The sequence below is a fragment of the Mytilus trossulus genome, chromosome 7 (genome assembly GCF_036588685.1).
Source record: "Mytilus trossulus isolate FHL-02 chromosome 7, PNRI_Mtr1.1.1.hap1, whole genome shotgun sequence".
Taxonomy (NCBI): Eukaryota; Metazoa; Mollusca; class Bivalvia; order Mytilida; family Mytilidae; genus Mytilus; species Mytilus trossulus.
In genome coordinates this window covers 5,487,434-5,559,522 of record NC_086379.1, presented here as the reverse complement: position 1 = coordinate 5,559,522, position 72,089 = coordinate 5,487,434, and the positions used below count along the sequence as shown (strand labels likewise).

Genomic DNA, 72,089 nt, shown 5'->3' with positions numbered 1-72,089 from the left:
TGTACACTAAAATTGACAAGACAAGTTTATATGGAAATTTAATGGATCTTCTGCATTACCTCTCAGAATTTTTTTCTAGAATAATTGTAGATGCAAAACTTAGCTAATTCAGGTGGAGAGAAAGATAAATACAAATAAAAATACCCTTCCACATGCATGTTAAAGGCATAAAAATATTTACCCAAAATGCATTGCAGCATTGTTCTTTGAAACTTCCAACATGTGAGGTCAATTTAAGTTCTTACTTAAACTAAAACTATGACCAAGGATTTTATTTTTTCTTCTGATGAAGACTTACCATCTTCAGGTGATGTGGCTGCAAATTCTCTCTGTCCGACATACAGCAGTCCTATTGGTGCTACCTTTTTAAGTGGACCGGATTTCAACTTATTAGAAGAATCCTACAACACAACAAAAAAGTTATATGTGGTAAAACAACACAAGCAATGATTACTCCAGTTCACCCCGAAAAACAAGAGAAACTGTGAGGTTCTGCTAGATGAAGCACAGACACCCCCCCACAAACGCCCAAATATTTCAAAAACTAGTTAAGTGATGAATTTGAAACCACATCACATGGAATAGCTGACTTATACCATGTAACCAAATTTCAGAAAAATGTGATGAAAACTTTCAACTTGGCTATCATGTGTTAACAGGAAGTTATTCGATGATGAGTCAGAAAACCCATCACACAGACTGACAGATGAACTGACGGACAGACAGAGGTTAAATAGTAAACCATACTTCTTAAAAGGGAGGGGTATAAACCCCCTTTTTTTTTAAAGCAGGGGTATAAAAACTTATATAAGATCAGGCAGCAATTTAGTGTACATTTTGTCATAATAACAAATATATACTTGAGAAGACAACAAGCCCAATCATTCACGAAAAGTTATAATGTTTTACTATATACTTGCATCATTAAATTTTCATAAAAATTATTATATCATATAAGTACATAGTACAATATACAACACACAACATCTACTCCTTGTATAGTATATAAACTTTCTCTTGAGAAAAAATTGTATCAAGCCAACAGTTTTATAAACATAAATTAGCAACAGACTTATCATAAATCCAAAACAAGATTTAAATATAATAGTTTTTATGCTTCATCATAAAGTTAATTGCACTATAAAAGACTTTTGTGTAATTTAAATTATGGGTTATCACGGTTTATAATCTTAGGTGATGACAAGTTCAATAATACACAAATACTCATAGTGCAGTTTTACAATATAAGAAAACCATTGCCCCATGGTTGCCAAAATTTATTACAATTTTATAAGTGTCAAGCTGTCTAGGGTCTATTGTAAAATGTGGTCAGGGGCCATTGGACTGGATCTGGCAGATTGACAGCTCCAAATTAATACAATTAATTTTACTGACGTAGGCAAGTAAAGAAGAATATTAAAGTATACTTGAACCAAAGAGTAGAATTTCTATCTGAACATTGAGATTTAAGTGTAAACCAACTTAGTTTTGCTATGTTTTAATTTCACTGATGTATTCAGCCTTCACAATAAACTTTTGATTCAACAAGCATGAAGCTCATTTTTTTGAAAATTTTAGTTGGTGTATCTGTTTGCTTGTAGATAAGAATTTTACAAGCCATGCAGTGGCGGATCCAGGAGGAGGGTTCCGGGGGTTCGAACCCCCCATGTTTTGGACAATCAATGCATTTTTAAAAATGGGGACATATAGTTGGAACTCCTCTTTGTCCTGGGTTGGGAACCCCCCTTTTTAAAATAGCTGGATCCACTCCTGCCATGGCCATAGGACTTGTGGTTTAGAGTGAAGACTGTGTTATAATATTATATATGACATAAGAGAGAAGACTGAAGTTAAATATATTTGCAACAATTGATATTCCTGTTATTTTTCTACTTGTGAAATTCACTAAAATTAGTTTTTACTCATGCAAGTCACTATAAATAATTGTTTGCGAAAATTAAAGTTGATTTACAGTAAATGAAGAGTAACACATTAGCACATTAAGCAAAAGCAAAATGATTTTAATATTTGTTCAATTTGTAATCACATGTGATTTAGATTGAAAATAAAATTTTTGCTCATATTTCAACTCTTTTGTTAAGGTATTATAAAGGCATTCATGATATTTATGTCCTACTTCCCCAACCAAAGGGACTCAAAACAAAAATGACCGAAAGACAATCATGCAATAATTTATCTGATGTAAGGTGGATAGATTTTTGTAACTCATTTACTGACAAATCTATGAGCAAAGCTTTTTTATATGTCAAATAATGTTTCTTTCAGTATTCAAATTTTCTGATGCAATCAGATTAAATGTCAGGTGTATATATACTGTCTGCTAATTATAATGGGTCTGCAATTTTAGTATTGAAATTGTTTTAATAATTTCATAGTTACCTTAAAGTCATATTTATCTAGGAATTCTTGTACTGTCTTTGGTACGCCACCAATGGGTTTACCCTCAATCATCAAAGGCATCTTGTTTTGTTTTCTTAAGTTATATTACTCATTTATCTGAAAAAATAAAATCATATTCACATACATGTGATGGACTGTGAAACTCAGATCAGGAGATTTGGAAATTTATGTCAGGAGATTAGGACTCAGATCAGGAGGTTTTTTATCGACTTCTCCATACTTATAAAGATCATCCCTAATTTTAAAGGGGTTTGTGTTGCTAAGTTTTACTATGGTGTGTGTTGTATACGCATTACTGATTTTGTTCCTTGCTTCTTTCTTTTTTTCCATGGCATTATCAGTTTATTCCTCAACTTGCAAGTTTAAATGTCCCTATATGTATCTTTAGCCTCACTTTAAAATACAATGCTGGTCATGATTTGTTGAATTTTTGTTCGTTAAATCCATTCCTTTAAAGTCATGATAATGAAATGTATGCAGTTGTCATATGAATTTCAATTAACTAATACCAGTTACAAGAAATAACTAACTTAAATATTGAAATTATTTAGATTGAAAACAATTTTCAATTACCATTTTATATTGTATGCGATATATCATTTATATATGGAACTACCACTTGACTTCTTTTTCAATGTAACCTATAACTATGTATCAATAAAATCCTTTAAAAGCAATCAATATCAATCTCTAACTTAATTAATCTTTACATAAGGAAAGTAGTCTCCAAGTACTATATTACTATCAATTTTAACACAATATACTTTATCTGGCTTTAACTTTTTTTAAACTTGACAAGCCATTATCTAAGAATTAATTCAAACTTTTGATGTTTACTAGATATAATGAAAAAAGTGTATTCACCCATGACACAAAATTTCAAAAGAAAATTGATAAAACTAAAAACAAGGAAATACTATTTTCCACTTGTCTTGTTTCATTCATATAATATATAAGTTGAATGTTGGGCTTTCAACAAATTGCAAAGGCTCATACACATTAAAGAGTTAAACTTATTTTTTGTGTAGTTCAAAACTGTTTCTAGTTTTTATTGTAGCATTGGATGCCAAACGGAGTTTTTCCCAACAGTATATATTACATGTCAAACACAAATTGTCAAATATTAACCATTTATCTTAAGTATACTGTATTACAAAAGTTCTTTGAAGTTTACAATATAAGATTTATTGATTATTGATCAAAACAAATCAATTACTAAAATATACAATGTCAACATTTATACAAACATACCTTGATATACTATAGAATAACAAAAATACTGATAACACTTAAATAAATACTTGATCAAAAATCTAAACTTGTCAACAATTTTATCATATTTGTTGCTGGACAAATCAGGACCTCCGATCTTGTATTAGTAACTTATTTAAAGCTATCATGATAGTAATGTCACCCTGTTTAACAGTACCGGCTTGGCTAAAGTCAATTTATGTTTTTGATCTACAAGATTTACCTTACAAAGTATAGGTTAAATTAACTTTAAGATGTCTTTACATTGATAACTGATCTGTTCCCATGAAGATAACTACAGATGATAAAATAAGCATCTTTCTGCCATTTATTGTAGACCTGATACATTGGTGGATCTAGGGGGGGGAGGGGGTTGCCCCCCCTTTTTTTGACAATCAATGCATTTGAATGGGGACACATAGTTGGAACTCCACCCTTTGTTCTGGGTTAGGAACCTCCCCTTTTTAAAATGGTTGTCCGTTCTAATTCCTATGAGAAGACTCATTCATTAATTCTTGGATCATAAATAATATATCATATGAGAATACTGCTGGTAGTTACATGTATTTTCCCAAAGTTGCCCCTTATTTTCAACTTTACTTCGAGACATGGCTATAAAGTAAATACTGAATAGAAACTAAGGGTGATGCTAAATAAATGCATGCAGGAGAGGAGCATCTCCACTTATTAATATGAATTACTGATCATTCAATATTTGAAAAAAATTGCCCCCTTTTTTTAATTAACATACTCAGTGTCCTTAAAATATTTCAAGTCTTCAGATGAATTCTAGTGCAAACAGATATTTGTGCATGCATACAATTTAGAGATAAAATAAATGCATGAATAAGACTTGTTCAACTTTATAAAAATTCACATTAACTGGTACAAATTCAGTACTTACATATAAGGAAAAAACTCCAATGTATATATCACATTGATTACAAGTCAGTCAACCATATCAAGTCGACAATCCATGAACAGTTAATGAATGCTACCTGTTATTAAATTACATACCATAAAAAATCAAAACATGATCATCTTTAACATACAAACAATGTTGTTTTCCACATAAATAGCATCCCATACAAATTAAAACTCAGTCAGAAAGCAACCATTCAAATTTACCTTATATGAACGTTTAAATTTCTGTACGATTTATTGTGTATACTAATATTGATTGTTAATCTATATATCAAATGGTTTAAATTTAAATGCATTAGTCAATAGATAGAATCGAACAGTGAATAAATCCAAATACAAATAAATAAAATGCTTATTGTGTTTCCTTTTTCTCAACAAAATATTTGAATTTTAGATTTTTTTTAAAATTCAATTGTGTTCAATGAATGAACATTAGTTAACCTAGCTTATATGCACCATGCACTAACATTATATGAAGAATGAATTCTTCTTCTCTCAAAATAGAATTCTGATTTTGAACACCTGAACTAATATATTTAGTTTGATAAGAGTTAACCTTATATATATGAAATTAAAAAGGGTACCTACCAAAAATTTAAGGCCATTCCAACTGACATGAATAATTATAAGAAAAAAGGTTTCGTTAACTTTAGATTGGCATGTAGAAAAAAAATCACATGTTTGTATCTGTGTTAAAGACCATACTTTCACCTATAATGGATTACTTTTACAAATTGTGACTTGGAATCATAAGAGTTGCCTCATGGGCACACATACCACATCTTCTTATATATAATTCAGAGTTTAGTATGACATCCATTATCACTGAACTATTTACTCCTCTAGGTGCAGGAATTTCTTGCTGCATTGAAAACCCATTGGTGGCCTTTGGCTGTTTTCTGCTCTTTGGTCGGGTTGTTGCTTCTTTGACACATTCACCATTTCCATTCTGAATTTTATACATCTTATTTTACATGTATATATATAAGAAGTCATTGGTTGTTTACATTAAAATTTATAACATTAAACAATGCATGTATATTAAAAATACTGAGCACACGAGTGATGTAGGAAGCTCTTTTGAATGGGGATAAAGTCCCTAATAACAGTATAAAAATCAATAAAAAGAATAAATCAGGAAAATTTTCCCGAAATTTTTATTGTACTAATGATCTCAAGATCATTCAAACTTTTTTATGTTGTGCTTTGAATTCCTGCATCTGCGCAGAAATCTTCAATGTACTTCCTTTTTCGGTCTCGTTTGTATGAGTAAAATATATATATATCAGTCTAGTTTAAAATAGGAAGAAACGCAATACCAATTTCATTTTTAAATTCCTTGATATGGAAAAACATTACCTGATGATAGTGTTTCTTTGTTAACATTGAACATGACTTTATAACTTAAATAATGTCACATGTAAAATCCCTAACAGAATCAAAATTGGAAACGTTATAGTATTTAACTTTTTTTTCAGACTTTTTCAATTCCCTGCATCTGCGCAGAACTTACTTTCTTTTTCCAGACTTGTTTGCATGAGACTTTGAATAAATATATATTTATCAGTCTAGTTAAATATAGGAAGGAAATCTATTCCAATTCATTTTTAAAAATTGTTTGATATGAAAAAAACGTTACCTGATGACAGCATTTTTTGGTTTACATTGAATATGACGTCATAACATAAATAACGTCACAACTAAACTACCCAACAACAGAACCAAAATCAGAAACATAACGGTATTTCAGTTTCTTTTTTTAACATGTTTGAATTAAAAAAAAAACAATTCATACAGTGAGACTTCGTCCCCTTTCACAGGTAATGCCTGCCTCGTATTAGAAAAAGGCATTGTCTTCTTGAGACCTGTGTTAAAAGTCAGTGCTTTAACCCACTGAGATACAGAGGTACTTCCATGCTCAATTACTTACAGCTGACTAGGTAGTTTGTAAAGGAAACATCTCTGACATCAGGAATTTTTTTTTAATTGTGTTTTGGTTAAACCATTTAAAACATATTTTTATTTATGGAATAATCATTAATTATGGAGGGTGGTAAAGGGTTATTTTTGTGCAATGTGATCGTCATTTTTTATTTCACGTTCAACATGTTTTTACTTTTCAGTCGTGCAAGACGGGTGCCTCGCTCAACATGTTCTGCTTATTTAATTTTATGTGCATCATGATTTTCAAAGTCTAACTTTGCCTGCTTGGTATTTTTCAAAAAAAATCAAACACTTGGCAGGGATCGTCAAGAAATACTTAAACCAATTATATCATAAATGTGTATACTAAATCCGAAATATCAAGTAAAACAAAGAGTTTATATATTAAAGAAAACAGTGACTCAGTCACAAAAGGTTCACATAAAAGTATTTAATTTTTCGTGCAACTTTCATTACAGAAATTATTTCATGTTCAATGTGAAATTATGTCTTATTTCACTTTTTTTTGTTAAGGGAACACAGCTAGCTGTGTGCTCCAACGCTGGAGGGATTTACATAAAGAAGAAGATGGAAGCACCCCCCTTTACCAGTGTACCACTCTCATTATGTGGTAAATTACTTTCACAAAATTGTAACAATGCCAATTACATGTACCGGTATATAAAAGACAGGGCGGATCCAGAATTTTTTATAAGTGGGGGCCCACTGACTGACCTAAGAGGGGGCACACTCCAGTCACGCTTCAGTGATTTTCTATATAAGCAACCAAATTCTTTCCCAAAAAGGGGGGGCCCGGACTCCCTGCGCCCCCCCCCCCCCTAAATTCGCCTCTGAAAATAGTAAGTCTCTAGCCAAAATATGCTTAAGGCTCATCATAACAAATGGACAAATATGATTATGGCCGTATTTGTCCATTTGTTATGATGAACCTTAAGATCTATGAAATTAAAATTGAAAAATCCCATAGCATTGTCATTTGCAGCCTATGTAAGCATTGCAGGTGCTTGCGGTGCTTGAAGTTGAAAGCTGGTCAGTGACAATGTTTCAAAGAGAGCTCTGATTTAAATGTATCCACACCAAGACATAAATGCTATAATTTTAGCACATAGCAGTAAAGCTGTAAAATACCATAAGATTTCGTTATTTCCAATCAGTCAGTTTTCAATCGGAATTTGCAGACTGCATGTTCCGGTTTGTTTATCACAAAATAAAAAGATTTCAATCCCGTGTAAACAGAAATAATTGAATAACATAACAACAAAATTGGCTTGTAAAATGGGTTTGTTTTTGATAGAAATAAATCAATTTAAATTAATTAAATGATTTCTGATTTTCAAGATAAATACATAGTGAAAATTAGTTGACTAGTTGAGAAAGTAAATTTAACAGTTATCGGCATAGTTATTTTAGCAAAACCGGATAAGAAAACTTGCGTTTGCGCATGTCAATGCACCAAAGCACGATGTACTTCCTTTTTTCGTCCAACTCCATTTGGCTTCAGACGCATAGTAAGCAGTGCCCTTCAATCATCCTTATTACAAGTCAAAAATAAAATTATTATTGTTATACAGATGTTCCATGAGATATTCTATATTTATCAGCCATAAATAAATAAATGGCGACTATATCAAAGAGTTAAACCTAACAAATGTAGCCAACACGTGGTGCTTACGTATGGAATCAAGACGTTTCGGCCCTGGAGTTGGTTCGTCCATGGTCGTTTCGGTCATCATCAATTAATAATAGTAGTTTCAGCCTAACTTTTAACTTGCTTTTAAAAAATGTATTGTGAAATTAAACGGTGTTGTATATCACCAGTGATATTGTTTGCCTTAAATTAGTGGAGAATAAAGGCTTTTTCCCCTGGAGAAAAATCCCAATTTGAAACAAAAATGGCTTAGAATTATTCCCCAAAAGACAACCTTTTTCCCAAACAGTGCAGTCTTAGTAGAAATTGTGCATAATTACAAACTGAAAAACACTCATTTAAACATTTTTCATGCCTGAAATGACTATATGTGCAGATTTGGAGATCTATTTCACAGACAAAAGTGGTCTTATTTCAAAGCAGGAGTAGACTCTAGTCCAAATAATTATGACGTCTTGAAAGGCTATTATAATTTTTTTCTTTGACGCCTTACTTCGACATCTCTGCATATCAGTATACTATGGGATATTTTGGTTTAGATTGGTCTTACTCATTCTCTACGTATCAGTATACTATGTGATATTTTGGTTTAGATTGGTCTTACTCATTCTCTACGTATCAGTATACTATGGGATATTTTGGTTTAGATTGGTCTTACTCGTTCTCTACATATCAGTATACTATGGGATATTTTGGTTTAGATTGGTCTTACTCATTCTCTACATATCAGTATACTATGGGATGTTTTGGTTTAGATTGGTCCTACTCATTCTCTACGTCAAAGAAAAAAAATATAATAGCCTTTCAAGACGTCATAATTATTTGGACTAGAGTAGACTCTTGAAAGGGGGTCTGTAAATTGAAGTTTCAGTCAAATTTTTGGTTTATTTTGAATTTCCCAATTTGATGAAAATGACGCATATTTTCCCAATAAAAAAGGGTAGAGGTAGTTTTGAAAAAAGCCAACAATATCACTGATCACACATTCTGACATAATCATGTAAAACAAATTTAGATTTTTTTTAATTTTAATTAAAATTGAGTATATAATAAAAAAACTTCAACACCTGTTCAATATGAAAAAGAAGATGTGGTATTATTGCTTTCCGGCTTTCGCCCTGATCGTTCAACAATTTTCGTCACAGTCTATGTCCATGGAATAACTGCAAAATTGTGAAACAAAAAATTAACAACTAATGCGTGCCCTACAGCCTTCAACAATGAGCAAAGCCCATACCGCATAGTCACCTATAGAAGGCCTCAAAATTGCAATGTACAATGTGAAAAATTCAAACAAGAAAACTAATGACCTTATTTATGTACTAAAAATGAACAAAACTCAAAACATGTAACGCTTAAACAAAGGACAACCACTAAATTACAAGCTCCTGACTTGGGACAGGCACATTTCAACAGAATGTGGTGGGGATAAACATCTAGATCAAAGCCACTAACAAAAGAAAATCATGCATCTTAAACTAAATTATCAATCAGCACACATCCAATGGATTTAGTGTAAGGACATCAAAAAAAGTCTGAGAAAAATATGTCAAGATACAGTCAGGTATCTACAGATTGTAGATCCATGAATGTGTATTTTTTTCAACATTGTAAATTTTTCAAATACATGTATGGTTATCTATTAGGCCACTGTTAGAACATGAAATATGCATCAAACATCTGTTAGATTAGGAAGTACATACAATTTTCAATTAGAAATTGGAATACATGTTTGAAAAAAGAAAACATGCCAAGATTAACACAGCAAAAAAAGAAAAAAATTGACAACACCAAATGTGTCCGTGAACATAAGTTATTTTATTAAGAGGTTCCAGTCTGATGCTTCAGATTAGTAAAATTTTATTTGGAGTAGTACAATGTAGGTACTTTCAAAACTTTGTTTAGACACAAGAAAATGTCAATACATAGGTCTTCAGACAAGTAAGCAATTTTTGATGTGAGACATAAATATTGATATTGTGCTGGATGTTATCATGATTATTATGATACAATTACATGATACAAATGTAATGACTATTTATGCTAAATAACAATATAAGCCCCGAGATACTGAACAAAATGAAGCAATTTATTGACTTTTATTTCAGCGTTGGTTGCCGTAACTCATAAATCAACGCCACGATGTCCGGAGGATTAGACGTACTCGCCCTAAAAGAGGAAGATATAACTAAGTTTTTAGCATGTTCCACCCACTTGGGATCTGGTAATGTGGATTGTCAGATGGAACAGTATGTTTACAAACGAAAACCTGATGGTAAGCTGCTAGTGGTCATCGAAATGAACATATGAAGTTATGTCCCTAGAGAAAATTGTTATTATTATATCGATTCCTAATTTTGCGTTCAATTTTTTATGTATAAATCTGACTTAGATTGAGGAAACTACAAGGAGTTTATAAATGTTTGGACAGAATTAATTTTTGTTCATGATTAAGAGTTAGAAATTACTGAGAGAAATATTATTCATATTGTAGCTTGATCTTGCGTTAAACTTATTCAAAGTTTTTTTTTTTTTTTCAAACAAAATAATTAAATATACCAAGCTTGTAAATATTAACACCCTTTTCATTTCTAGGTACATACATAATTAACTTGAGGAGGACATGGGAGAAGCTCCTCATGGCTGCCAGAGCTATTGCTGCTATTGAGAACCCAGCTGATGTTTGTGTCATCTCAGCCAGACCCTATGGGCAGAGAGCTGTCCTTAAGTTTGCCTCAGCTACTGGAGCCACACCCATTGCTGGTAGATTTACTCCTGGTACATTCACCAATCAGATCCAGGTACAACAATGTGGCTATATTTTACAAAATTGATATATTCAAATAATAAGATATCTTTTTTGAAAAAAAAAACACCAAAAGATTTGCTGGTTCCTAGAGTATTAAATTTTAAGAGACTTCTACATTGCCAAACTATCAAAATTTTGTAGCTTTTAGATAGATTCATTATTTTTTTCAGACCTGAGTATTTTCATAGTTCATTTCATTAACTGAAGAAAAAAAAAATGTGAATATCAAGTGTTAAAAGTAGAATTATATTTTCTTAATGAAGGAAAGGTCACTAACTGTTGAAAATTCTGAAAAAAATCACTGGTTTGTCATAATTAAGATTTTTCATCATCATAGTTTTGGAATTTTCATGTAAAGAAGTATAAAACTTTTATTACAGTATAAAGATGAAATATTGAAGGAAATTTTTCCTGGATTTGTAACGAGAAGTTTTTAAACTGACAAAAATGTAACTATACTCGTAGTCTCCAGACAGAATGTCAATAAGTTGAATAACACATAAGTTTGAACCAACATAAACTACATCTAGTTTTCATGTATTTTGAGCTTAAATGAGATATTTCAATGAATTCTGATGTTTTATTTGGAAATTTCAGGCTGCCTTCAGAGAACCACGTTTATTGGTTGTCACTGACCCAAGAACTGACCACCAGCCAGTAACTGAAGCATCCTACGTCAACATCCCAGTTATTGCCCTGTGCAATACTGATTCACCACTCAGATATGTTGATATTGGTATCCCATGCAACAATAAGGTTTGTATATATACCATAGTACAACAAATTTTGTCACTTGTATCAAATTCGCTTGTAGGTCCATGGAAAAATTATTGATGGTTTACCCTAACTCGACCAGGTCATTTGTTAACCGCCGTGTTATTTAATTTTTCTGTAAAAAAAAAGTTTTTTTTTGTTTTTTTGCAGAGACAACTTAAAGTGTTGGAAATATGCAAGAATATAGTTCTGCTATAGAAACAAAACATATAGATTTAAAATTACTGGACTCTTATCATGCTTCAAACAGTAAATCCACTTATCAATGCATGAAAAACTAACGATTGAGCAGCATATACTGGGATTGTAAGTTTCAACATTTAAATTTGAAATTATTAAAGCTAAATTATAGGAATTGATATGTGCAGAATTAATGGATTGAGATATATTTTAGGGTACCCACTCTATTGGTCTGATGTGGTGGTTGTTGGCACGAGAAGTTCTGAGACTTAGAGGAACCATCAGTCGTGACCACCCTTGGGATGTCATGGTGGATCTCTATTTCTACAGAGACCCAGAAGAGGTAGGAATAGGGTGTCGAGTTTTGTATTATATATAAAAATAAGAAGAGATATAATTGCTAATGAACAAGTACTGCAACACTTTAGGAAGAAAAAACAAATATAGGTCACTGTAAATGTGTATAATTGGCTAGAAAAGAAGACCTGATATGAAACAATGCAACCAAGAAATAAAATTTCATCAAAAAATGACCTACATGAACCAACAACAACCACTGAATTGCATGCTTCTGAATTCATAGGATACTAGTTTTCATGGGTTTCGTTTGCACAGACGAACCACAAATTCGAATATTTATCAAATTACTTATGTTCTATAGGATTGAATAAAGACACAGTAAAACCAAAAAATCAATTAGCCATGAAAAGGAAATTTTTCTGATTCCACAAAATTAAATTAATCCACAGTAATGTCTTTAATTTATACTTTATATCTAGATATCTTCTTAATTAATCACAGCTGTCTTCTATTTCTAATTTATTTAAACGAAAAATAATCATTAATTTATAAATTTACAGGCTGAGAAGGAAGCTGAGGCTATTGCAGAGAAAGCACCACAGAAGGATGATGCCACCATTCCCGATCAATGGAATACAGAGCCTGTAACTCTGGCTCCTGCCCTGGAATCCAGTGATTGGGCCACAGAGGCCGTTGCAGTACCACCACCTGCAGCAGGAACTGCTGCTCCATTTGACCTCAAAGCCCCAGCACCCACTGAGGACTGGTCCGCTAGTGCCGATGACTGGTCTGCCACTCCTGCTCCACCAGCACCCACCACCGACTGGGGTGGCAGCAGTGCCGAAAACTGGTAGTAGGATATCAGTATGAACATTCTAATTAAGTAACGAAGTACAAAAACTACTAAGTTCTTACAAATAAAATTGAAAAACAACACATGTTTTATTTTACTTCTCCAAAGATCAGTTATCAAGAGATTTTACCATTAAGTATTTTGGAAGCACTGACAAAATTTTGGTATTTTGCAAAAGAAATAATGATGAGGACCAACCAGAGAGAAAAAAATATTTTGAGAAATAGTGAAAGATATATCATGTTTTCTGTCCTTTAAAATTTTGTGAAATGTAACTGGCTATGTAACTTGAAGTCTTCACAAAAATTTCTGCATGGAACTTTTGTAATCCATATATTTTGGCTTATGGAAAATGTGATGACTGATTATTACTATGATCCTGTACCTGACTTTGACTGGAGGTATAAAGGAGATGTAGTATGATAACCAATGAAATAATAATAATAATAATAGTTCTTTATTTAAAGAGGGTTACACAGTTAGCTATAAAGCTGATCTTCCCTGAGGCCCTCATGAAATACAATGACATATAACAAACAATTACAAAGTATCAAACAAACACACATACATGAATAATGCAATAAAAATTGTTATGAAATATATAAACGACTAGAAGGACTAAAGGACTAATTTGTGAACAAGTATAAGTATATATAACCTTCAAAACTAGTCTAAATCCATACTTTGTAGTAAGCTACATGTTCTATTAAGCCCTTGAATGGAAAACAAAATGTTATAATGTGAAGACAGAATTAATGTAGACAAAGAATGTTGCTCGTTTGATTCTTTTAAGAATACTTAGCCTGGGACAGTAGTGTAACAACACAACACAAGGAACAAACTATTACTACAATAAGTTAAATATGGCTTTACTAGTAAACTCGAGAAATCTGTTCTACACACAACTTACTACAATAAGTAAAAAAGGGCTTGATGAATAAACTCCAGAATTCTGTTCTAGACACTACTAAAGGTGCTCACCTGATTCTATCCTGGTTTAGGAAATCATGTTTAATCATAACAGATACCCTAATAAAGATTGAGTCCTTCATTAATAATAGAAAGACTGGTGGCCATCTTGAAACATTGAATCTGCAAAAAAGTGCTACACTTCATCAGCACCTCATAAGGAACAATTGTGCCCGGTTTTGTTTTGGTCTATTTAGTGGTTCTCTAAAAGTAGGACATTTTAATGTATTTCCCTTAATAGGGTCCCTAAGTCCCCTGCTTGTTGACATCTCGGATGATGGTTTGGTTACAAAAACACTTGATCAGCACCCCATTGGGAACATTCATGTCATGTTTGGTTATTCTATTCAGTGGTTGTCTAGAAGTAACTTCTAGAGTTAGTAAACATTTATATGTATTTCCCAAAGGCACTGTTCTGTGATCATGCGCCATGACAAATCAGCATCAAGTAACAATTGAAAAGAAAAATTCATACCATGTTTGGTCTCAATCTATTCAGCTGTTCTCTAGAAGAAAGTGTTTGTATATATTTCCCAAATGAAAAATGAGCTGAACAAATGCCACGAAGGCAGCCATCTTGGTTTATGGATGTGCTTCAAAAGTAACATCACTTATTCAGCATCTAAGGAACATTCCTGCCATTTTTTAGCTGAGCTCACCTGGCCCAAAGGTCCAAGCGAGTTTTTCTCCTCAATTGGCATCCATCGTCAATAACTTTTACAAAAATCTTCTCTGAAACTACTTTGTCAAATTGAACCGAACTTGTCCTAAATCATCATTAGGATATCTTGTTTAAAAATGTGTCCGATGACCCAGCCTGCAAACCAAGATTGCTGCCATGGCTAAAAAAATACCACATAGGGTAAAAATTAGTTTTTGGCTTATATCTCTGAAACCAAAACATTTAGAGCAAATCTGCTGGGGATAGAAATGTGCAGTAGGTCAAGATATATCTAACTTGAAAAATTCATACCAATCAGGAAACGTGTTGTGTTGCTGCCCCTGAATTGGTAATTTTAAGAAAATTTTGCAGCTTTTGGTTACTATCTCAAATGTTATTATAGATAGAGATAACTTCAAACAGCATTAATGTACAGCAAAGAAAGAGCTACAAATAAATCAACATGACCAAAGAGGTCAATTGACCCCTTAAGGATATATTGCCCTTTATAGTCAATTTTTAACAAATTTAAATTTTGGTAATTTTTGTAATTTTTTACAAAATATTTTTCGCTGACACTTCTGGGTCAAGTTCATTATAGATAGAGATAATTGTTAGCAGCAAGATTGTTCAGTAAAGTAAGATCTATAAACACATCACCAACACCAAAACACAATTTTGTCATGAATCCATATGTGTCCTTTGTTTAATATGCACATTTACCAAGGTGAGCGACACAGGCTATTTAGAGCCACTAGTTTTAATTTTTACCCCTGTACATCCTAAAGTTGGTTTCTGTTCTCTAACTGTAGTTTGCCTCAATCAAATGTAATGAGACTTATACAACATGCTTATTGTCTATCAGATCAAGTTCAAATTTGGGTAGCGTCACTTTTACTGTTCTTCAATTATGCCCCTTTATATGATATGCAAGCAGTGGCCTATCTATTTAATATAACTCCTCAATACGGTAGGCACACATACAAAGTACATGAACTTGAATGTGTACAGCACTGCAAATACTTGTGTATCTTAGTGAATCCATCTCCTTTTCCTTTGCTTAGAATAAATTTGACAACCTGAAAGAATGTCTGGAATCCAAAATTAAAAAATAGCATGCATGTATATGATTACACAATACAACCTATTTTACTTGATGGTAGTGAAAAATGGGGCACTGAACTTAAATACAGAAAGATTTATAGCTTGGTCTTTTTCTACTTTACTATGATAGTATACGAAAACAATCCCTTGGTAGATCACAAGTATACATTTTTTGAGACAGAATTTTTTTATAATTTGCCAAAATGAATATTTTACGATGCTCTTTACAAAAATTTAATAAAATGTATGGGTCACCATGCTATTTTTCAAGCTATGAGGCGTTGAAAATTGCCAAAATTTGGTTAGTTTGTTCATGAAAAAACACATAAGTGTGCATAAAAAAATTCTATAAAATAGAATTTTGAAATAAATTGTGAGACGAAAGGTTTCATAATATGTTTTAAGAAAATAAAAAGAAAACATGGTTTCACCGAACTTGTTTTCTTGCTACAAGTAAAAATCAAAAATTTCCCTATATTAGCCCAGTATAAATTTTGTACTAAAAGAGTGATCATCCCTTACATGGTTCATTTGAAAAAAAATGATTTTAAAACCCCAAAAAAACCATATTTGTTAAAATATTTTGTATCATACGATTAATTAATAAGTTTTCTTTAAATTGAAAAAACAGTCTAACCATTGAAAATCAAATCTGTCTCCCAATTTGCAGATTTAGGCAAATAACTAGACCGATTTTGTACTGTGATTGTACAATCAAAGATGGCGGTATATCATGAATCTACCTTAAAATGCATATGAATAAACCAAAAAAATCTATTGGTATCAAGTTATTTTACTTAATCTTCATTTAAAACAGTTTATTATTGACAGAGTACACATCTTTTAACAAAGGCCAACAGGAGCTGTTAACTTTGTTGAATTGAATCTAATAAATAGATAGATCTCCCATTTCGTTATCTCATACGAACAAGCGAGTTCAGGTAGGTCTGAATTTTATTCAGATTGAACATCCAAAGTAAGATAAAAAATAAAATTAGGCACCAATCGATATTCATTTTTATTTTACTTCTTTAAAAACTGAGGAGGTGCGGAACTAGCTGATATATTTTTTAATGGCCAATAAAAGGGTTTTTCACCGGACTCGAATCCTACTGTAATAACATAAAGGTATGTAGGATTTTTTCTGAGACGAGTGCCTGTGCGTAATAACATGGAATTGAGAAAACTAATCATTAATTCCGTTTAGTTACTACTTAAAATGTAATCAACATGACCAAAGTGGTCAATTGACCCCTTAAGGATTTATTGCTCTTTATAGTCAATTTTTAACAAATTTAAATTTTGGAAAGTTTTGTAATTTTTTACAAAATATTTTCCACTGACACTTTTGGGTCAAGTTCATTATAGATAGAGATAATTGTTAGCAGCAAGATTGTTCAGTAAAGTAAGATCTATAAACACATCACCAACACCAAAACACAATTTTGTCATGAATCCATATGTGTCCTTTGTTTAATATGCACATTTACCAAGGTGAGCGACACAGGCTATTTAGAGCCACTAGTTTTAATTTTTACCCCTGTACATCCTAAAGTTGGTTTCTGTTCTCTAACTGTAGTTTGCCTCAATCAAATGTAATGAGACTTATACAACATGCTTATTGTCTATCAGATCAAGTTCAAATTTGGGTAGCGTCACTTACTGTTCTTCAATTATGCCCCTTTATATGATATGCAAGCTCCTCAATACGGTAGGCACACATACAAAGTACATGAACTTGAATGTGTACAGCACTGCAAATACTTGTGTATCTTAGTGAATCCATCGTCTTTTCCTTTGCTTAGAATAAATTTGACAACCTTAAAGAATGTCTGAATCCAAAATTTAAAAAAAAAAACATGCCTGTATATGATTACCCAATAAAACCTATTTTACTTTATGGTAGTGAGTATGGGGCACTTAACTTATATATACAGAAAGGTTTATAACTTGGTCTTCTTCTACTTTACTATGAGAGTATACAAAAACAATCCCTTGCTTTAAGTTGCATACGAACAAACCAAAAAAAAATCTATAACCAAGGAAAATCATCTTGGTATCAAGTTATTTTACTTAATCTTCATTTAAAATAGTTTATTATTGACAGAGTACAAATCTTTTAACAAACAAAGGCGAACTGGGGCTGTTAACTCTGTTGAATTGAATTTAATAAAAAGATAGATCTCCCATTTCGTTATCTCATACGAGCAAGCGAGTTCAGGTACATGTAGGTCTGAATTTTATTCAGATTGGACAACCAAAGTAAGATACAAATAAAATTAGGCACCAATCGATATTTATTTTTATTTTACTTCTTTACAAACTGAGGAGGTGCGGAACTGTAATATTTTTTAATGGCCAATAAAAGGATTTTCCACCAGACTCGAATCCTACCGTTATAACACAGGCACTCGTCTCAGAGTTCCCCTTTATATACCTATAACATAAAGGTATATAGGATTTTTTTCTGAGACGAGTGCCTGTGCGCAGAACATGGAATTGAGAAAACTAATCATTAATTCCGTTTAGTTACTACATAAATGTTACTCGTTAAGTTGTATCTAACTCGAGGTTAACTATACTACAAGTAGTCGAAAAAAATAGTCCCGAGTTATTGCTCTTTGCATAATGCCATGCATTGTCTATAAAATTCAATTCCTAACTGACATCAAAATCGGCTGTCCAACCGCATGATTTTAAGACTGGTACCAGGCGGTTATTTGACAAGTTTTACCTCAGGACTCTTAAATCCGTGTCCTTTTTCAGTAATGGGTCATGACTTTGAGACGACAAGGCAGGAAGAAATGGGATCTTTTTATCCCCACTTCCTTCCCTCAACCCCCAATGTCCAATTCCATCCTTACTCTCCGACGGAAATGCATAGGCCGGCGGATCCTATTAGGTGGAGTGGAAGCTGCACCACCTTTTATGGGAAACTTTTGGTTAAATATATAGGAAATAACTGGAGCGCGCACTCTCCATCCTAATGTCCAAGTGAGCTTTTCTCATTACTTGGCGTCTGACGTCCGGCGACTGACGTCCGGCTTCGTCGTCCGTAAATTTTTACAATAATCTTCTCCTCTGAAACTGCTGGGCCAAATTTAACCATGCTTGGCCACAATCATCATTGGGGTATTAAGTTAAACTGTAAACAGCAACAATGTTCAGCAAAGTAAGATCTACAAATAACAAAAATGATCAGTTGACCCCGTTGATTTTGGCTTATATTTTTGAAACTAAAGTATTTAGAGCAAATCTGACAAGGTGTTAAACTATTAAGTAAATATATATCTGCCCTTAAATTTTCAGATGAATTGGACAACTGGTTGTTGGGTTGCTGCCCCCTCCCCCCTAATTGGTATTTTTTAAAGAAATTTTGCCGTTTTTGGTTATTATCTTGAATACCATTATAGATATAGATAAACTATAAACAGCAATAATTTTCAGCAAGTAAGATCTACGAATAAATCAACATGACCAAATAGTCAGTTGATCCCTTAAGGAGTCATTGCCTTTTATAGTCATTTTTTTACAATTTTCATTAATTTGGTAATTTTTGTAATTAACGGGCCACGCTTATTATAGATGGAGAAAATTGTAAGTAGCAACTCAAGAATAATTGTAAGTAGCAACTCAAGAATGTTCAGTACTAAAGTAAGAACAAAAAATCAACGTTTTTATTATATACCTTTGTTAACATAGTCCTTTTCAAAGATAAATTTGGCGCGCTAAGCAACTGTATGCCGACTTCTGATCAATTCTATTCTTTACTGCTCCTGTGGCAACTGAAAATCCAAATTAAAAATCATTTAATAAGGAGAAAGTTTGTCAAGCGTCTTTTATGTTTTTAAAGATATAAATTATTTTTAGTTGTTGCACCTTTATTTGACTCGTGAGTGGCGGATATAATGTACAGTGTTAAAATTCATACATTCTTTTAAACTAATGATTGTTTTATGGTCCAATTTATCATTTTATTGTGATTAGGCACGACGTAAAGGTCTCTTAAACCTAACACAAATTCCTCAAACTTCTACATGGGACCATCAGTGGTATATCTTTAGTGTATTTACCTTTCAACTAGTGTATGTAAACGTAGATGTAAACGTCAAAATTGATAAGTGTTGGATGTTTGCCTCGGCTAGACATTTAATGCCATTTTAATTTTAATCAATCCTTATTGAACACGGTTTATTATTGAGCAAAAAATCTTTTAACAAAAGCTATCTGCAATCAATAGTACAACCAAGGATTAAATCGGATTATCAATTTGTTTTTCGTGTGGTAAATATTTTTTTCAATGCAGTTCACTCTGCAGTAACAAACTTGACCGGTGCTAAATTGTAGATAAAGTGTTGCTTACGTAATCGATGCACAATTGATTAAATATTACTATTTGCATTTATATTGTAAACAACTTATCAATAAAAAAGATTTGGATATATTATTTTCACAGTTGTTAAGGGACATGTTTATTGAAAGATTGCCGAATCTGACATTGTATGACAACAAAATCAGAAGAATACAACGTCGGGGATGACGGGAACAAATTCACAGCATATTAATGGACATTTAAAGATCTTTCATCAGAGTTTCGGATCCGTGACTTCGATCAACTAGACCAGTAGTTGAAAAGATTCACAGGTTTATAGCTAGTTCATGGTTTTGTGGTCATATTGATAAGTTTTAAATCTAACATGTATGTGTCTTACATGGTATAACGTAACAACGTCAATTATACAAACAAAAAAATATTATTCTATTGTGAAGTATACCTTATAATGGTATTAATAAGGAGACAAAAGAAGTCTGTTAAAGTCGTCTAAGTCTGAAAAGAGGATTAATTTAATTTATTGTATTTTTCGTCTTAAATACTCCAAATGTCGACACAAAAACTAGGATCTGTTACGTTACCGCCAATCAATTCAGTCCGTAATAATGGCGGGACCAGCCCCGGTCTTATGAATGGTGTATTCACAAATAGATCTAATGCACAACAGTTACTCTACCGTAGTGTACCAGCTAAGAACTCGGGTGAATCGTTCTCTGATTTGCTAAGTAGTTCATCTATGGGAAAATACGGAAGACAACATTTAGTTTCATCTAATTCTCCAATGGAATATGCCGAACGTTTTAAAGCACGACCTATGACCAAACCTACACTAGTCGAATTTGCTACAAAGGAACTTGACAAAGTGAAACGAAGTTCTAAATCGATGAGGACGACGAGAAGACAGATCGAAGGATTCTTTCCACCAATGAAATTAAGAAAGAATGGAAAACCACTCACACCTGATATGATGGATGTGAGTATTTAGAATTATTATTGTCTATGTCCGAAGTAAGAATATATCAAGACAATGTTAAGTAACCCTTCATTAGTTTTAAGAAAACTTCAAGAAAATATGTTTTATAGATATAGGAAGATGTGGTGTTAGTGCCATTGAGGTAACTTTGTGTTTTAATTTCTTATATGTAATATGACCCAAAAAGGATCGCCAGAAAGTCAAGAAAAGGTTAATTAAAAAATAAATGACGGGAAAATTTTTGATTGAATGATTGATTGGTGTCTAACGAAAATATCTCATCAGGACAAAAATTATTCGGTAAACACGAGACTTAAATTCACCGGTACCAATTTTACTACATATAAACCCAGGGATAAACGCGATTTTTTTCAACGAAACAGTTTTGCAATTTGGTTCCCCGGTTACATTCTGAGTTATGTTTTATTGATGTATTTTACAGATTGCATGGTTAATTGTTATTGAGCTTCGATCCTTAATGTCCAGTGGCAAATATAATATATAAACCAGCTATTGACAATAAACTGCTGAAGTGAAATTGTAAATATCACGTTATTTTCATATTGTCCTTTGTGAATGCAAAAAATAATCAATATTTAAAAATAATAGATTTCAATATAAAGTATAAGTGCGACGACGCTTCTTTAGTTACGATATCTTTCTCTTTATTAATATCGAGGAAGTTCCGTGTAATAATTCGTATTACCAGAGACATATCATACAATTGTATTATATGTCTCTGGTAATACCGTATTACTAGTGTAAATTCTTAGGCAAATAAAACAGACACAATTCCGATCTATAAGCTGTAATTCTGTTGGTATTTTATGATCAATATTTTATCTTTTATTTATCTTTTAAGTTAAGTTGTCACACAGTGGTTGTTAATCTTTAGTAAATGTATATTTAAAAGTTAAACATATATAGGTAAATACACCAAATAAAGTTAAAATGACGATTCGGTTCACACCATGAGTTTTATATATCAATTCATTCTGAAACCTTAGATCTTGATAACTGTGTTATTAAAATTCTTTTTGGTCACCATAAATAATAGATAATAACAAATAATTATCGAAGACAATTTAATATATAGAACATGACACGTAAAAAGCGTATATATACTGAATGAGGCATGATTTTTTTTAAAGGCACACTCACAAATACCTATCCCCCATGTGACTCCAACGTATATGGTAAAATCGTACTGGCGACCTTGGGGGTTTGACGGACGACCTTGTGATATTTAAAATGATTAAAACCAAGATAGAGCTGTAAAGTTTGGTTAAAAATTACCTTCATGCTGACATGAGGCAATTCCGAAACATAACCCGTGTGACCTAATGAGATACCCAACTTCCCATTCCCCATGTCGGCATTAGCATACGCATCCTTTTAAACAAGAAGTATTTGTAAACAGCTCACAACCAGATTTTAATAAATATCAAACAGAAAATTCATACAACCTATAGCAGTCATTTTCCTTGCTTATTTTAAATTAAACTGAACATCCTACATTGTACAATAGCTAGAAAATCAGGCTAGATCATTTCTGTTTTTTTTTAATTTAAAGTAATACATATAACAATGTTTTTTTTTTATCTGTTCGCATATTGGGTGCTTGATATTGAAAGTACACGATGAAATCTTGCATTTACCCCGATAGATGATTCCTCAGCATTTTTAAACATCAAATGTGTCGTGGTTTTCTTTAACATTTCCGTCGATTTAAATGAGGATTATTTCCAATCCCTTAATTGGATATTAATATTGTACAAGGCTCATAACAAACAATGGCATATTTGGCTCGTTTCATACTATGGCATATTTTCCCTCTTAATCTCTTTTAACACTCTTTAACAGTGAGACATTTAAGAAGGGTTTTAAAGTGTTGTGAACATGTCTACTCCTCCAGTGGCTTAAATAAGAAGATGGTTCAAAACATAAAAATTTATTAAAACACCTATATAATTTAGTCAATTGTTGTTTTTAAAAAGTATGCACTTTAAACATGTTTTAGGCTTCTTAATTGAACGTGGTGGACAGATTTTGAAACAGATAATTTGCAAGCATTGCGATGGGCACTTTATTGAAATTCAACTAAATTTATTCAGGGCCTTAACTTAATCTTTTGCCTTTTTCTATCTAAATCATGAAAAATTCAATGTAAGATTATTCACAACTTTAATATCCTTCCTGTGAACAATAGACTAAAGGGCGTTATACATATGTTAATAGCAATCGTAATGATGTTTGCTTCCAAATAGTGAATTTTCCTTTCCTGTATAGATACATTTAAGTCTGCATTACTGCGTATGGTTTATCTGTATCACAGGTGGTTTGTCATTTAACCGTACTTGTCCAATACAGAGGTTTCCTTTAGACAGTAAAACCATGAAATATAAAAAGGTCATTGAGATATCATTTTCATATCGCCAATATAGATTGATAAACTCATATTTGTTGGATCAAACATTTTATGCAAAATGGTTAAGAACGGAATTTTACATTGTAAGTAATGTTAGTTTTGGTTGACCGTGATGTTGATATTTATTACAAGATCTACCTAATATTGACACAAATGTACTCTAGTACTGAATTTGTCACCAGCCTTAAGTAAACAACTATCAATAAAGTGTGCTGCCTCCCTGGTGCTACCTTCACTGTTGAAAAACAAACCGGAAAGGGGAAAAATCATTTGTTTGCACATACACATAACTGCAATGTGGATAGGAGACAACTCTCCACAAAAGACCAAACGAAACAAAAATTAACAGCTTATATAATATAGGTCTTAATTCAACCAAATGATTCATTTCCAAAAGTACATTGTATATATTTATACACAGCGGATACAAATTTGGCCACTAAGACATAAGTTGCGCCTGAATCAAGACACGTTTTGTCTTATTTTCTTATTTAGAAAAATGTCTTTATGTCCATCGTTGCGTGGTGTCCCTTAACCCTTTTTATTTCGTTTTTGGTGTTTATCTCGTACCCTTATTAGTCGGACAGAAAGTTAAAAATACATTTCCTATATGCAAAATATTTTTTCGAACGTAATAAAAATCATATTAGGAATTTATGTAACATACATTCCTAACATGATTTTTATTACCTAAACAATATTTTCCATTTTATTGTCTTCAGATATGCATTACCGCTACATGTCATAAAATTCTGCATTGTACTAAGCTTGTGAATCTGCGCAATTTTAAAGGAGATTTCTTTTTCATAAATTACAAACAGTCCAAGGTCATATGACATTCGACTTTATGTATAGAACAAATTATGTAAAAATTATACAGGGCCTTTGACTTCCACTTCATAATCTTAAATCTCAGTTTTCAAGTATTTATATAAAACCATTAGGTTTTAAACTTTGTATAATAAAAGTTTAAACAGTAAGGGGTGTTTATCAATGTTTGTATTGACACAAACATGGAAGATGCTTTCGCTCGATGTTTAAACATTCTAATTTAATAGCTTTGACATAAATGTGTTTAAGTATTATCAGCTTACAATAAGTTCTGCTGTGATATTGTACTTGAACAAAAGTCGTGTCGAGTCTATAGTATACAGGGTCATGGGATAGAAACTTGAAACGTTTGGATTCAAACAAAACACTTGCGTTAAAAATACGACTGAAAGTTAATTTTGCAATAATAAATTAAAATTTAGTACTGATGGACTCATTCTCACGTTCAGATTGATGTGTGATATACAGGTAAACTATATTTGGACCCTAGAACATATTTCCAAAAGCAAACCATAACCAGATGCTCCGCAGGGCGTAGCTTTATACGACCGCAGAGGTTGAACCCTGAACGGTTGGGGCAAGTATGGACACAACATTCAAGCTGGATTCAGCTCTAAATTTGGATTGTGATTAAATAGTTGACACAGCATAGGTTTCTGACACAGAATGAATGTGTTCTAATGAACTTAAAATTTTTGTTTTCTCTTAGAGCAATTCACTATGCTGTTGAATATTAATCCTCTCAAAAAAATGTTTGAAGAAATTTTCTTTTTATTTATGAAATTTCAAATGAGAAAAATTGAACCCAATTTTTTAATCACATCCCCCTTTCCCTTATTCCAAAACTAATCTCAATTAAAATATTCTAATGGAGTTTGCAACAATAACCACTCATTTAAATACATCATAAAATATTAAGATGTAAAAAAACTGCTTGTTATCACTGAATGGTAAAGATTATTTAAATTTATCAGTTGGTAGTAAAAAGTGAATATACATTGTATATTGTATATAACAAAGATTTATGTTGATTCTGGACAAAGAAAGATAACTCCAATTAAAAAAAAGTTCTTGCAATAAGATATTTCTTGCTTACTATTCTGGACAAAGAAAGATAACTCTAATTAAAAAAAAATTGCTATTTCACAATATTGTGAAATTAGATATTTCTTGCCATTGCACAATACTGTGCAATTGAAAAGACTTGTTATTGCACAATACTTAATATAATAATTTTAGATCCTGATTTGGACCAACTTGAAAACTGGGCCCATAATCAAAAAACTAAGTACATGTTTAGATTCAGCATATCAAAGAGGCCCAAGAATTTAATTTTTGTTAAAATCAAACTTAGTTTAATTTTGGAACCTTTGGACCTTAATATACCTCAATTTGAAAACGGGACCAAAAATGAAGAATCTACATACACAGTTAGATTTGGCATATCAAAGAAACCCATTTATTCATTTTTTTATGAAATCAAATAAAGTTTAATTTTGGACCCAGATTTGGACCAACTTGAAAACTGGACCAATAATCAAGAATCTAAGTACATTTTTAGATTCAACATATCAAAGAACCCAACCGATTCATTTTTTGTCAAAATCAAACTAAGTTTAATTTTGGACCCTTTGGACCTTAATGTAGACCAATTTGAAAAAGGGACCAAAAGTTAAGAATCTACATACACAGTTAGATTCGGCATATCAAAGAACCCCAATTATTCAATTTTGATGAAATCAAACAAAGTTTAATTTTGGACCCTTTGGGCTCCTTTTTCCTAAACTGTTGGGACCAAAACTCCCAAAATCAATACCAACCTTCCTTTTATGGTCATAAACCTTGTGTTTAAATTTCATAGATTTCTATTTACTTATACTAACGTTATGGTGCGAATACCAAGAAAAATGCTTATTTGGGTCCCTTTTTGGCCCCTCATTCCTAAACTGTTGGGACCTAAACTCCCAAAATCAATACCAACCTTCCTTTTGTGGTCATAAACATTGTGTTAAAATTTCATTGATTTCTATTAACTTAAACTAAAGTTATTGTGCGAAAACCAAGAATAATGCTTATTTGGGCCCTTTTTTGGCCCCTAATTCCTAAACTGTTGAAACCAAAACTCCCAAAATCAATCCCAACCTTTCTTTTGTGGTCATAAACCTTGTGTTAAAATTTCATAGATTTCTATTAACTTAAACTAAAGTTATAGTGCGAAAACCAAGAAAATGCTTATTTGGGCCCTTTTTGGCCCCTAATTCCTAAAATGTTGGGACCAAAACTCCCAAAATCAATACCAACCTTCCTTTTATGGTCATAAACCGTGTGTTAAAATTTCATAGATTTCTATTCACTTTTACTAAAGTTAGAGTGCGAAAACTAAAAGTATTCGGACGACGACGACGACGACGACGACGACGACGCCAACGTGATAGCAATATACGACGAATTTTTTTTCAAAATTTGCGGTCGTATAAAAACGTTGTGATTTCTTCAAACGCACTAAATAATGTAAATCCAGGCAATGGCGTAACATTATTATCATTTTGGTGTACGAACACTGAAATTACCAGAAGCGACTGTAATCTTTAGATTCTATAATGACGAAATATCTTAAAATATTGATTTTTCTTTTGATTTGAACTATCAAAAACTACGTAAATATGCACTTGAGACCACATAGAAACAATTTATCAGGCCAATCACATAGACATAAGGAAGATTCCTATAAAGATTGTTGTACCACGTCTTGAATAAACGACGACAGACAATATATCTGAACTACAGAGGTGTATTCAGGGGGGACAGGGGGCCCAGGCTCACGATTTATGGGAAAACCTTTGTTGGTTATAGGGAATAACTGAAGCAAGACTCAAGCAGGTACCCTCTTAGTCAGTCAGTGTGATCCCTAACTATGAACATTTCTGGATTCGTCACTAAACTTATCATATGCAAACTGTGAAATATTATTTAATTGTAGATTGCATAATACGACAGAGAATAAAATATCGTTCTTTAGTACACTCTATTTGTGTTTGCATACTATATCTATTAGAGTCCCAGTTTATGTTCCTCTTATTGGTATTACTCGAAGTGCGCCTAAATTAACATAAGTAGTATCAGAGTGCGATAAATAACTCCACCGTCCATCACTGTACACCGCCTTATTTTTATAACAAAAAAATCTATTATTGTGTATACGTACAAAGAAGGTGTAGTAGAAGTCAAAATTTGTACTCTTCGTTGGTATAGAAATGAATCATCCCCTGCGATATTGGAAAGAGTGTCATCTTGTCATTAAAGATTCTCTGTTGTCCTATTGCAGCAATTGCTGTTTGTATATAAGATAAGAAGTTTATTAATCTAATCAAGAACCCATATATATGTACGAAACCCGATTGAGTCAGTATTCCTGTATAGTTATGCATAATCACAGTTTATAGCCAAATTCAGAAACGATCTGTCTGAATTTCATTTAGTAGAAGAAGAAACAATTTCAAATAAATCATAAAAGATTTGTGACATACTAAAAGGAAAATATATAATTAAGTAAAACAAAAGCTAAAAACAATCCCAATATATATTATAGCATAAATCATATTTGCATAAAGTTTTTTTTTATTGTTTGCACGTTTTATTTTTGAAGTCATAAATTTTATCTATTGTAGACTCAAATGGCAACAAAAATGGAACTTGCACCGACAGCGTATTCAGACATTAGATCAAAATCGGAGAGAGGATTTATGGCTAATTCTCCATTCATACGGAGAACTCCAGACTCATTCCGGACAATGCACACATTCCCAGAAAACAATATAGTTTATCCCAGTGTTATTTCTGAACAGGATGGCGAATACGACGATCTAAGTATGTTACCACCGCCTAAAAAAATACTACCTAAACGAGAACTCCCGTGGGTGTTCCGATATAAGGTAAAAAGAAACATGAACGAACTCGCCAAGATAATGGCTAGCAAACCCCCATCAATACCAACAACGGAGTCTCCTTCTTGAAACGGAATGTCTTTAATATTCGAAGTATAAACTAAACTTAGTGCTAATTATTGCATTAAGATTAACAGATTATTTCAGATGAGCGGTTTTGTTATAATCGCTTAATCATCGTTGGAATATAATTGTTTACAAAAAATTAGTATACAATTATAATCCAATTACATCTAACAGTCTGTGATCTATACCATATTGTGCTTTAATATATAATAATGACCGACAGATCTTGTCGTATGACGGAATTACACCTTTGTTGTTATAGATTATGATAGCTCAAAAACATGTATTTATTAATTGTTCTTTACATATAAAAGGATTTATCTATAAGTTGTTTATTAAATATTTTTGTATGGAATTATCGACTGTATATGGCAACAAATACATTGAATTATTAATTACTGAGAGGCCTAACCAAACAGAAATGACGATGGGTCTTCAAACATATTGGGACATTAAAAATCAAACAGATTGGGAGGGACAGTCAAAATCTAATCTCACCCAAATTTTGTTGTTCTAATTTATTCATTTATCTTCGATTGAGAAAGAGCCATTCTTTAAAAGATGAATATCCATTCAAGAAAAAATAGACGAAGAAGATAGCACTTTCGTGTCATCAGAAAACCTTCAACAATGAGCAAAATCCGTACCACTGTGCTTATAAGTGACCCTTCCAGAGCTGTTTTGACGTAATGTAAAATATTCGCTTTACAGCCAAGATTCGCAAGAATGTTTGATAAAAGTACACCTGTCAAAGTTATAGTGCCTGCATTTTTTATAATTGTCAATTTGACAACATATATAAGATCCAAATAGAAGTTTTGAAGTAGATGTATATGTATTGTTTTGAAACCAAAGTCGCTCTCCCGTGAAATGTTATAAAAAAAAGTCTTCCAAAAATGAAACAGTAATTCCATATACAGTTCTTGCCGTTATTGGGACTTCGTATGATATTTTTTTTGACGTGACAAGACATGATCTGGCATTGCATTGTATGTCTGTAATGCTTATGTAGAAATACACCTGTCTTTATCATGATTTTTTTATTCCAATTTAAAACAGGATAGACTACGGTAAGCCCGCTAGACTACTGAACCGGTTATCTTCAAATGTATGCATATACAGTCCAAATTAAGGGGCTAATCAAGTTAATCTGTTTTTTTGATATACAAGTAGTGTACATACTAGTTATATAGTAACACAACCTCAAATAATTGAAGAAACATCAGGAAGTTTATCGCAACGCATGCACTTTTCAGAAACCATCATTATTGGTCCGTTATTTTTCATTATTACCTTTACAGTGGCGGATACAGGAATTTTCATAAGTGGTGGCCAACTGACTGACCTAAGAGGGGGCCCGCTCCAGTGATTCCCTATATAAGCAACCAAATTTTTTCCCAAAAAGGGGGGCCCAGGCCCCCTGGGCCCCCCCTAAATCCGCCTCTGCTTAATGTATACATATGGTCCGAAAAGAGTGTGCACGGACAGTGTATAACTAACTTTTTTTCCATACACCTTCCAAATTCATTCTTTGTATTGTATGCATAAAAAGTATGTAATTACATGTTATGAAAATTTGGGACATAAAATTGAGAATGGAATTGGGGAATAATATCAAAGAGCAGAAGATTGAAGACGAAATGGGTCATCAGCTCAACGAGAAAATTTCCGCACCTGGAGGTGGGACTTGGTGGCCCCTAAATAAAAATGTGTACTAGTTCAGTTAAAATGGACGACATACTTAGCTAAAATTTAAAAATGAACCAAAATAAAATAAAAAACACACAAGAAAAACAAAGGACAGAGGCTCCTGACTGTAGAAAACATGAGTTGTGGTTAATCATGTCTATCTCAACCCTCCCCTATACATCTAGCCAATTTAGATCGAGCCCCCGAGTCCGTTATCAGAAGAGGCAGCAAAAGAAGCTAAGGAAAATGACAATGATACACAAATAAACAAAGGACTAATAGCAATTACGGACATGCGAACTCAGACCTCAATTTAACTGATTGAAAGATTATGTCTTCATCATATGAAAATTCAACACAATCCCTGTCGTGAGAGGTTTAGTATCTAAATATCATCAACTATGTTAAAGATAATGCATATTGGGTCCTACTCGACCAATTCTATCGTGGTATAACTGGACTAGAGTCTCCAATATTCGAAATATCGGTAATTCAACCCAATTCAATGCAAGAATTAAACTAAAAGCTCTTATAAAGAGCATGTGTCGATCACCAAGGTATATGTGCATATTCAACAAAGGACACTCTCTATCAGTGTAGATGAGAATAAAATTAATTTAAAAAATGATCCCATTCACCAAAAATATAATTCCTAATACTTATAGAAAGAGACTAAATAACGAAAGCTCGACACAGCACTGATCATAGAACCATGAAAATGAGGTCAGGGTCATTTGACAACTGCTACGTAGACATGGGGGCTAGACATGTACAGCTTACTCAACTGTCATTCTATACAACACACATTGTTTGCCTATAGATCTTAAAAAAAACAAGTCTTAACCAGGAAAACTAACTTTTAACTTATGACCATGAAAAAGAGGTCAAGGTCATAAATCCAGCGACACCTAACAATCACGCTCCCCAAATATCAGATAAGAATCAAACAAAAACATTCCATACACCAAATAAAGCTAACCATCTGCGTATATATAGTATCTGAGAACTGGAATCTTGATCACTGATCTATGAAATGAGGGTAAGGTCAGGTCAACCCTGTCTGACGGACATGCAGACCTTTCGATGATTCCCTAGACCAAATAGTAGTATCCTTTTACTCACAATAAGTGAGAAAATCTGGTCGCCGAAATATGAAAATGAGGAAGGGGACAATGGACATATGACAACTTTATAAAATAAGGCATTGGCAAGGTAAGAAGCAGTAATGTCCTCCTACTTGCTGAAATATAAAGCTTGTCAAAAATATCTAACACTGTCAGATTGTAATCCATGCCTCGCATAAAAACAGCTTTGTATTTACATTGCATCATAGGTCAAATTTATTCATTCAGTGTATGTTCACTTGTGTTAATATGTCTTTTGATTGAGTTAAGCCATTTATTTAGATATTTTATAGTCTTTCTATGTTGTGATGATACACTATTGTTTAAGTTAGGGTGAAGGTTTGGTACCATTACAACGTTTAATCCCAATTGTTTGCACCTGTTCTAAGTCAGGAATCTGATGTTCCTCAGAGTTCAGTATTTTTGAGATTTTACTTTTGACCTATAATGGTTTACTTTTACAAATTGTGACTTGGATGGATAGTTCTCATTGGCACTCATATGGCATCTTTTTCTTCTGGTTTCTGTCATCTTGCAATATAACCCACATCTCTTTCTTTCTTAATACTGTAAATTCAGAAATTATTGCAATGTTTTTTTATTTTTGTCAAAAAATGACCCAGGGTTATGTTAAATTCAAACTTGCATTTTGAATATTTTATGCCCAATAGTAGAGGGGCATTATGTTTTCTGGTCTGTGTATCTGTCCGTCTGTGCGCTGTCTGTTCTGCTTCCGGTTAAAGTTTTTGGTCACAGTAGTTTTTGATGAAGCTGAAGTCCAAACAACTTGAAACTTAGTACACTTGTTGCTTATGATATGATCTTTTTAATTTTAATGCCAAATTAAAGTTTTGACTTTAATTTCATGGTCCACTGTCAGAACATAGAAAACTACAGTGTGAAGTTCAGTTTAAAGTTTTGGTTAAGGTACTTTTTGATGAAGTTGAATTCACATATATGTGTGCTTCCATTCATAATCTGATGTTCTGACAGTAGTTGTCGTTTGTTGATGTGGTTCATAGGTGTTTCTTCATTTCTTGTTTTTTTTATAAAATAGATTAGACCGTTGGTTTTACACTGGTAATAGCTTGCTGCTCGATGTGAGACAAGGCTCTGTGTTGAAGTCTGCACTTTGACCTTTAATGGTTTACTTTTATAAATTGTGACTTTGATGGAGAGTTTTCTCATTGGCACTCATGCCACATCTTCTTATGTCTATATAAAATTGAGACCAACTAAAATTATGACAAAATTAATGATTTAATTGAAATTGACGTATCTCCATCTGATTGTTTCAGGAAGAAGTTTTACACAGATCTGACTGGCATGATATAAACAAATGTCAATTATACAATCGGAAGAAATAAATCTGGAATTCAGAATAAATTACCCATGATCCTTCTGCTTTGAGCAAAAACAGATCTATGGATCATGGTCCATCCACCAGTGCCTTATAAAAATCTTATGGTCTATTCCTCACTAGAATCATTTTTTTAAAGGAGCCATCAATTAGTCAACTAATAATACAACCTTTAACAAAACACAGTGTACAGTTATATCATCTCCCTTTATCCTTTTGTTATAGAAAATTAGTGACTTGATTAATTTTCTACTAAAACTCATTAATTAGTATCGTGTTAAAATGAGAAACAAGTCAATTCTACATATATATAATATATCGTAAAAGAATATCTTGTTCCAATAAAACAATTCCAGATTTATCTCTGTAGCCACTGAATGCAGTAAAATCAGCATGAATTTCATGTACAAATGTCTTAAAAACAAATCAGTCCATTACAATGTTTGTCTGTCAGTTTGGTGGTGGTGGGGGTGGCTGGGCTAACATATTATATCCTCCTGGTGGTGGTGGGGGTGGGGCCATGTGATTGTATCCTTGCTGACTACTGGGAGGGGGTGGGGGAGGAGGTAACTGATTCTGCATTTGTTGTTGATGTCCGTGGTGTGGGGGATGCTGTTGCCATGGAGACATGTTAGATGGAGGTGGAGGTGGTTGCCATGGCATCTGGCCTGTTGTTGAAGTCACTGGAGGCGGAGGAGGAACTCCTTGTACTGAAAAAAAATTAAAAGAAATGTTTTAAATATTTGTATTCTAGTTTCTATGATTATATAGTTTGCCTTGTACCAAAAATAAACCTTATGTAGTCACCCAAACAGTATTCAAAGCAGAATTTTAACTAAAATTAATGAATTTTCAAATTACAAATATCTGCCACCAGAGCTCCAGATAAGCTGCGTATTTGCGTGATCACGCAATACAAATAATAAAAAAAAACAATGCAATTGCCCATTGTTGGGTTCAATAACCCAATTAATTCAAAGGGAAACCCAATTATATGCCAAAAACATGAGTTCTCAACCCTTTTATTGGCTACCGTTTACGTTATTTACCCTTATCTGTTTACAGTCGTCGCGTAAATCTTTTTTTTATAATATTGATAATTGGAAATTTCCTTTCGTCCTAAAAATAGATCCCTGCATCAAGTAGCTGCAATGGGTCCCTGTTGGAGTTTTCCGTTGCTCAATAAGTACACGTGTTTTTGAAAACATTTCAATCTTCTCGGCGTTTATCCATTAGCATGTGTCATGAAGTCATATTTGTTTCGAATTGCTCAGGATTTATCGTAACATACATTGAATTCAAACGAAAGTGAATGTCCGGTAAAAATATTATATAGAAGCATGTTTTCTGCTTCTTTTGAAAAGCTGAGGGAAAGTTCTGATGATAACAAGACCCAACCAGATTTATTAGGAAGCGTCCATCAAACACACAGGCATGTATATGTTAGCAGCAATAAGAGAAATTAGGCATTAAGCTTAAATCCTAGGCAATAAGCTAACGCCTAGGCATTAAGTTATTGCCTGAAATTTTCAGGCATTAAGCTTATTACCTGAAATCTGATGATGATTTTTCATCCTATTGCCAAACATAGTTTTAGGCAATAAGTAAACTCTGGAATTTATGCATATTATGTGATTGAATTGATCCTTGATATAAAGTTGTTTCTTAATTATATTTCTAATACTACATGTATAAATATACATTCATTTGACAGATCTTCAAAGTTATTAACTTAAAGTTTATTTAGAAATTCAAGCAGTTAAAAAAAATAATTAACTCATACTTTTTCATATTTCTGTGGTATAACGAAATATGAAAAAGATTTTGAAAAAAAGTGATTGGATCCAATTAAAAATTGAGAATAATGATAATATTTGTTTTAAAATTTGTACACTTCACTAGTAGAACTGATTAAAAGTAGACAAATTTAAGATATGTTTTTTTTTGCTCACACCATTTTCCAATTTTTTTTATTGGATAAGTTAAATTTCTTTGTTAAAAGTTCCACATCTTGTGACAAAATAATTTTAACACGAATTTCTATCAAGTTTTCATACCAATACCATATTCTATTAGTGATTGTATTTCTGGTCTCTTGTGGAGAGTTGTCTCGTTGGCAACCATACCACATCTTTATTTTATATTTAGGATGAAACTTGGCCTTGTAGTTTTGGCAACGGTAAATTTAGAATTTTTTCTTTAGCTCATAAATCAAACGTATGTAATTAATTGCAGTAATAAAATAAAATAGTTGAAGTACTCCGTATTTATATGAAAAATGCACGAGATTTGATTTTTGAAACCGTGACACCTCGAATTTAGCTCCCTCAAAGCATATAACCGATTATATATTTAATTTAATTTTAACTATTTACAATTACTAGTAGTTCTAATAAAACTTAGTTTTATTTTTTTACTTATGTTTTGTTTCAAAGAGTTTAAATGTACAATTATAATATCAAAATTATTTATTACATTTAATTTAAAACTTTCATTTTTTTTTCATTTGCTATTTTAAATGTTTCTTTTATGCCAATACAGCTTCGATGTGCATGCTGAGACATGTCGTAAGTCGTTCCTTAATTTATCATAGTTTCTGTCCTAAAAATATCTTATAGGACCAATCTTAAGACAGTTTCGATAAACAGACCCCAGTTCTCATAACGTTATTATTTAACAAATATATTTTTATTTAAATAGATAAATGTCTTCTATTTACTCGGATTTATATTTTAGGCATTAGCTTAAGGCCTGCACACATTTTTCAGGATTTAAGCTTAAATCCTAGGATTTAAGACTAATGCCTGACACATACCTTAAAAAGAACAATGCAATCAAACATTGGGTTTTGTCAAAAACAAAATCAGTTGGAAAAGTGAAAGGCCAAATCAATTATGACATGATAAAGCACCAGAAACCTAAAGTTCTAATAAAAGACAACTAAACCTAGATTTATGTAAATTGAATAAAACAAAAACATTCATGTATAATTAGAGTTCTTATACTATTTTTATTTCATTTTACAGTAAATTTATGAATACACATATACAGGCACTGTCACTGGTCTCAGAATTTATCATATAAAGGTACAAGACGAGTGCCTGTGAATACACATATCCGTTTTTGTGAGAAAACACAAAACTGGCAGAAGGTTTAAAATGGGACACAAATTGAACCTACAATTGCTCCTCAGTGAATAAACCAAATAAAACAGCTAGCAAATAACCCTAAACCAAATAAAACAGCTAAACAAAGAAAGAAACATATTTAAGATGGAAAAAAATCTGGGGTTGATATTGCCTAAATATTCAATATTGTGTTAATGAAAAAAACCAATACATTAAGGAGCTTGGTGGTGAAAACCCAATTTGATATTAACATGAGGGTTGAACTGGAATTGATAATGCAATTAAAAAACTTTATCACCCAATTATATAAGAAAATGGTGGGTAAAAACTCAAATTTGTGAATCCTTATCTGGAGCTCTGCTGCCACATGGGGAGCAGGATCTGCTTAACCTCACAGAGTACTCAAGACCATCCCTTATTTTTTAGTGGAGTCTAATCTTTAGTTTTCTATGTTGTGCTTTGTAAGCTATTATTTGTCTTTTCTTGTCATGTCATTTGTCTAATTTTGTTTTGGACATGGGTTTGAATATCACTTTGATATTTTTCGCCTCTTTTTAAAAGTTAATAAATGCAGTTAATTGTGAATCCAATTCACTTTTTGAGTTCCAGTTCTGCAGAAAATTATATGTACCTGGTGGCTGTTGCATCCATGGCTGTGACTGCTGAGGATGACCACTTGGAGGAGGAGGGGGAGGGGCTGACATCAATGCAGGACGAGGCTGCATATCTGAAATAAAAATCCTCATTAGTAAAGCACATTCATTAAATAATAAAATCTCCATTTCAGTTGTTACAATCCTGTGACTTTTACTCTTTTTAATACCAATCATATTTTGTCAATTTTCTTTCAATCAGTTTTTAACATTTAAAAGCAATTTTAAGATTTTAGCATTTATCTCCCTTTGAACATGGAATATCATTTTTTTTGGGCAACAGTTCTGACATATTTGTACTGTGTTTTGTATGCATTGAATATTTTTATATGTTAAATCAATGAATTTTTCTTTGCTCTTATATTTGTCTGTGGGATAATTTCCATTTTTTTTTTATCTATTTGCATTTAAAGATTCATTGATGAGTATTTTGTAGACAAAGCATGTGTCTGGTATATATCTATAAGTTTATTTGTAGATCACTTATTGATTCCATCCCCCAAAATAACATTGAACCATTTTCCCCTGATTTATACAGGGTTGGTTATTTTGTGGCTCTGACCATGTCCCCTGATTGTATGGGGTGGTTATATATACAACAAACATACTTTGTGGCTCTGACCATGTCCTCTGATTCCACTTACTTTGTGGTGCTGACAATAGTGGCTGTTGCCACTTACTCTGTGGTGCTGAAGATACCGGTTGTTGCCAGTGTCTCATCATTGGACCAGCTTGTGATGACATCACTGAGCTTGGTGGTGGCACTGGAGCCGGTACCATTGATGAGGGTACGGATGATGGGGGTGGTACAGGCTGTACGTTGTAGCTGTTTGGGGGCTGATTCGGCTGCTGACCGCCAAGGTTGGTTATATTGACCACTTGTGGGGGAGGAATGTTTCTTTGTTGATGAGGCTGCCATGGTGGATTCAAAGACTAAAAATAAAAGAAAAGATATCAACCTCATGTATATTGTAAAATCACTGATTTCATTAACAAAATGTGATGCATTGTAGAAAGCTAATTTTGTTCAAGGTGTTGTCTGACACAGCTTTAAACCATAGCCACTCAATAAATTGAAAGATTGAAAGTGCATGATGATTAAAACCAGCTTTTCTCACTGTATTAAAGTGTTACAAATAACAAATAAAAGTTGTTCAAATTCATATGAGAGAAAGAAAAATTTTGCCAGTCAAATAACTACTTGTACTACTGTATAGCGGGTCATTTTCGCAGAGTGTAAATTTTAGCTTATTTTTGCGGATAAAACGAAATCGCCACAATAAATTCCGCCAATTTAAAAGAGCTAAAGCAAAGATATCAATAAAAGCATTGAATACACCAAAATAATGACCGCCAAAATATTTCTTATACCTTATTCAATGAAAATGGTGAAATTTTACACCCCCGAAAAATAACCCGCTATACGGTAATAGGAATTTCCCAATGTCAAATTGTGGGAAATAATTATCATTATTGCAGCCTGCAGGCTTGATAAGGCAAAACATAGTACATGTACGTCTACCCTACAGATAAACTTACCATTGGGTTAGGAGGAGGTTGTGTTATTGGTAACCTAAACTGTTGTGATAGGGGACGATTGTGCTGATTTGAAGATAACAGTGGTTTAGGTGATGACGTTGGTCCTTCTCCTAACTCTGCCATCAACGACATGTACTGAAAACAACAAATATTTATATAATTCATAATTCAAAACATGTCCTTTAGCTATGCAATCCTTTCAAAACAACAATTTTGGAAGATTTGTTTCTTTTGAACTGTTTCTGGTGTTTTAACATAAATATTTTGAAGCCTTAGACTCCTATATACTGTGGTTTCATTTATTTTCGTGGGTATCAATTTTCGTGGTTTGAGGAAAACTAACATATTCGTGGATATTTAATTTCGTGGTTTTGGCAAAGTCTACACTCATTCCTTTACCAAATATGTATTTCGTTGAACATTTGAATTCGTGGTTCTCCTGTAGCCACGAAATCCATGAAAATTGGTATCCAACGAATATTAATGAATCCACAGTATTCCAGATGGTGCTGGTATAGCTGAACATGTTTACATGTTGCTATCTCTACTTTTGTGACTATATTTTTATTATAAAAAAAATGTCTCCTTTTACTAGAACTGAAAACTTTTCTTTTTGTCAATTGGTGATTTAATGGTCACAAATACATGGGATGTGAACCAGAGCCTGTTAGAAATTTGTGAGCATTAAATAATTGATAGTGGCATATATTCAACATAAATTATTAACAAAATAATTGATCATAAACTAACTCTCAGATGGTCAACAGTAGAATTGATGAAAGACAGTTAAGACACCATCAAAAGTAGCTGTTTAAATGTATCATATTTTGTTAGAAGCATATCTTAGGCCTATTTTTTGTGAAAGAGTCCTTTATACATGTTACATCAATCAAAGCAAAGCACATGTAGGCTGAAACCTAAGACAGCAAAAAATTACATAAAACAGACAAGTCTTTTTTTTATCATTGTGTTATCTATCAAATTTGTTCCTACCTCACTGTCCATTTTTGCTCTATCAGCCATTGAATTCTGGTGAGCAGGCATACTGAAATTCTTCAGGGTATCTCCTGGTCTGAAACAGAAATAAATCTCAAGGTTTAGTACTTGAACACATGGCAGAAAATCTACACCTCTTTCGTTGGATTTTCAGTGTGTTGAAAAAAGATGAGCAGTGAAAAAAGATTTTTTTTCTAATTACCAACGCCTATTGATCTGCATCCATGCCCAATTTCACACATCAAAATCATAATGATAGTTGTCCGTTTGACAGATATTTCATTTATATAAATTTTATTTACACTAAGCAGATCTATATTATTATTAAAGAATATAATAACAAAACATGTGCTCAAGAGTTGAATACTTATTTTCTATGAATTGACCTGAATATGTCAGTTACGATGTTGCCAAAAATCCAATTGTCAATCGAGGATTTGACTCTCACAAATAAAATAAAACGAATAATTGATACCGCTAAATCCAAACTTGCCTGATAATTCCTTATCTAATGCAATACTAGTTTAACCAGATGCTCCGCAGGGTGTAGCTTTATACGACCGCAGAGGTTGAACCCTGAACAGTTGGGGCAAGTATGGACACAACATTCAAGCTGGAGTCCGCTCTAAATTTGGATTGTGATTAAATAGTTGACACAGCATAGGTTTCTGACACAGAATGAATGTATTCAAATGAACTTAAAATTTTTGTTTTCTCTTAGAGCAATTCACTATGCTGTTGAATATTAATCCTCTCAAAAAAATGTTTGAAGAAATTTTCTTTTTATTTATGAAATTTCAAATGAGAAAAATTTAACCCAATTTTTTAATCACATCCCCCTTTCCCTTATTCCAAAACTAATTTCAATTAAGATATTCTAATGGAGTTTGCAACAATTACTACTCATTTAAATACATCATAAAATATTAAGATGTAAAAAAACTGCTTGTTATCACTGAATGGTAAAGATTATTTAAATTTATCAGTTGGTAGTAAAAAGTGAATATACATTGTATATTGTATATAACGAAGATTTAAGTTGATTCTGGACAAAGAAAGATAACTCCAATTAAAAAAAATTCTTGCAGATATTTCTTGCTTACTTTACTGGACAAAGAAAGATAACTCTTAATTAAAAAAAAATTTGCTATTTCACAATATTGTGAAATAAGATATTTCTTGCCATTGCACAATACTGTGCAATTGAAAAGACTTACTATTGCACAATACTTAATATGATAATTTTAGATCCTGATTTGGACCAACTTGAAAACTGGGCCCATAATCAAAAATCTAAGTACATGTTTAGATTCAGCATATCAAAGAGGCCCAAGAATTTGATTTTTGTTAAAATCAAACTTAGTTTAATTTTGGACCCTTTGCACTTTAATTAAGACCAATTTTAAAACTGGACCAAAAATTAAGAATCTACATACACAGTTAGATTTGGCATATCAAAGAACCCCAATTATTCAATTTTTGATGAAATTAAACAATGTTTAATTTTGGACCTCGATTTGGGCCAACTTGAAAACTGGGCCAATAATCAAAAATCTAAGTACATTTTTAGATTCAGCATATCAAAGAACCCCAAGGTTTCAATTTTTGTTAAAATCAAACTAAGTTTAATTTTGGACCCTTTGGACCTTAATGTAGACCAATTTGAAAATGGGACCAAAAATTAAGAATCTACATACACAGTTAGATTCGGCATATTAAAGAACCCCAATTATTCAATTTTGATGAAATCAAACAAAGTTTAATTTTGGACCCTTTGGGCCCCTTTTTCCTTAACTGTTGGGACCAAAACTCCCAAAATCAATACCAACCTTCCTTTTATAGTCATAAACCTTGTGTTTAAATTTCATAGATTTCTATTTACTTATACTAACGCTATGGTGCGAAAACCAAGAAAAATGCTTATTTGGGTCCCTTTTTGGCCCCTAATTCCTAAACTGTTGGGACCGAAACTCCCAAAATCAATACCAACCTTCCTTTTGTGGTCATAAACATTGTGTTTAAATTTCATTGATTTCTATTTACTTTAACTAAAGTTATTGTGCGAAAACCAAGAATAATGCTTATTTGGGCCCTTTTTTGGCCCCTAATTCCTAAACTGTTGAAACCAAAACTCCCAAAATCAATCCCATCCTTTCTTTTGTGGTCATAAACCTTGTGTCAAAATTTCATAGATTTCTATTCACTTAAACTAAAGTTATAGTGCGAAAACCAAGAAAATGCTTATATGGGCCCTTTTTGGCCCCTAATTCCTAAAATATTGGGACCAAAACTCCCAAAATCAATACCAGCCTTCCTTTTATGGTCATAAACCTTGTGTTAAAATTTCATAGATTTCTATTCACTTTTACTAAAGTTAGAGTGCGAAAACTAAAAGTATTCGGACGACGACGACGACGACGACGCCAACGTGATAGCAATATACGACGAAAATTTTTTCAAAATTTGCAGTCGTATAAAAATGTTGAAAATAAAACATTGGGTTATACTGGAGGTATCGATTGCTATTGCTCAACAACTAATACTGTCCAGCAAGCAATTAACATCAACCCATCAAAACTAGTGTTCCATATCAAATTATTTCATATATAAGGAAATATAATTTGAACACTTCTCAACAACACACTATTATCAACCTAATAGCCATGTTAAGCTTTTAACACTTACCTCTTAGATTTACAATCCTGTGACAAATGTCCCGCTCCACCACACACAGTACACAGAATATTGTTTGTGATGATAGTGGAGGCTTCCTGTAGCTGTTTCAGTTTCCTGAAAAATAAATTAAATTCTATGTTAAAACATAATAACTCCATAGGCTTAAAAAAAATCCACATACCTCTAATTATTATAATAACCGGTCATTGATTGTTGATATGTAATGTCACTTTCAGCATACACAGATATATCATTGCAGCCATTTTTCATTGGTGGAGGATGCCAGAGAAAATAGTAAGACCAAAGACACATAACAGGATATCTAAATGCAACATTCTCAGTGAACAATTCAAAACTTTTGTGAGTAAGGAGACTTCTTAAATTCATTGGCAACTTGGAATAAGACAAACAGTCTAAACTTGTTAATTTATGTAGAGTTATGTCCCTTAGACCAAACTATGTTCTGAGAACTTGTGAATGGCAAATACACATCTATGGATAGTTGAGTCTTTAACATATTTTTAGAATTATGAAAATGATGGTCTGAAGTTGTAAACACAAGCATAGGCGTCATGAAACAGATAGTAATTGAACTAGAATGGAGATAACAGTATAGTATTTGAAGATTCATGTTAAAGATAAATTCAAATTTACCACCATCAAACAACCAATTGATACCCAAAAACCATCAAATACAATACAGTCGACTCCGGCCAATCGGATACAAAAAATGTCAGCTAAAAATATCCGATTATCCGATATATTCAATTAGACGATGAATGTAAATTCATTGAATATACTGCAATAATAAGTAGATCTAATCCTGAGATGTTACTAACCCTGTCATTTGCTTAATATGTGAAAGGGCTGGAGGATTGAGTGAGTGATTTTTTATCAGTTACATCACCACAATGTTTGCGTAAAAAAATATCAGCTGATCAGTAATGATTAAATTTGTTTGCACTTGCAGTTTTTAAATCCTATATTTATTAAAATAAATCAAATGACTTAATGTCCTGAAATACTTATGTGAATTATTATCTTCCATCCATAGTTTGTCTTTATTTGTTTAGTAAGGGCTATTCCAGAAAAAAATGTATGGGGGGGGGGGGGGGGGTTGGAAGGCACATTGTATTAATAATACATGGGTAATGGGTATCAGAGCAACTTTTCACACTTAAATGCACTTTAATTCTCAATTACAATTGTCTAGGTGGTGGGTGCTGACAAAAACTGCCTTCCAACCCCACCATACATTTTTTTCTGGAATAGCCCTAAACAAATTTAGATCCATTATTTACATTTTCACACAGGTAAACTAATTTGGCTATAAATAGATCAAAGCAGGGTGTGTGTAGAACCTCTAATCTAAAATTGTATTTGTTATAATCTTATTTCTTTAAATAATCAAGAATAACTTGAATTTATGAAAATAATCATTATTGATAAAATATAATTGCAAGGCGTCCATGACATGTGTTTACTTTAAAAAATATTTCTGACAAAAGTCAGATTTCTCTTGTCAAATGAGATTTAAATTTACATTGCAATAAATTATTCAGAAGGAGGTACATTCTGTTAAGATTATATTTCTGAGTCTGTGAGCATTTAGAGTTTTTTTAAATTCTCCCAACAGCAACGTACTGATCTTGTCAACTGAGTCTTGTAAATTCTAACCATTTGAATTATAAGGGCATCTAATTCACATGGTAAAGAAAGATAATAAACAAAGACAACAATTTATTAAGAAATAGTTCCTTTTTATTCAGTAAAAACTAAATCTTCTTGTCTGCAAGATTGTAAATTCGCAACTTCAGGGTCCATTTCATGTCAGAAAAACATTGAAAATATTCGATTGCGTAGGGATTTGAACAAATTTACCTGAATATACTTATTCGATTTGCCGATATATTCTTTTATCTGATATTCGATTACATGATGAAATTAACATTAAACATATAGGGAAGGGTTTGGTGTTTTGAAATAATATTACAATAGCCGATATATTTGTTTAGCCGATATCCGATTAGGTGGAGTCTACTGTACTGTTATTTCATTTTACCATGTCTTGTTTTTTATAATATTTTTTTGTAAATTCTGGATGTATAAATTTTATTATTTAAAACATTTTTTTTCAGTTTCAGTTATAAACTTCAGAATGCACAGATTTATATTGTTTGTTTGTTGTTTTAATTGTTATGATTTCACTCTCTTAAATTTCACATGACTGCTTATTTTTACAAAATGATGGTTAAATACGTACGCTAATCCATCGTTTTCTCTCAGTGTACCATTCAATAAAGCCAGTTCTCTCAGCTGTTGTCGTCTCAAATCATTCTGTCCTTCAGGAACTTCTATACCCTGGCTTATTATTTCTTTTATCTGTAAAATTTTAAAATACATGAAAGTAAAAAGGAAAACTATAAATACAGCTTAAAGATGAATCTTATAATATATTATAAGGGCTTTATTCAAATGAGGATTTAAAAAAAAATTGCTCTGGGTGTGGTCTTTTGATCTGACGTATAATTTCCATGAAGGTTTGCCAAAGTTATTGATTTCTAAACATTCAACTGTTGACAACACGTATGATACTTATTAGTCACATCTTTCTGACTTTCCTTGCAGGTAACACAGAAAGATTTACAACAAACGTCAAGAAATAAGGATGCAAAATATGCTTCTGAAGAAATTTTTTACAATTGTTTAAATTTGAATGCCAAGCTAGATAAAACATAAAGAAGTTTTACCTGAATAGCCTTAAATTATTATATTAAAAGAACAAATTATGTTCAGCCATGCCTAAACAATAGATAAACATACTTTTGTTTATTAAATTATGATATGGTATGGATGCAAATGAGTCACAACTATTCCCTACCTTTTCTACAGCTTTGTTGACATTTTCAGGATTATTAGCTGTGACATAGGCATGGAGTGGTTCATCTTCCCCTGGTAATGGTTGGCCATCCTTCCTTCCTATCTTACCTTCCTTCACTGATCCTTTCCCTCGGATAATTATCTTAGCACCAGTCTGAAGAAAAATAAAATCTTTTCTAATACATTTACATGCTGATTTAATAAATCATTGCACTTGTTTTTGATATTTTTTAGTGAATATCACTGATAATAAATATCAATTACTGTGGATTTATTATTTGTATGATACCAGTTTTCATCGATTACATGGAAACACACAAACCATAAATTAAAAAAAAAATTAATCCAGGAAAATATATGAATCTGTATTAATAAATGAACAATGTCTTTTAAATGAAACTGTGAAAAAAATAATTTAATCATTTTCATAAACAGATAGGAAGCCAAGTAGGTGCAGGATTATGTCAGACAATAGAAATTTTTCAACAAAAAATATAATGTGTCAAATAGTGATGTTTATTTCTAAAGTACTAGAGTAATTGAAGTCCATATAATATTCCTACAAACTCACCTAAAAAGTTTTTCAGAGATTTTTCACTTGGGTCAAATCATCAGAGGTACAAATTTACTCCTTTCTCTTTGATTTTTTTATGTGTATTTACAATAGGTGATATGATAGAATATATATAAACTTACATCTTTTTCTAAATTTTTAAGAGTATTTCCCCTTGGACCAATGAGAAGTCCTACAAAATTAATTTCTGGATGTTCATCTTGCGGAATCATTACTTTGTCACTGACTCGGATAATGGGAGGTCTGGAAAAAATAGACAAGTACATGATTATATTCTAGAATCAAATACAAATTTATGAATACATTTTTAAACATTTTTTTAAAATAAAATTTTGTTTTGTTGAATTTCATTCTTTATTGAACAATCATAGTAAATCTTTTCAGGTTACAACTTACAACAAAACAAATGGGTAAAAACTACCAGTATGCATCATACAATTATAATATTCATGTAAGATACGGAATATACAAAATTATTTTTTTAGGCCTCTCTGTCTCGGTCTACTTTTTCAATTCAATTTTTCTCTATCTTCTACTTGAAACTTTATAAATCAGATACATTGATATCAAATAATAAAATATATTCTTAACCATATTTCACTGTTTAAAGTTAGTATTGTTCATATTATATATATAGATAAATAAATGGTTGGACATTGTCATATATATTACAATAACTTTCGTGTGTTTTTTTTTTAGATGTATAGTAAAATCACTTTGATCATCAATTTTGGTATCTTGCTGAAATTTTTGCAGAACTGTTCCCTGTTCCCTTTCTACCTTATAAGCAAATCCCTTATTCTTACTTGTAATCTGCTGGAGGTTTATAATCAGGGTTGCTATTCATGGCATCTTGAACCAGTTTGTGTCTTTCTTCCTCCAACTTCTTCCTAGTTCTGTATTCTCTAGTGTTGAGACGCTTGCCTTCATTGTTGTAAATAGGTTCTGGTGATGGAGATCTGTGGAATAACAAAAAGAGCACTGTGGTGATATCATGAAACACTGTGAAACCAGGTTATACCACCACCATTTGGACTTATGTGTGCAACATATAAGATCAGGGAAGGTTTTAAAGTTAGATCTTTTTTGTTTTATTTCTCAATGTCTTCAAATATCCAGAATTTCAACATAAAGCCAGTTTCTAAGGAATAGAACTATGCAATTTGTCTATGAAAGAATTAACCATAATATGAATTTTTAAATCTGAATGTTTCAGAAAAATATTTTCCATCTACTTTTACATTGTAACCAGTTTAACATTAATAGTTTACATTGAAAATGCTGTAAGCTAGATGTTTAAGATGTACTTTTGTTATCTGATGTTAATAACTTACATGTAACTGCCATAAACATTAAAATTTAAATCAAATGATAAAGCTAGATGAATATTTTCCCTACATATCATCACCTAAAACACAGACAGGACGTCTATGAAAGATAGTACATATCTAAACTTGCATGGCCAGTGGCAGTTTTATTTTCAAATCTTTTGCATCATGTATCAAAAAGGCTTAAAATATGTGCGTCACTAAATGGTTGGTGTAATAACTTGGTTTCATTTTAAAATTAAATTACGTAATTTTTTTCAGCATTTATCATATCCGCCTTATGTACCAGGCAGTTTATAAAACTGTATACATTCTTAAAACAGGAATTTTCCCCCTTTTTCACAGTATATAACAAAACCTCAACCATCTGTAGAATTGTTCATTCTACAGAATCTCATTAGTGTAGTACTAAATGTTCTGTGTTCACCACTTAACCATATTGACCTGAATTTGTTGATGAAGTTTCAGACCTTTTAAGATTATGTACAGACGTGTCAACAGCAATGTGTTAGGAAGAAGCAATATCCTTTTCCATTACAAATTGAAAATGTTTGTGTGTCTTAAAATTTTGGTAAATAAACTAGATAAGTATCTCCCCTACACACATTTTTGACATAATGTAAACCCCAAAACACATAGGTTTTTTTATAACCAGAAAGTGAACTTATTTATTACCAAAATATTGTGTTGGTCACATCAGTATACATTTGTAATTGACTGAACATTTCTAACAGCAATCCAAGAAAAAGAACCATAAACCATCCAGAGGGCAACAATTTTCATGCACTTGTATACAGAAGACACATATCACAAGAGTAAACCATTCCCGATGATTTGTTTATCTATCTATAAACATAAACACCAAAAGATGCACCAATACTTCAGTAACTTTATCCTTTGACTGTTCTTTCTGTCAAAATCATCTTACTACTAAGGTATACATACTAATTATGGGACATAAACAATAGTAACCTGGCCTTGGAATGATTATAATGTAACAAATTAACAGAATAAGAGCAGTTTGAAAGTTGACAGAAATTAAGTATCTTAGCTAATCCTGTTGGACCCACTATGACACTTTCTATCTTGACTTTAAAACAACCTCTATTCTTTAAATATCACCCAATACTGTTAAATTTACATGAAGTCTAAAACAGATAACAATTATTACTGAATCTGTTCTGAAAGAGAACTCACATTACTGGAGTCAACCTAATCAAACTCATTATTAACTCATTAGACAAAAAGATCACAAAATTTAAATACTGGTAAAAAAGAGGATTAAATTGGATTGTAACAACTTCTGAAACGAATTTCAATATATTATGGAAAAAAGATAAGAGTATTAATGCTGAAATTTTGAGGAATCGATTAGACACAAATAACTTTTAATATAATTGAATTATAAATGAATTAGTCATAAATACACAACAACATTTCTGAAATTAATGTTTCTTATTATAAAATTGTATATTACTGAGGTCTGAAATTAAGGGTCTCTTTAAACCGATGGGGCCAAGATGTGCTTCTCAGCAGCTCAACTGAAAGGGCCAAATTTATGAATAAAAATGATTAACAAAGAAACTTTGATTAGCAAAAACCAAATAAAATAAATTATCATACATATGAGCAAAAATAGCTTGTACATTACCTGTTTACTTCAAGTTTTAAAGAACTGCCAGTTTTCATATTGAAGCTCCAAAATGACTAAATTCTATTTTTTTTGCAATTTTTTACAAGAGATTTTTCATATCTTCAAACAAACAGTGAAATACTGAACATCAAAAATGATTAAAAGTAGCTATATGTTTAATAATGTCACAGAAACAACATATTCAAAAAAATTGGTTCCAACAATTCTTTATTTAGAAATGTTACTGCTTAAAGCGAACACTTACTATTTTCTGTGAAAATTTATTCAATAGTCATTTTAGAGCTACATGTACATAGGAACACATAGGAGAACCCTTTTTTAAACCCGTAACAAATTGCTATGAGCAGTCTATAAAACAAAATTCATGGGACCAAGAGAAGGAAACTTGAATTTGTCATTATTTGTTGGTGTGAATTATTATCTTGAACATGTTTAAAATGTAAGCAGGTCTTTAAAATTGCTTCTATTTCAAAGCACCTTTCTCTTCAAACTGTATGTTTTAATGGAACAACTGTACAATGTACATGTATCTCAAAATTTGTGGATAATTTGTTATAATTTATCAAAAGATTTTTTTCATGCAGCCAAAAAATTCTTGAAACTAACAAAACAAATATCACAATACTTGTTGACAATGAAATTTTCAAGAGAATGTATAAAATTTGTATTTTGAATGAAATTAAGTTTCTCCCTGGCTGTAATTGTTACATTGACAAGGTGGTTATCCCTGAACAGAACCCCTCAAACCACATGCAAATTAGCTTTCTACTACTGGCAGTTCTTTATAAAGTCATAACAGCACCAAGCTTGAGGCTACCAGTGGGAAAATCCTGTGTCAAAATCATCAATATTACAGAAATCAAACCTGGATTCTGGGTTGGGTGGTATGCCAAGATCTCCCGTTCTCAGTCTACGACTTATCTCCTCAATTTGTAGTTGCACTGTAAAGTAACAGTAGTTATTATTATACAGTAATATTAATATTTATGTCATTTAAAATAAAATACCTGAACTTTAAGAAGACAAATCATTCTAACAACTACAGAAATTCAGATTTAATAATCTATTTAACAATAAAGTCACTAAGAAATTTGTACTTTTGTAAATAAGAATGATTCATCCAACAAAAAGCAGAAATTGTTTTAGATGAAAAAGTTCAGTTAATCAAACACTGATCTTTGCCATTTGATACTTATCTGATTGTTAGTGATTTCCCATACTGACAAATGCTGATATTTTATTGATATAACAATAAAAGAAACAGCATGTAAATTTCGTAGGAAGTGGGACATTTTGGACTGAGTAGCAGGTTTTGCCACCATATGCCTACTCAAACAGAAAGTCAGTTGGAAAGCAAAATCATTTTGTAGTTTTCAAAGCTTTAACTTTTCTCAAAAATATTTCTTCAAAGTAACATTTTTAAAGGTTGCTATATCAAATTTTAAATGAAAGGCACGATTGAAGTTCTTTTTGCATGTTTTGCTTAATACTGGCAGATGATTCAGTGCTTTGATGGTTGAAGTTTCCTCGACATAAGTCGTCTGTCCTGATCAGGATAATTGGACTAAATCACAAAAACAAATTTACATCATTAGACAAATATACAGTAACCGTTTTTTTCTCTCTCATTGGACGTTTGTCATTCAAGTTCATTCTAAGAACTCTTACAAGCATTTTTTTTTGTACTGGAAATTTCAGTTAAGTTATTGATAGATATCATGAAACTTGTTATAAATTAAAGTGTTGTTTGACTATAAGTTTTCTTGATTGCAAGTCGATTTTTGTTTGTTTTCAAAGAAATGCAGTCTTATGTTTCCATGTTCCTAGTTGTCAGTTAATTGTGTTTTTTACGTTTACAAAATTACATGGTCTTGATACATGTAGGTTAAGAGAGGTTTGTGCATGTAACAAGTCAAGACAGAGAGTAGCAAGAACATTTTTTTTCTCAGAGTTTGTCTGTCATACTTTAACAAATTTATCTTAAGTTTTCAGGTTTCCCAGTTGTTCCCTTGGTTTATTTTCATACAATTCTATGATGTTAAAACTTTTCATGTATTTGAAATAACGATGTATCTCTATATATATCGCATCTATCAAATTTCTGAGACATTTTTACAAGATTTTCAAATAAATACTGTTTACCATGTATAACCATGATTACTATTTTTAATAAATCCAGAAAAATGCACAATCTAAAATTATCAAACTAGAAAAAATGAAGGACAAAAAGAAAGAAAGAGTACATTCTCAGCATCAGTGCTTTCCTTTGCAGCCAGACCTGATCTGTTTTCTCTAAAATTTAAAAGAACAAAATAATACATTGTAACATCAACAAAATATAAATCTTTTAAACTCAATGGTCATGATATGTCCACACGGAGACTGATGAAAATATGTCTGATAAATACTTTGCATCAACACTTCATCATAGTGTACATCTTACAATTGTAATATACATGTACATGTATCTGTGTATATATATTTGTAATAGTTGTAAAATCTTCATGTGATATCAAACTAGTGTAACATTGGTTTATGAATAATATCAAAGCAAATAACAACTAGGATAATTGGGTCAAAAAACATTAACTATAATAATTTTGTAAGTTTTTCCTGTTTTTTTATTACCAACTCATATCAGTCATTGCCAGTAGTACCTGAAATAAACTTCTATTAAAAAGTATAATTTTATCTTCATAGCTAGGCTGTACATATCTGGATAACAAGCTGAAAATAAACATGTGCCTACAAAACTCCTATATTTCTAAATTTCAAAATGAAAAGTATCAAAATACTTCTTCCTGATACTAATACAATGTTGAAGTTCTGAAAAAAAACCTCCTGAAAATTCATGAATTAAGAGACATTCATATCATGTTTATAGAATTCAAATTTTTTTCAGCATGATTTTACACTTACTCAAGTACTGATTTTCTTGATCCGCTGAAAGCCCTGTAGGAATGACTGTAGGTAACCCTGGTATAACGGTCTTCTCCATCTCTGAATCTTGTGCCCAACGACTCTTTCTTTTCTTCTTTTTATCACTTCCTTCTGTTTGTCCTGGACCAGAGGACCCAGACCCCCATGACTGTTGTCCAGCTGATGTAAAATCTGCAATTAAATTAATGTAAAAGTTACTTTCATGACTTTTATAGATAAAGCAAACACATTTTGACAAATATTCATACTGCTAATTCAAACTGTATATATATATATTTTCTGTGACTGTATCTTACATTAATTTGTAGGATCCTTTACTATAGATAATTTAGCTGATCTGTAACAATAACATCTTCATGCCTTATATATCATGTACTGTAGTACGCCGCTAGATTAAAACTGACGTGGAAAGGTAACATATGGCCACCGAAAGCTCTTTTTTTGAGAGCCCAGGTGGTCGTGTGGTCTAGCGGGACGGCTGCAGTGCAGGCGATTTGGTGTCAAGATATCACAGTAGCATGGGTTCGAATCCCGGCGAGGGAAGAACCAAAAATTTGCGAAAGCAAATTTACAGATCTAACATTGTTGGGTTGATGTTTAGACGAGTTGTATATATATATATATATATATGCAGTGATATCTAACAAGTTTCAGTGTTATAGAAAACCATGGAATCAAAACATAAAGTAATTCAGAACCAAGGTTAATTTCTAGAAGTCAATGCAAGTTTGGTACCTTCATCAATATTAAAGGTAAATTGTATGGTGCAGTCGTAGTGTATTTTCATACCTAAAACTTATGATGTAATTTTATTTCTCTAATTTTTGTGCTATTTTCACATTTCCTGACCGGTGTGAGAAAAATATTTCTCCACACTAGTGAAAAATCTGTTCTCGGCAAATGATTAGTCGAAATTTGATTATGACGTCAAAATGTTTTGTTTTCTTCTCAATTTTCCTATTGTGACGTCATGAAAAAAGGCGGCCTTGTCTGATGACGTCGCTTATAAAGAGCACAATTCTCTGAAAATCTTTGAAAAAGAACGATAAAAAGCATTAATTAGAGAAACAGATTCTGACACTATAACTCGTGTATTACGATATTTCTCCACTCTCGAAGTTAAATTTTATTATTTAAAGCGCGAGGCTTGCCGAATGAAACTGTCTCGAGTGGAGAAATATCGTAATACACTTGTTACAGTGTAAGAATCTATATTTAACTTATGAAACCAAAATCCGATTATATCGTGTGAACAAATTCATAACATACTTTAATTTCATAAAGTCAACTGTATGTATGTTTCACCTTTCACATTTTGCTTAATACATGTCCAAATTGAGGGAAACTCTTGTTTTGAAAGTTCTTCAAATGTCCGGTGAATTTAGCACATGTCTTATAAATATAGCGTGTTTTAAATCAAGTAAAGATTTAGCACCATGAAATATAGTTAGATTCACACTCAACAGACTGGCATGGATGGAATGTAAGTTCTTTTTAATAGAAATTGGCTAGATTTGGTTAACAAATGGATTTCAGTTAAATTTCAGTTGTATTATATTTAGTAGTAAATTACTCTAGAAAATTATCAATTTTAATCTATTCTGTCCCTTCAGAAGACTAAAACAATTTCAGGAAAGATTCTTTTGTATTACATTGCGGATTATATGACAAAATGAGGTAATGCACAACAGACTCACGCTTAACTCTTGAGTCCACAAGCCATACCTACATGTAATTTATTTGGAAATTTTAGTTGGATTCTGTTGGTAAACAAAAATTTTAGAGCACAAGAGATAACTAGTCAATGACATAGGACTTGTGATTTAGCATGAAGACTGGCACTTTAATGTATATCACCGGCCACATGGACACTACTACTAGGAACTCCACTGTATAGATGCCATAACACTTGTACATGTCATTGGTACAGAGAATGTCAATGTGTGATTTAGCAATGCCCTAGTTCAAATAATTATGACGTCTGGCAAGGCTATTTTATATTCTTCTGGGAGCCTTGCCAGCCTTCATAGTGGGTCTCATTGGGGTCTAAGCGTGACGCTGGGTTGCTGATTTTTTTGTTAGCGTGAAAGTCAAATTATTGTTGGGAAATGAGGTCTAGTGTGATACAAAAAATGAGAATTGGTTACGTACATAGCGTAAGCGGGATACAGGAATCTATCAAAACAGTAAGCGGGATCCAGGATTGGAATGCCCCAATGAGACCCCCATCATATGTATTTGGAATTTATTTAGCAATGTCCCTATGGCTATGTGCACAGCCACAAGTTTGTCAGTACTCACTAGTAAATGAATAAATTGCAGCCATGTTTAATCAGAAGCTGATTTTGTTTTATTGGGAATATATGTAGATTATATAACTTTCTATTTTTTAAATTTCCAAAATGCAAAGGTCTGTTTTCGGAAAAATGTGAAAATTTGTGAATGAGTTGTGAGAGTCAATGTTAGATAAATTGGATACATAGGCTATGGAACTTTTAAACTGATAAAAATATGGAATGTTAAGCTTTGAAATATGCTCACTATTTCCGTAATCATACGATCTTTTGGTTGACTGAAACATTTTTGGACCGGCAAGCAAAACAATGTCGTGTAACAAAATGGCGTTATGCAAACGTTCCTGTGATAGCGACGTCCAAAAACCAAAATAGACATCAACTGAAAAGAAACAATAACGTACCAAAATTAATTGGGATAATTTGAAAAAAAGCGCTACCCTTTAATGACAATTATAATCAAGAATTAAGACAAATCTTGAGTAAGTACTTTTTAGGGACTGGTTACGGTTACATGGAAATGTAACAATAATAAAATTTTTATTACATTGCCCATGAATTTTTTATGGTTGCTTACTCTTTGGTTTTGTATGTTGTATCATGTGTTCTATTGTTTGTCTGTTTGTCTGCTTGTCTTTTTCATTTTTAGCCATGGCGTTGTCAGTTTATTTTCGATTTATGAGTTTAACTGTCCCTCTGATATCTTTCGTCCCTCTCAGTTTATACCCTCTAGCCTCCTTAATTGCAAATTTAAAAAAAAAAATATTTGCAATATTACAGTTTCTTCAAATCCAATATGTTGTTTTTGGGAGCATGTTTTAGTCCAGCGAATCTTGGTGAAACCAAGCAGCCATTTACAAACGAGTGATGCAGCATTCTGCACGTCTGTATTTCATACTGTACAATTCCATTATGTACTATATATATTTTTTTGGAAGCCGGTTAAAGAAACTTTCAATGTCTGTCATGCTTTAGCTGAAAAATATTATTTTACTCTTGCGATCAAGAATTGAGTATAAAAATCCTTGTTGCGATGTTTATATTTTCGTCAATTGTGAAGGCAATTGATGTAAACATGCATTTGCCGACATGTTGAAACATCGGTGTTACATATTTTGTGATAGTAATTTCATTCTTATTGGCCCCCAAAAAATTAAGTAACACAACCATATAAGGTGTAAGTTTAATAAATCTAGCGTACATTGAAGTGCATTAATGTAACAATAACTCATTGTAACCGTAGACTCAATTATTATTGTTACATTCGTTATTAATCGGATCCTTACCCAACCCTGTATTCCGGCAATTAGTCTCCAATGTAAATACTATTTTTATTATTGTTACATTTCCATGTAAGCGTAGTCAGTGCTTACTCGAATAATTCAATCCCTCTCCGGCCGATTTCACTTGAAACTCTACAATCGACTTAAGAGTTAAAAGATTATCACGTGAACGCACCAGAGTTGATATTCGGAACAACTCTATGGCCGAGTTCACTTGAAACCCTCGAGTTAACTTTACTTACTCGGGTTTCAACAATACGATTTTACTTGAACCACTCGAGTTAACCCCTCGCACTCTGGTTCCAACCCTCACCGAGCCAGGGTTAAACTCGAGAAACTCTTTAATGACGTCAAACCAATGAGAATATTTTTTTTTATGCTTGGTCAGGGCCTTACCCTAGAGTTACTTAGAGTTGTTCCGAATATCAACTCGAGTGCGTTCACGTGATAATCTATTAACTCTAAAGTCGATTGTAGTGTACTTGAACTCGGCCTAAGTAGCTCTAGGGTAAGGCCCTGACCAAGCATAAAAATAAAATGTTCTCATTGGTTTGACGTCATTCAAGTTTAGAAAGCAATTCTGGGAAGTGTACTAATTTACAATCTGGCAATAAATTAAGAACTTACAGAAAATTTAAAAATATTTTTATGTTTGAACCATATTTAAAAATGAATTAAAAAAAAAAGACAGGCAAATAATCAGAAGATTTAGAACTAGCTGTCATGATCTTGAAATCGAAAGAGGGAGGTATTTTGGGATTAAAGCTGAAGACAGAAAGTGTAAGCTATGTAAGAACGCAGTTGAAGACGAACTACATTTTCTTTTAAAATGTCCTGTTCTAAAAGATACTCGATCTCAACATCTATCTAATTTAAATTCCAAATTCCAAATTTTTTCAAGATTATCTGATGAAATGAAATTTGTTTGGATTCTTTCATCTGAAGATTTGTTTGTAACTTCAAACTTATCTAATTTATTGCACTCCCTGTTTGAAGAACGAAAGAAAATTATAGAAAATATTGTTGTTTAAAAAAAAAAAAAAGAAGAAATTTATAAATAAATAGAAGAAAAATATAGATAGATATATATAGGAAATAAAATTGATCAGGAGTTGTCTCCCAAAGACCTAGTACTATAAAGAATTATGTTATTTCTCCAGGTCACAGTGGCACCCATAACAACTATGTTTTGTCAATAACTTGGTTTATATCAGGTTAATTAGTGTAAATGTGTATTCATGTGTTGTTTTTGTTTTTTTGTTTTTTGTTGTTTAAATGTACTTTAATCATTCTAATCATTTTCTGTGCTTTATTTTGTAATTCATTCATTTGATTGTATAGCTCAAATTTTGGGCATCATGATTGGTTAATAAAAAATAGCTTATCTTATCTATCTTCAAGAGTTTCTCGAGTTTACTGATCCTGGCTCGGTGAGAGTTGGAACCAGGGTACCAGGGGTTAACTCGAGTGGTTCAAGTAAAATCGTATTGTTGAAACCCGAGTAAGTAAAGTGAACTTGAGAGTTTCAAGCTATAATCTAGATATCGTAATTCATTAGTTGACCATTTATTGAATGTCAAGGTGAAGAATCTCAAATTTAATGAAACTAATTAATAATGTATTCTTCTTTTTGTGGTTTAAAGTTTCTTTAGATAAGTAAGATGCTGAAAAAATATAATATGCAGACATAAATATTACCAAATTTTCACATTAATTTTTTAAAATGGTCACAAAATTTGAAATTTCTTACATGAAAAATGCACACACAAAAAAATAAAACTACCCATACCACTTCGGTTTCGTATTTCATGAGCAGAAGATTATACGATTTAGTCAAATACAAACTACAAAAATACAAAAAGTCAAATATATAACCCCATCAAATTAAAGTATCATACTATATATACATACATTTCAAGAAAATCAACCAAAACCTGACCAAAAAAGACTATTTTTTGCGGAGTTATCTCCCATCCCGTGTTAATTTCCATAGTAAATTAAAAATGCTGATTTTGAGTTTTCCTCAAGTCAGATTTTATGGCACTTTTTTTTTCTGTGTATACTAAGGGCATTATGCTATTGATTAGAACTAAAACATTTTCTGTTGCAATTAGTTTGAGGTTAGATATTAGTTTGACTGGACTAAAAGTCCCTGATGGAATGATTAAATTAATTTTTGAATTCATGTGGCGCTTTTTTCTTAAAAGTTTTCATTTTGCAGCCTTGTAGATCTATTAGAACTTAGAAATGAATGTTCGATCATTTCACATTGTACTTCAATAAATTGTAAATATATGAAAAATCATCTGGCCTTTATTAGTTTTGTTTGTTTTTTAAATTTTTTTTTCTTTCATTTGTATATATTTGTACACTCCACTAACCACAGGAACCTTCTCTGAAGATTCTCCCTCAACGAGGACTTGTTGGGTACAATTAGCTAGGAACGATGGAATCCATTTATGTGTACGTCCTGTAACTCCATAATGCTGTTGTTTGTTTAGCAGCCGTTTATGTGGGAAACGACAAAGGCCTTTGAAAAGTCAAGAATAACAATACCAATCTGCTCTCCTCTGTCTTGAGCTGATGCAAGCTCATGAAAAAGCGTGATGAGTTGAGTTTCACAGCTTCGTCTTGCTCTGCAACCATACTGAAAGTTGATATTAAGTATTTTATGATTGTCTAGATGTTTTAATGTGTTCCAGGAAATTACAGCAAAGACAAGTCTATAGTTGTTAGCATCATATCTGCTACCTTTCTTAAATATTGCAGTTATGTTTGCTTGTTTCCTGTCTTCTGACACTGTACAAGATCGACGACTGGCATTAAATGCAATGTATAAAAAGGGTGTTAGGTCATTAGCACATTTCCTTAAATTCTGGCTGGGGTTTTATCAGGGCCGTATGCTCTACTCAGGTTGCATTTGTTTAAAAGCTTGCTAACGCCTTCTGTTGTGACTGTAATCTAGCTCTGGCGTCGGTGGATATTGTTTACCTGATGGCTTTGGTATGTCGCTATTATTTTCCTAAGTAACGGACTTATTGGTACTGTCTGTTCAATATATTGGCTTTGCATATTGCGGTGTTAAAAATAGCCCATTGTCTGTAAGAGGGGCGATCCCTGTGTTTTCATATATTCTTATGATTTGATGTAACTCCAAAAAGCATTTCTGTTTGATGGATTGGTCCTGGTGTACATCTCCCACTTCTATGATTTTATATATATATGTAGTTCCAGTTTGAGTTACGCTGTGTCGATCTTTTGTATCATTTTTTGCTCTCTTTGTGTTCCTTAGATCAGATGCTTTTTTCGACTTCTTCCTCCGGTATACTGTTTTACAGTTCCTACAATAATGTTGTCTGGTAGAAGGTTTCATTCAGACAGAGATTGTAATTCGAATTGTGTTTTGGTAAGTGTGATTAAAATTGCTGCTGCCATCGCCATTCATCATGTTGATAATCCACAATGTGTTCTCAATGTGGGTTTGAAATTAAGAGACCTTTTCATTACCTTGAAACCCCAATTACTCCCCTTTTGAATCACGATCAATGGTCAGACCCTTACAAAAAATACAATATAAATCAGGGGAAGCAGATTTTATTTTGTCGAAAAGCAATAGTATACGTTAGAAACTTTCGGATTTAAAACCCACAAGTCACAAAGGAAAATAATTAATTGTGTAGCCAGTCTTATTTATGCTACCACACGACATACATGAAGGTTATTATAGCAATTGACCGCGGTGTGATACAGAGATTCGTATAATAACGAATGTGCCCCATGTGTATGAATAACCATACTTAATTTAACCTGTCATTACAACCTTCGTACAAAGTGTAAGAGACGCCTTTCATTATCATAATATAATTTTCACTAATTTGCATGATATTAACATATCTAAAGCTACAAAGCAGTAAAGGAGGTGATGGGAAAACACCTTTTTAAAAAACCCCATTAAAATTGATTCAAAGACATAATTTGATATGAATTCCGGATCTAGTTTTCCTGCTAAATAACAATTATTTTTTTGTACGACAAACCTACATCTCAGTTATACAAATCCTTGTTTTGATATGACGGTTTTATTGTTCAGTTGTGAAATGTTATATATATCTAATGACTACTGAAAGATGATTAAAAAACTAGACTATATTTGGATAAAGAAAATTTGATGTAATTGGAATGTATTTTATTATATAAATAAACTCATCATAGATACCAGGACTAAATTTAGTATATACGCCAGACCCGCGTTTCGTCTACAAAAGACTCACCAGTGACGCTCGAATCCAAAAAGTTAGAAAGGCCAAATAAAGTACGAAGTTGAAGAGCATTGAGGACCTTGTAATGTATTTCAAAAGAACCACATGTTTTATCCTACATTATTACCATATTGCAGTTAATTGAAGTTTCACAATATTATAATGACATGTCTTGCTAGTTAGGGGATGATCATTTGATTTAAAGAATGGGACAGGAGAAGCTTTAATTCGGATCCACCTGTCATTTCCTGTTGTTAAAATGGCTCATCTTTAAATTTTGTACACAATTTTAGCCTGCATTATGTGTGACAGAATATTTATTTTCCCTCTGTTTTGGATATGATTATTTATTGTAGTTCCTATACAAAGCCATCATATTCATTTCTACACTCCCCGAACGAAATAAAACCGTCTTCCTATACGAATACACCAGAAGTAACTCGAGTTTTATTTATATGATCACCATGTCCTGTGATATAAACTACATTATAACGAGAAGTGCGTACCCGCTCGCTCGAATTAAAAATCTAAGACACTCTACTTAGAATATAATATTTATTAGACACACCCAAACAATGGAAAATGTGAAATGTTAAAATGAACACCAAAACTAAAAGGACAAAAGAAGAATGAACAATCGTTATAAGAATAAAGAACAGGAGATATGGACAAATAAGCAACCTTAACATACACGAAAAGACACCTTGAGAGTTTAAGTCAGTTTTGTTCCAAAGAGGCGGAAACCTTTTAGTTGCAGCTCAAATACAATAATGTCTGACCCAGCCTAGATTTTAGTAGTTGTTCAGTTGGTGGGCGTTTGTCAAAATAATTTCAAGTTTGTTTACTTTCGAAAAGAATCGGAAGCTGAAACTGTATAACGCCCTTCCAGCAAGGGAAACCTCAAGTGTTTCTTTGAAAATATCTCAATCTTTGCAACATGTCAGATGATGATCTAATTCGGAAACTAGTAACAACTTTACTATGCCAGATTTAACCAAATTTAAATTTAATACTGATTTCGTAATTGATCTGAACTTGCAATGAGGTGCCAGCATTTGCATGCTGAAATCTTTATTGCGACTATGAGATGAAGAACACAGGACTGACCCATGATTTTTAATGGAGGCATACTTCCATAAACTGAATAAAACTGCCAAGCATAGCAAGACGAAATATTTTTATTGACGTTTTTATGTTGAAAATTCATATATTTTCCAAAATAAAAGTTATTTATAAACGCGAGTCTGGCGTACTAAATTATAATCCTGGTACCTTTGATAACTATTTACACCACTGGGTCGATGCCACTGCTGGTGGACGTTTCGTCCCCGAGGGTATCACCAACCCAGTAGTCAGCACTTCGGAAAATCAATTATGTGGTCATTTTTATAAATTTCCCGATTACAAATCTTTGAATTTTTCGAAAAACTAAGAATTTTCTTATCCCAGGAGTAGATTACCGTAGCCGTAATTGGCACAACTTTTTTGGAATTTTGGAATCTAAATGCTCTTCAACGTCGTATTTGTTTGGCTTTCTAAATATTTTGATATGAACGTCACTGATGAGTCTAAGGTAGACGAAACGCGCGTCTGGCGTACTAAATTATAATCCTGGTACCTTTGATAACTATATATATAGGCTGCTTCTAGACCTGATGCCTATTGGTACACAAAAGCGATTATGTGGTATATATTACATGTATAATGAATCTTATGCTTTCTCTTCCATTTAAGAGTCATTCTAAATAATTTAAAGGTAGAAACTGTCTATATTTCTTATCCGATCTGACTGTTTCTGAAATATTTGCAACTGAACGCCGAACAAGTGACATTCAATCTATTCCTACCCTTTATTCCTTTAAAAAAACCCATATAAATGGCAGTATGAGATGCATTATTAAATGAAATAATTCCTCAATGTATATATTCATCGTCATCGTGTCAACCTGCAATATTAAAGAGTCGATAAACAGAATGGTATAAATCAAGTCCTCGTCTCACAATGATAATCTTTACCCCAGACTGCCTGAAAATACACAAAGGTATAAAGGTTAATATAAATGAAAGAGATAAGTGCATGTCAAAACATAACTTGATAGTGATTATCATGCTATGGGAAAAATAAACACAGAGTTGTTCAATTTATTATGCAATTTATTACCCTATACTCTTTATAAATATATTCATACCAATATTTATTTTATGATAATAAGTCTTTTGTCGCTTTAACCTTTACAAATCTTTTCCCTGTAACATAATTGCGAAAGTATTAGCGAGTAGAAATATTTTAGACCATCAGAAAACTTAAAGCCTTCAATAACACCCCTGTGTTCTGATAAATTATCTTATCAGGGGTTTCAAGCTCCAAGTTTCAAAACAGCTTACTATTATCACCACATATCCGTTCTGGGAGGGGGAGCTATTTCTGCCTCATGCGTTTTATCTATCTTATAATTCTTGTATCATGTCCATTGCACGATAACTGCATGAGATGCATTTTCCTTGTAGATTATAATGGCTTGATCAATAACGTATAGGAATCAATGTAACAAAGGTGAAAGTGTTCCGTTATCTACTAGTACTTATTGTATTAAAGGCGTAAGGTATGATAAACTGTTGACACAGATACATGTCTGGACTGCATATAGTTACGATACTAGAATGAAAATATCGAAAAATAAAAATATAAATATCATTGACTTATCATAAGTGATTCCCCTTGACCCAGTTACAAACTTAAACATGTAAAATATGGAAAAGTTTCAAAACCACTAGACCATGCATGACTGTGAGGACAGAGCAAAATTACCTCCTTGAAAATGAGATATGCCAATGGTAATACAACAGGATACGAAAATCAATGATTAAATATAAGTGGTCCTTCAAAAACTGACTTTATTACTTACTTAATTATGGCTTCAACTGCCGACGCAGGGTTAAATACGCATGTATCGCATTTTGACTGCGTCATGGCGAGACAAACTAACAATACATGTACATATAATAAAAGAAGAGTAAATTAGAATACTATTTGTATTCGTAGGTTGCTGATCATTTGAATATACAAACCATTGTATTTTTCTTGCATGGAAAAACCTTCGAAAAAACAAATAATTATTTCCTTTTCCTCTCATTTTTTCTCTCTCTCAAGGACTTCCTTGTACATGTTGTACGCGTTGATCTGTTGATAAACTATAATTATTATAGTATTCATAACACCATTCAGAGTAAACAGGAAGTAAACGCACATGTTTGAATTCTATCTCAATACAAAATTCTATTATGTATGCGACCTAGACATCCTATAGAAATGTTTTTTAAAAATTATATTAGGTAACAACACTATCTTTCTAAATCATTCTATAATTAAAGTACATTATTCGAACAAGTTATTTATTGATAATATCTTGAATGTTGTTTTCACAAAAGCAATAACTATAAATCATGATTTGAATATTTAAACCTAGCACGTATTCATATCTATAATGTCCTTGTAAATAACTAAGAAGTGTACAGACTTGATATTGAAGAAATGTATTCAGTGGAGAAAAAAATAACACAAAATTTCATAATAATCTTAATTATATAAAAAATCATTCAAAATTATTTTTATGTAAAAACCTTAATCATGAAGGCATACAATCAGGACTGTCGCCTTAAAAGGTTATGTTAGAAAAGTGCAATCAATGTAAGTGTTTAAAGGCGACTTACGCGGGAGTCTAAATAAAGTTGTTGAAAATCTTTCTTTAAGGCGACTAGACCGGGACACCCTCACTATACGGGACATTTGATTTAACTTTCTCAATCGGACCGGACTAGGCTGCATATTTAGGATTCCTGCGTTACCAAACGGACGCCCATTTCAAACTGAATGCAGTATGGGAGAAAACCACTGTAAACATATTTATATACCAAAAACAACTGTATGCTTAACTATTTCTATTTAAGAATAGGCAAGCGTTATGGACAAAATCATCATCTGAAGAAGAACTGGGAGACTGCGCAGCCATAATGTGTCACCAGGAAATAATTGAAACGACAAAATATCATGACACAAAAAACCTGTGCAGAAACATGACAAACCGCATCATGGAAAGCCTAGAGTGAATCGACAAGTATAATTTTTATAAAGATAATTCGTTCATCCTACTCTAGTCAAACACATTGACATTATCTTATCGTTTAACAAATATCATAGATTTAATGAATAAATATAAGAATGTAAATACTCTAGCCCTTAAATACGACAAAATTTTAATTTAAGTAGCCAAGGCACTTGATCACTCTGAAGTTCAAGCAGTCCATTTTGATCCAGTTAGTGAACTTTGTAATTGAAAGAATAAAGATAACAGTTTTATCTCCACATCCTATTACATTCCAATCAATGGGCTAGGATACAATTTGTATTTGTAATTATCTATTAGTGATGACATACAATTTTATTATTCAAAATAAAAGTAACATATTATTTCAAGACTGATAAAACACGGAAGTCTGGATGGGTTACTCTACATGGACTTGCAGTTAAAGGGAAAATGTGCAAAATGTGATGCAAAAATGTGACAAATAAGAGAAAAAAAAGAATAAATGAAAATAGGCAAAAATATAAAGAATTCAGAAAAATAGGCAAAAATATAAAGGATACAGGTAAAAAAAAAAAGGAAAGAATACAGAAAAATAAACAAAAAATCCCAACAACAAAAAAACAGAATATAGGGTAGAATGTAAATAACAAAGAATAATTGGCAAACTAAATAAGATAACATGGTATAAACATTATAGAATTCAGAATTGAGGGACTCCCCTATATAGACACTCTTTAATTACAAGCTATAGAAGACCCCGAAATGACAAATGTTAAACCATTCAAAACTAACGGCCTAATTTATGTTATGTATGTTACCAAACAGATTATATTTCAACACAAACGCGTGTATTCTGTTTAATATAAGCATTTGTTATCCGCGTTGCATAATGCATTTCATTGTATATATTGACAAAAGTTTCTTTTATAATAATAGGTTTATTATATATATTCAGAGGAAGCAGGAAGGTAAATATATCAACTTTGGGACAAAACAAACATTATTTATTTACATACAACCTTGACCAACTATTGTAAGGAAATGTGAACAATTTTTTTTGAAAACAAGACATATTCTGAAGATGTTTATCATAACCTTTTATCTGTCTTCCTGATAAAAAATCTTTCTTATATATACTTTGCGACAATAGAATTATAAGGAAGAACAATGTTTGTCGTATCGTGGAATTTTTGGGTTTTCTTGTTCATCCAATCTACACTATTTAAAATTATCATTGAATTATACTTCAAATTATTTAGAAAAATAAAATGATACAATGATGACAGATGTATAGGTCGCAGAATTGTAAATGTAAATAGTAAACAAACAAAAAGTCCTCATACTACAATTAATGAACTTGAACGATAACGTTGAAGATTTTTCTTAATTACCATTAACCGTTATAGTCTTCAGAAAATCAATTTTAAGTTAATATCATAGATAACAGTTAATCAATACATGTTTCCTGTGAAAATTACAAAATATTCCACACTTAAACTTCAACCAACTGTTCTACAAGTGAGAGGTTTAGCTAGCTATAAAACCAGGTTCAATCCACCATTTTCTACATTAGAAAATGCCTGTACCAAGTCAGGAATATGACAGTTGTTATCCATTCGTTTGATGTGTTTGGACTTTTGATTTTTGCCTTTTGATTTCGGACTTTCCTTTTTGAATTTTCCTCGGAGTTCAGTATTTTTGTGTTTTTACTTTTTAAGTAACATCTAAGAACACACACCTATGAAAATGAGTCACGCGTACATAATCCCAATAAGAACACTAAAATGAACTTATCAAGAAACACGTACGAGTCGTGCTCCTAACATAATTAATTCTTTCAAGTCATTAATACCCATTTAATTATATGTAGTGTGGACACAGATCAGTGTGGATAGTAAATGTTAAATATGTGTAAGTATATTCGACAGTTTTGTCTCCACTGAGTTTATGTTTTGATTGACCATGAACAGATGTATTTTGAGCTGTTTATAATGTTTAACGCTCATGTCAAAATATTTATAAAGCCAAATAAGTACAAAGTTGAAGAGCATTGAGGATCCATAATTCCAAAACGAGGTGCCAAATATGGGTAAGGTAATCGATGCCTGGGATAAGAAAATCCTTAGTTTTTCGAAAATTTCAAAGTTGTGTAAACAGGAAATTTATAAAAATTACCACATTATTGATATTCATGTAAACACCGAAGTGTTGAATACTGGTTCAGTGATACCATCGGGGAAGAAATATCCACCAGCAGTGGCATCGACCCACGATCTCAAGATTGTTTTTGCACGGTTCAACTTCGTTTTTCTTAAAAACTTCATGTATTACTTGTCTGAATGAGACAACAACCTTCCGGTATTTTGTTCTTGTTTTACAAATTTCTTTTGTGCTATTTAAAAATATAAACTGATGTATTTTTAAATGGCTTAAATATATTCAAAAAGGAAAATGCGAAAGCTATACCAGTTTATCAATATTGTCAGGATGATTAAAATACTAATTTATTTGTTGCAAGGATAATAAGTGAATAATATATTGTGTATTTTTCAACATTAAATCTGTATTATATGTACCATGCGACAATCAAATTGTCTCTTCATTAATTATAATTACTTATTACTTAAGTTATATTATTCTTATTGTACAATTGTTCCATCCTAGATAGTTGTTCATAGTAATGTTTATCTAAAACCAGATCGAAAACTGGCATTAAGTTCAATGCATAAAAATGGTGCTAGGTCGTTAGCACATTCCCTTAAAATTCTGGCTGGTATTTTATCAGGGTCGCACGCTTTACTCGGATTGCATTTGTTTAAAAACTTTCTAACGCCTTCAGTTGTGACTGTAATCTATCTGTGGCGTTGATTGATATTGTTTACCTGATGGCTTTGGTAAGTCGCTGTTATTTTCCTTATTAAAGTCTGATTGGTACTGTCTGTTCAATATATTGGCTTTGTGTATTGGGGTGCTAAAACATCGTCCATTGCCTTTAAGAGGGTTGATCCCTGTGTTGTCATTTTTGTATGATTTAATATAACTCCAAAAGAGTTTCTGTTTGCTTGGTTGGTCCTGTTGTTCATCTCCAACTTCTATGATATTATTTATGTAGTTCCAGTTTGAGTTACGTTGTGTCTTTTGTATAATTTTTTGCTCTCCTTGTGCTTCCTTAGATCAGATGCTTGTTTCGTTTTCTTGATGAGAGAAATATACAACTCGTCTAAACATCAACCCAACAATGTTAGATCTGTTAATTTGCGTTCGCAAACTAGTACATGATGTTCTATGATACAAACAACATGATTATGAGGAGTGTGTATCCGCTTTCTCGAATTTAAAATCAAAGACACTCTACTTAGAACATAATCTTCATTAGACACACCCAAACAATGAAAATATAAAATGTAAAAATGAACACCAAAACCCCAAAAGAACAAAAAAAGAATGAACCATCGCTATAAGAACAGAGATATGGACAAGCACCAACTTAAACAATCACAAAACACTTGAGAGTTTAGGTCAGTTTTGTTTCTAAGAGACGGAAATAGTTACAGCTGAAATACAATAATTCTGACCCAGCCTAGTTTTTAGTCGTTTCTGGTGAGCGTTTGTCAAAATCATTTCAAGTTTGTTTACGTCAGCAACGAAACGGAAGCTGAAACTGTATAACGCCCTTCCAGAAAATATTTCTAAATCTTTGCTACATGTCAGATGTCGATCTAATTCGGAAACTAGTTAATAACTTAACTATGCCATATTTGACCAAAATTCAATTCAATACTGATGTCGTAATTGATCAGAATACATGTAACCCATCAGAATTTAGAATTACCCACTCGAACTGTCTCTAGGTTCTGTATTAACATTTTTATGTTGAAAACAATATAATTTTTTCCGTATTTACAATTTTTCAAGAAAAAAGAGGGTTCAGCATCTTCTCCATCTGATGACTTTTGGTTTTGACAAGTATCTTAAACGATTATATGGTATCTATTATATGTATAATGCATCGTATGCTCTCTCTTATTCTGCATAATTTCAAGGTAGAACTAGTCTACATTCTTAATTTCTTATTCGTTTTGCTCCTAGAATGTTTGCAACTGAACGCTAAGCAAGAAACAGCCAATTTATCCCTACTCTTTATTCTTTTTGTTTCAACGACGAACATATAGATGCCACTATGAGATGCAGTATTAATCGAAATAATTGCTCAAAGTATGTTTTCATCGTTAAAGTTTAAATCGCAGGTGTAGCCACACACAAACAAATGTCAACATGCAATATATGGACTCGATAAACCGAGTGGTATATATCAATTCCTTATCCCACAGTGATAATGTTTACCCCAGACTGTTTGAAAAATACACAAAGGTATAAAGGTTAATATAAACGAAAGAGATAAGTCCATGTCGAAAACAACTGGATAGTGAATTAATTTAATTTTTATCATGCCATGGGAAAAACAAACACAAAGTTTTTTTTAATGTATTATGCAATTAATACCCTGTTCCTTATAGACATATTCATAACCATATTTTTTTTATGATATGTAGTCATTTTGACACTTTAACATGTACAAATCTGTAACACAAATGTGAAAGTCTCAGCGAGTAGAAAATGTTAAGACCGTCAGAAATAACCTCTACGCCTTAAAAATCCTCAAATCTGATAAATTATCTTATTAGATGCTCCAAGTTACAAAACTGCTTACTATTATCACCAGATATCTGTTATGATGCATACTAGTATTCAAATATAATTAATCGTTCACCTAGACGCCAATTACGGGGAGGGGGATCTTTTTCTGCCACATGAGTTCTATCTTTCTTATAATTCTTGCATTGCACGATAACTGCACGAGATGCATTTTCCTTGTAGATTATCATGTCTCGACTGCATATAGTTACGAAAGAGGGACTACATATACCAAAGCGACAGTCAAACTCATAAATCTAAAACAAACTGACAACGCCATGGCTAAAAAAGAAAAAGACAAAAAGACAAACAATAGTACATAACATAGAAAACTAAAGAATAAACTACACGAAGAGTTGAATGAAAATGTCGAAAATAAAAATATAAATATCATTGGCTTATCATAAGTGATTCCCCTTCACCCAGTTACAAACTTAATCATGTAAATTATGGAAAGTTTCAAAAAAATAAACCATGCATGATTGTGAGAACAGAGCACAATTATCTCCATGGAAATGAGATATGCCAATGCTAACACAAGAGGATACGAAATTCAATGATTAAATATATTAGCGGTTCTCCAAAAAACGGACCTTATCACTAACTTAAACAAGTTATGGCTTCAACTGCCGACGCCGAGTAAAATATCTATGTCTCGCCTTTTGACTGCGTCAAGGCGAGACACACTTAGACAATACATGTATTTATAATAAAAGAAAAGTAAATTAGAATACTATTTGTATTCGTAGGTTGCTGATCATTTGAATATACAAACCATTGTATTTTTATTGCATTGGAAAACCATCGAAAAAACAAATAATTATTTCCTTTGCCTTTCAATTTTTTTCTCTCAAGGGCTTCCTTGTACGCGTTGATCTGTTGATAAACTATAATATATTATAATATTCATAACACCATTCAGAGTGAACAGGAAGAAAGTGCACATGTTTGAATTCTGCCTCAATACAAAATTCAATATGCGACCCAGACATTCTATAGAAATGTTTAAAGAAATTATATTAGGTAAAAACACTTAGTTCTTTCTATATAATGCTATAAATAAAGTACATTATTCGAACAAGTTATTTATTGATAATATCTTGAATGTCGTTTTCACAAAAGCAATAACTATAAATCATGATTTGAATATTTAAGTATTCATATCTTTATTAAGTCCTTGTATATAACTCAGAAGTGTACAGACTTGAAATTAAAGAAATTAATTTAGTGGTGAAAAATTAGGCCAACCACTACATTTATATCTAAACTACTTTAAAAAGTCAAAATATGTAAAACAAAATATATCATGAAGGACATGAAACTAGGACTGTCACCCTAATTAAGTTAAGAATATGTAAAATAGGGACAACCATTTTACGTAGTAAAAGGCGACTTACACGGGATTCTAAAAACAGATGCTGCAATCTTTCTTTAAATGCTGAGACTGCGACACGTTCACTACACGGGACATTTGATATAACTTTTCAATCGGACCGAACAGTAGGCTGCATATTTAGGCATCCTGGTTTGACAAACGGAGGCCCATCTCAAACTAGAGTTTTAATGCAGTACGAGAGAAGACCAGTGAAAACATGTTTATGTACCCAGACAATTAAGAATAGACATGTGTTATGAACCAAATCCTCATTCGCAGAAGAACTGCCAGACTTCATCGTCACAATAGGACATCAGGAAATAAATGAAACGACAAAATATCATGACACAAAAAACAGTGTACTAACATGACAAACCACATCATGGAAAGCCTAGAGTGAATCTACAAGTATCATTTTTATAAAGATAATCAGTTCATCCTCCACTAGTCAAACGCATTTACATTATCTTATCGTTTAACAAATATCACAGATTTAATGAATAAATAAAAGACTGTAAATACTCTAGCCCTTAAACACGACAAAATTTTAATTTAGGTAGCCAAGGCACTTGATCACTCTGAAGTTAAAGCAGTCCATTTTGATCCATTAAGTGAACTTTGGAATTGAAATAATAAAGATAACAGTTGTATCTCCACATCCTATTACATTCCTATGGGTTAGGGTACAATTTGTATTTGTAATTATCTTTTAATGATGACATACATTTTTATTTACCAGAATAAATGTAATATATTATTTCAAGACTGATAACACACGGACTTGCAATTAAAGAGAAAATGTGCAAAATGTGACAAATAAGAGAAAAAGGAAAAATAAATGAAAATATGCAAAAATATAAAGAATTCAGAAAAATAGGCAAAATTTGGATACAGGTAAAAAAAAGAAAGAATACACAAAAATAGGCAAAAAAAGATAAAAAAAACCCAACAGAATATAGGGGTGCTTGAATGTAAATAATTAAGAATAATGGGTAAAATAAGAGAAAATGATATAAAAAATATAGAATTCAGAATTGGGGGACTCCCCTATCTAGACACTATTTTTAAAATTGCAAGCTATAAAAGACCCCGAAATGAAAAATGTTAAGCCATTGAAAACTAACGGCCTAATTTATGTTATGTATGTTATCAAACAGATTATATTCTAACACAAGCGTGTGTATTCTGTTTAATATAAGTATGTGTTGTCCCCGTTGTATAATGTTTATTTGTATATATTGACAAAAGTTTCTTTTATAATAAGTTTATTATATTCAGAGGAAGCAGGAAGGTAAACATATCAATTTTGGGACAAAACAGACATTATTTATTTACATACAACCTTACTATTGTAAGGAAATGTGAATAAAAGATTTTGAAAACAAGACATATTCTTACGATGTTTATCATAATCTTTGATCTGTCTTCATGATAAAAAAGATCTTTATATATACGTTGCGACAATAGAATTATAAGAAAGAACAATGTATGTCGTATCTTGGGATATTGGGACTTTTCTTGTTCATCCAATCTACACTATTTAAAATTATCATTGAATTGTACTTCAAATTATTTAGAAAAATAAAATGATACAATGATGACAGATGTACTGTGAAAGAACTTTAATTCGTGGGTATCAATTTTCGTGGTTTGAGCAATATTTACATGTTCGTGGGCTTTTATAATCGTGGTTTTAGTTTTCTAAAAAAATAAATAATTAAAGCCTAAAGAACCGAAATAGTCTGGATTGAAGGAAATTGCAAAGTAAACATTGACCCTTGTAAATCGTAGTGTGTCTAATTAACCCAAGATAAAGTGATCATAAGATTAAGGACCATTATAAATGATGTTAATTAGGCCATAAACATGTCAACTAAAGAAATCAGTATCATAAACAAATGCTATAAACGTATCTTGAATTGTCAAATAGAATCATATGCAAAACAGTGTGGCTGTGGCCATTGATTGACGTCCTAAAGTATAGGTCGCAGAATATTAAATGTGAATAGTAAACTAACAAACAGTCCTCATACTACAATTTATTAACTTGAAAGATAACATTTAAGATTTTTCCTTATTACCACAGTTATAGTCTTCAGAAAAATAATTTTGAGGTCATTGCATAGATTAGAGTTAATCAATACATGTTTACTATGAAATGCATTACAAAATATTCCATACTTAAATTTCAACCACATTAAGTAACATCTAAGAACACACACACACACATGAACAAGAGTCGCGCGTACATAATCACAACAAGAACACTTATAAGTACTTATCAAGAAACACGTACGATCGAGTCGTTTACCAAATTCATATAGTTGGTTTTGATGTTATATTTGTTATTCTCGTGGGATTTTGTCTGATGCTTGGTCCGTTTCTGTGTGTGTTACATTTTAGTATTGTATCGTTGTTCTCTTCTTATATTAAATACGTTTCCCTCGGTTTTAGTTTGTTAATCCTATTTTGTTTTTTTGTCCATGGATTTATGAGTTTTGAACAGCGGTAAACTACTGTTGTCTTTATGTTTCCTAACTATAATTAATTCTTCCAAGCCATTAATACCCATATAATTATATGTTGTGTGGACACAGATCAGTGTGGATAGTAAATGTTAAATATGTGTAGGTATATTCGACAGTGTTATCTCCACTGAGTTTATGTTTTGATTGACCATCACCAGATGTTTTTTTTAGCTATTTTTATGTTTTTACATATGTTTTTTTATATGTGAAACTGTGTTCCACGGTGACGGACATCTTGCATTTTCATATTAGAAACACAATATCGAGATTGGCTTTGAGCACGGTTCAACATTTGTTTGAACTTGAAAATGACCATCGTTTATTACTTGTCTGAATGAGACAACTTGCCGATATTTTGTTTGACAAATTTCTTGTGTGCCATTTAAAGATACAAAATGATGTATTAAATCTTTATTATATGTACCAAGCGACACTCAAATTGTATCTTCTATAGTTATGAGTACTTATTACTAAAGTTGGTCCTAGATATTTGTTCATAGTTATGTTCATCTAAAACCAGATCGAAGATTGGCATTAAATTCAATGTATGAAAATGGTGCTAGGTCGTCAGCACATCCCCTTAAAATTCTTGTTGGAATTTTATCAGGGCCGCATG

The 72,089-nt window shown here is 32.1% G+C and overlaps 4 protein-coding genes across 8 annotated transcripts in view; 2 read left to right on the top strand and 2 right to left on the bottom strand.

Moving 5' to 3' along the window:
- The window catches only part of LOC134724517 (protein N-terminal asparagine amidohydrolase-like), a 16,397-nt gene extending 8,666 nt beyond the window's left edge, over window positions 1-7,731 (bottom strand). The window contains exons 1-3 of one of the 4 annotated variants that reach the window (XM_063587586.1): window positions 7,669-7,731; window positions 2,401-2,517; window positions 299-401 (exon numbers count right to left, since the gene is read on the bottom strand). In XM_063587586.1, coding sequence (XP_063443656.1) covers window positions 299-401; window positions 2,401-2,481 — 184 coding nt within the window. In that variant the 5' untranslated portion in view covers window positions 2,482-2,517; window positions 7,669-7,731. The other 3 variants (XM_063587587.1, XM_063587583.1, XM_063587584.1) reach the window with 3 other exon arrangements.
- A 209-nt stretch (window positions 7,732-7,940) lies between these two features.
- On the top strand, window positions 7,941-13,185 carry LOC134724516 (small ribosomal subunit protein uS2-like). The gene is made up of 6 exons (XM_063587582.1): window positions 7,941-8,048; window positions 10,297-10,463; window positions 10,784-10,989; window positions 11,595-11,753; window positions 12,166-12,294; window positions 12,812-13,185. Exons 2-6 carry the CDS (start codon window positions 10,331-10,333, stop codon window positions 13,103-13,105), a joined length of 921 nt encoding a protein of 306 aa, XP_063443652.1. The 5' UTR covers window positions 7,941-8,048; window positions 10,297-10,330; the 3' UTR covers window positions 13,106-13,185.
- Window positions 13,186-20,013: 6,828 nt separating this feature from the next.
- LOC134724515 (uncharacterized) lies at window positions 20,014-28,740 on the top strand. The gene is made up of 2 exons (XM_063587581.1): window positions 20,014-21,144; window positions 28,072-28,740. Exons 1-2 carry the CDS (start codon window positions 20,719-20,721, stop codon window positions 28,414-28,416), a joined length of 771 nt encoding a protein of 256 aa, XP_063443651.1. The 5' UTR covers window positions 20,014-20,718; the 3' UTR covers window positions 28,417-28,740.
- A 3,727-nt stretch (window positions 28,741-32,467) lies between these two features.
- Window positions 32,468-53,625, bottom strand: LOC134724514 (splicing factor 1-like). Of its 2 annotated transcripts, none has more exons than XM_063587579.1 (13): window positions 53,496-53,625; window positions 50,934-51,125; window positions 48,880-48,955; window positions 45,839-45,991; window positions 45,155-45,275; window positions 44,460-44,612; window positions 43,842-43,960; window positions 41,588-41,692; window positions 38,900-38,978; window positions 37,907-38,041; window positions 36,976-37,300; window positions 36,346-36,441; window positions 32,468-33,296 (listed from the first exon to the last, which is right to left on the bottom strand). In XM_063587579.1, exons 1-13 carry the CDS (start codon window positions 53,533-53,535, stop codon window positions 33,037-33,039), a joined length of 1,854 nt encoding a protein of 617 aa, XP_063443649.1. In that variant the 5' UTR covers window positions 53,536-53,625; the 3' UTR covers window positions 32,468-33,036. The 2 variants fall into 2 exon arrangements, with proteins under 2 accessions (XP_063443649.1, XP_063443650.1); XM_063587580.1 differs by having other exon boundaries at window positions 37,012-37,300; window positions 53,496-53,550.
- Between the last annotated feature and the right edge of the window lie 18,464 nt (window positions 53,626-72,089).

What these genes read in the sequence shown, in the direction of transcription:
- LOC134724515 (XM_063587581.1), top strand. Translation starts at nt 20,719, where the DNA reads ATGTCGACACAAAAACTAGGATCTGTTACGTTACCGCCAATCAATTCA. An exon ending in TCACACCTGATATGATGGAT is followed by an intron (nt 21,145 to 28,071) that starts GTGAGTATTTAG and finishes TATCTATTGTAG; the next exon opens with ACTCAAATGGCAACAAAAAT.
- LOC134724514 (XM_063587579.1), bottom strand. Translation starts at nt 53,535, where the DNA reads ATGTTTCAGTCAACCAAAAGATCGTATGATTACGGAAATA. An exon ending in AGAGAAAACGATGGATTAGC is followed by an intron (nt 41,693 to 43,841) that starts GTACGTATTTAA and finishes TTTATTTTTCAG; the next exon opens with GAAACTGAAACAGCTACAGG. An exon ending in AACCTCCTCCTAACCCAATG is followed by an intron (nt 37,301 to 37,906) that starts GTAAGTTTATCT and finishes TTTTATTTTTAG; the next exon opens with TCTTTGAATCCACCATGGCA.
- LOC134724516 (XM_063587582.1), top strand. Translation starts at nt 10,331, where the DNA reads ATGTCCGGAGGATTAGACGTACTCGCCCTAAAAGAGGAAGATATAACT. An exon ending in CATTCACCAATCAGATCCAG is followed by an intron (nt 10,990 to 11,594) that starts GTACAACAATGT and finishes TGGAAATTTCAG; the next exon opens with GCTGCCTTCAGAGAACCACG. An exon ending in GTATCCCATGCAACAATAAG is followed by an intron (nt 11,754 to 12,165) that starts GTTTGTATATAT and finishes GATATATTTTAG; the next exon opens with GGTACCCACTCTATTGGTCT.